This window comes from Megalops cyprinoides, chromosome 20 (assembly GCF_013368585.1).
Source record: "Megalops cyprinoides isolate fMegCyp1 chromosome 20, fMegCyp1.pri, whole genome shotgun sequence".
NCBI lineage: Eukaryota > Metazoa > Chordata > Actinopteri > Elopiformes > Megalopidae > Megalops > Megalops cyprinoides.
In genome coordinates, this window is record NC_050602.1 from 3153495 (window position 1) to 3204342 (window position 50848).

A 50848-nucleotide genomic window follows, 5' to 3' on the forward strand; every position below is an offset into this window, starting at 1 on the left:
AATGGGTGGGTCGGACTAACGCTCCACCGTGGCGCAGCTCTAGGAGCGGGAGTTAGAGGTCACGTCTTCTGACGGCGCAAAGAGCAGGAAGTCACCCTCTGTTCGGAGACCCACCAGAAAAAAATACTGCATTCCTGAATAATACCCGGTTACGCAGCCGATTTCGTATGCTGTTCTGTAACATTGGCTGCGAAGGTCATGGCCATAGCGCAGTGTTTATCGTAGGCCATGTTTTGGACAAAGTTTTTGGACAAAGCATATTCTGACATTTCATCGCGTGTTAGTTTAATGGTCATTAAAGCGAGGTACATGCCCTGATTTTGCCAACTATGTCGTTTTCCCATTCTAGTGAATGTATGAATGTATCAATTTCTAGACAAATATTTGTATGAATACTAATACTAACAATGAATAAACTTAGTTCAGTGGTTGTGTGGTTTGATGAAAATCCGCCTGTTTTTAATTCGTAAGAATCGACCAAAAATATAATATCTCGTACATAAGGCGGAATTATTTTTATCACTTGCGTTTGTGCGCCATCTAGCAGTTACTGATAGATAGTGCAGCATGTAAATAGCAACGTCTCTAAACGGTTGGAAACAGTTGTACTAGCACCCGTTCCCTCCACCCTCTATGACTATGCTGCGCCGTGTCTGGCCTAAATTCTTTCCTAGATCCTGAGAACCAATTTCATATTCTGGCAGGTGGGTTCCTGGTTAGGGAAGGTAAACATTGTGGATCGGATACTCCGAAAAACTTGGAGTATTATTGAAGAAATCTAACTTTCACTACTAGGTAGTTGCCGCAAGAGGGAGCCACCATATATACCTCTACGTACCTTTGCTAAGAACTGGATGAGAATCAGCTCCAGCTGAATCCTTAAAGCAGTGATCCAAAGAACACGAAACTGAGGGAACAGATTTATATGGAATATACATGGAATCGAATATGGAATATTCTTCCATACATTGCAAGCAAATCGAGAACAGACTCATTCGACGTTATACCTTACAACGTTGTAATACAAAAGTGCTCCTATTGGGAAAGTGTCAGCAAATAGAAAATAGTTAAAATATTACCAGTTTCACTCAGTTTAGCACTTTATTGTATAACAAATTTTAAACTGACAGTACAGTGCTGTATGTCCATCAGTACACACATGGATCTATACTGTGGGTTTAAATCAAGAGCACAGAGTGGCGTATCCGCACCTTGAGCTCGATGGATCGAGAACCTTTATCTGTTCCCCACAACGTTTTAATTATTTAAATATGTGTAAGGGTTCTTGTTCTTCAATTTATAACTTTATCCAAAACTGAGCACCTGTTAACCAACTGTATCTAAACCACATAACTGTAATTATAAATAATTATAAATGTTTCATTCTCTGTGTTTGTGTATGACAGCCATTGGTTAATAAGCTATACCTGCCAAAACTGAAGGCATATCAAATACAGATGTGTGGCTGAAGAGCTGAGAGAGACTATTTTGGTAGTGTGGCTGTGTGCTCTGGCTGGTTCCTTTTAAATATTGTTTTTTTTTTTTTGGACATTTTGCTACTTCCGTGTCTTGTGAGAAGCGTTGGCCAGCTTCTCCACACAAGAAGAAGATAATTTAATAATAAATCATTATTATATTTATAATAATTGTTATTAATTTAATACTTGGGAAAGGTTTTAGTTGGATGCATAGATAGAACACACACCATGTACATGGACCATGTGAGTCTTATAAATGCTGGACACAGGAGACACTGTGCACTTTAAAACTCTGAACGCCTTGGTGAGAATAAAATGTTGGGTTAGGATCTTCATCAGCAATGAAGACAAGAGATGGTAGGCCCAAGGTCTAGTACTGTGTACAAGTCTGAAGAAAAGGGGGAACAGAACTGATTTTTTTATTTCACAAAATCCAAATCCATATTTTGCTTTATCAAAGCACATGGAGATGTTGCAATATTCTACAATTTGAAAATGGGCAATTGTTCTTTCTTGCCAGCTGTATAATTAATCTAGCAAGACTTCAACTGGGCTGGAATTTACAAAACACTGTGATTTTCCACAGAAGACTGTACATTGCTGAACAAATTAGGAATGGATAGATTATGTTCCAGAAACCGTAAATTGCCAGAACAGTTATATAATGTATTAATTACTTTAAGGGCTTAAAGGGGGTTGTTTAATTAAATTTTGACATGCACATATATCAGAGTTGTAAAGTCAGTAAATAATAGCAATATACCTCTCCTATTGTGCTTCCAGTGGTCACTTTGACAAGTACTGTGAGGTCATTGCAGAGAATTTGGAGCTCTGGCAATGCGGCACATGGTCTCCACAGTCATCTAGAACTGAATACTGATTGGATACAGATGGTTCAGTGTCACATGAGATGATTCCTCAGCAAAGTACTCCATGGATCCTTTTCATTGGCCAAGACAAATGAGCTCAAACAAACCTGTGAAAAAATGTACGACTTTGTATCATAATCATATCATATCATGTATTGAAAATAACATCCACTCTGCTCTTCAGTACAAAGAGGGGACAGAGTATTAATTCTTCACAAGGCAAAAACACGTGGCAGGCAAGTAAAATGCTTGTATCAATTCAACTGTCTGGTTTATTTCTTCCTATAACCCATTTTAGTGAGTGGACTGTGTGTTGGGTGATTGTAGCTGGTTGTAGCTGGGGGGTCACAAGTCGCTTTTTTACTTATGTTAATTGTCATGTTTTATTTTATGAGCTGTATTGTTGTGTAGAATGATTTTACTTTTTGATTTGTTGTTTTCACACTTCTGTGCACATTCATACCTACACTAAGTCATATGATATTTGTGCTGTAAATTGCCCTCGTTAAGGGCATTTATTAAGGTAGTCAGCAATCATGATAGGTGTGACAGTATTAACTTGTTGAATTGGATACAAACCTTTTTTGAATTAATTGAATTACTCTTCAAATAGACATTGGAAATAAAATCATTGGATGGGTGTTAGAGAGGTACGCACAGACATGTGGGAAGGGTCCAATTTCTTTTCTCCTCTACCTCCAGCCTGCCTCCACCTGCCATTTTTTCTTCCAGTCTCAGGGGTGTAGGACACACCCCATGAGCAAGGTAGGGGCACCCTACACCCCCCGCCCTCCCTGGACACCAGCGGAAACTTCCCCCAAACGTGGTTCTCCAAAGAGCTGCTCCGGGTCCACCTTTGCTGTCCTGGCTGTCCTGTAGATGTCCCTCGTGACCTCACCAGCAACACCATAAGAAAGTTTTGCAAAAGGAAAGACCCCAATTACCACCTCTGATAGCACCCATCAGGGGGTGCAAATTCACAGCAACAGATATGCCAGGACCCCCACAAGCAGAAAACCTCTACAGTGTCTCTCGAGACAGAGGTTAGAGAGAATGCCTTTTCCAAGGCACTGTCAGAGACCGAGGATCCCTCTCTATGATCTGCTCTGCTTTGTGGGAATTCATTTCACACTTGACTAAAGTGAATAAAATGATCTAAAACAATCAAGGTATGACTGTTTTCTTTTTAATTCTTGTGCTAATGGCTCTCATTCTAAATTGGAATTTTCTCAAAGAATAATCACTAAAATAATGAATAAATAAATCATGTTAACACAGGTTTAATTGTCTTTTTCATTCACCAAGTCTGTTGCGAAAGACTGTGAAACAGATGGACAAAATCACATATATTTTAAAACCCCGAGCAGGCAAGCCATGCGACTATCTGTGTTTCACCCTCAGAATATGTACCTGGGACTTTTATTTTGAAAAGAGGATGGTGGAGGAATTGTCATTAGGAAAGGTCATTCTGAGTGACAGATGTATACTTGCCATTTAATTCTTTATTTATGTATTGCTCAATTTAACATAGTTAACATATGCTTTTATTTATTTCCATTCACATTAGAGCAGAAAATTCACACAGTAGTTTAATTTGTTTGATTTGTGAGTCTATATACGCACCACAGTGTTGGGACTTAAAATGAAGGGCTCCTTCAGCTGTTCCTTTCAGCTGTTATTCAATATAAATTTCTAATAGAAGCTTGAAGTGAATGAATGTAAAATGTTCACAGCAAGTTGAAACAGATATTTTAAAAGCAAAGCCAAAGGGAGAGCATTTTACAGCAGAGCGTTCTCAGCACTGGTGACCTTGCCGCTATTTTTGTTGATGAAGACATGCTGAGAGTGTCCTGCAGAGCTCCGGAGCCATGACAGAAATAAAGAATGTGATGACCGGGTTGGAAGTAGTCTGCCCAGCAGAAAGGAGCAGAGAAGGGGGTACTTACCCCTCAGTATGGGAAGATGTCACCCTATTTCAGTTTTCCTGCAAGGTCACATATCGCACAGTCACAGCTCAGACAGGACCGTTCCTTACCTGTGGTAAAATGACCTTTCTGAGCCATGGTCCAATCAAATCCCTCTCTGGCTTTCCCCACCCCCTGCCCAGAGGTGTGTGTGACTGACAGGATGATTACCAATAGGACACCTTAATATAAGAAAGCTGTGCCTAGACATAGTTATATATGACATTCATCATTGGTAGAAACAACTGTTTCAGTAAAAGTGCCATCTGCAAATGATGAGATGATGAATGAGAGATTGCGTGTGCTGCATATTACACAGTACAAACACTCACAATTTTTCAAACCCCCCCCCCCCCCATCTGCAGTTTGTCAAACTGGTACATGTTAGCACTACATGTCTTTCACCATATGAGGGCGCTATTGTATTAAAGTATGATGAGAGTAATGGGGTAATGTTACAGGCAGAATACTTACTTTATATAAATGTTTCCTCAGATCCACAAAGTGCCAAGAAAACAGTTGTAAACCACTCCCCTTGGGTAAAGAAGTGATTGTGAGAAAGAACAGACAGTTGAAATGTACATCTGTATTTTAACATTGTCTTTAACCACCTTACAACTATGGTACATGTTGTTTCATTAACAGCATTGTATTTCAATCTGATGATATAGTACTTTTGAACAAAAATAAGTCTGAAATACCAGTTGCCTTTTATTTGAATTGGAAATTATTGATTTTCATGACTAACACAAACTCAGTAGTAGTGACTCATTCCTCTCTGATGTATACCTACTGAAATATTATATGAGAACAAGATTGCTCAGAGTCCAATTACAACCATTGGACTGCAAGCGTTATCACACTGCATGAAAACCTGCCAATTCTTGATGGCAGCCATTTAAAGCGTGTGGCCTGGAGCCTTCAGGCCAATCAAAACAGATCAGAAATGCAGTCATTGACAGGGGATTACTCCTCTCTTTCCCACATCTTAGATATTAATAGTGCCTGTTGACAGCTGTGTTAGAGCAGAGGTGTGTGAGTTATGATGAGATGCATTGCTCTTGGCACTGAAAGATGCTTCAGTTCAAAGGAAGCAGAGACAAGTCTATGGTAATGAGGCACAAGTGGAGCCTCTGGTGTGGGTGCTGGCATACAGGACAGTGAATAGGACAGCCCTTTCATACCTATGACCCGTCTCCAAACCCTATGTTCCCTCAAGACCACTGCACTCTGCATCCACAGGGCAACCGACTGTCTTGACCTTATGGGGTTGCTCTTCTCAGACATGATCCCTGTCTGTACTGGTTGTTGGGGTGACATCCACAGCAGCACACTCACTGTCTGGGCCCAAATCCTTCTTAGTACACTGCACATTTGTCAACCTGGGGCAACTTATACAGCTTACATGGTTACATGGTGCCCATTTATGCAATGGGATATTTACTGAGGAAGTTCAGATTAAGCACCCTACTCACAGGTACAACTGCTGTGCTCCACATGAGAATTTAACCTCCAACCTCTTGCTGGCAACCTAAAAGGGGTTTGACAGAAGAGAGATGTATCATTTTATGCTGGAAGTAATAGCAGCTATGTGGTACCAAGAGTTAGGACTACTGTTTGTGTTACGATGTAAAAAATGGAATGAACTACATGCCAGCATTTGTCAGCCAGGGATAACCCAGTGTTCACAACCTTGAGTGATGAACCCAGCATAACTGATCCCCAAGCACCATGGCTGTTTTAAACAAAACACGGGGATGGAAGCCGGCCGTCTTGTTAATACGGTCACCTCATACCACGCCAGTGCCTGGCGTAGACAAGCAGTGACAGCCCCGACGTTCTGCCGAAGCTGCTGCCAACCCGCCCGGTGGAATTTCAGTGGGTAAAGTGACCTTCCGCAAAGCTCTGGTGACAAGCACAATGTCACCAGGTCTGTTCCCCTGCATGTCAATGTCCAAAAGCAAAAAAAAAAAAACCTCGCTTCAATTACTGAGATCTCAAAATATGAACATGTACGTGTGTCACTGTCAGTACTTTGGGAAAAGTTGAGATGGTAAAAAAACACAATGCCATTAAAGTGATTTTTCTTTAAAGTACATTTTTAATGGACAGTATACAGTACACATGCCAGTATACACAGTTTGGATTGAACAAAGCCAAAGTTCCTGACTCCGTTGATCTCAAACACTGTTGGACAGGAAAGCACAGCATGACAATCAAAAACCATGTGTACTCCTAAAACACAGGTGTCTGAGTCTCACCAAACAATCTGTGACACTTTTTATGTGCAAAACATCACCTTGAGAAAGAGTGGCTGGAAGTTTCTAAAGCTCATGTAGTTTAGTGATAGTTTCAGGTGGGATACAGCTGCGTTTAAGAACTCTCAGGCTCCCTGAGCTCTGTCTGCAGGGGGAAAGGGCTATTCTGTACGTGTGAGCTGTCAACATGCATGTTAGAAGCACCCCTAGTGAAAAATGCATTTTAGGAAAACATCTATAATGTTTCCCAAAAACAATACATGTAAAACAATTTGTTTCTCAAGCTGTTCGTGATGTAAATTATACCCATGAGCAGGAAACCAGCTCATGGGACAGCATATGTCACTTCTAGGGTATGTGCTACCAATGACCTAATGGGAGCAAGGCATTCTGGGATTTGACAAGGCAGTTGTCCAATCTAAAAATTTCAGATCCCTAACGATCATATCAACTAAAGATCATATTTGGTTGCCTCATTTGCCTGCACATAAACAGCTAATCATTTTGTAAGACCTAGACTTGAAGCCTTCGCTAAATTCTTATGTGCATTACAACATACAGTGTACCTGCCTAGAGGTACGCAGCAAAATGGCACAGGTGTGGTTCACTGAGGATAGGGAAAAACAATGAGCATCACTACACAGCTCTGTCCAACTGACAGTGTAAAGAAGTACAAAACACTGAGCAATGGCTCTGTATGCTGGAGTTTACACCTTCGGAGCCTCTGCAGCAGAGCAGCCAGAGTGCTACTAGCTGGACTAGTGGAGGGCCTCACCAGTGTCCTGTAATGGATGAATTAATTTCAGAGCCTCTGTGTGTATAGGATTAGCTTCAACTTTTTGGGGAGCATAAATTAATACAACCTCCACACCTCCGTCCTGCAGGGGTGCCTTTGTTTGTGTGTGGGGTGTGCTGTCGGTTAGTGAGGGTGTAGGTTTTTCCATTCAGCAGTAACAGCAGGGAGAGCTGGGTTTTTCTGTGTGAGCTAGCTAGCGAACACTGAACGAGACACCGGCATCTTAAAAGGCTAAAGCACTCAAGACATTTATTACCGTGGACGTTCAGAAGCCATGGGGAAATTGAGAGGCTGATGAGGTACCACTAAAAGCTGTCGTCTACGCTTTCGAACCATGGGCCCCATAAAGAGATTCCACAGGACAATGGTGTTGGCAGGAAAAAACACTCACTCTCACACACACACACACACACACACACACACGGACAGGTATATGACATATTGCACTTAGATAAAGGAGCCTTCTCTCCTGGTTTTGTTCATTATCAGCACATTCAGAGGTTCAACTCATTTAACAAGACACTAAAAACATCTTCACTTAAAAAAACATTGGTATATGTACCACATGGCATTTTATAGTGGTATGAGCAACATGAAATATCAGCTGTACACCATACTTGGCAGGAATATCCGTCATATCCTTTATGATTCAGGGCTCACTTCCTTTCATCGGAAACCACACAACACATCTGCTTTAGGATTGTTGAGTTTCTACTCTTCTGCATACATATATCTACATCAGTATCACTATCTGCTGTGTGTTACAGTATCGAAGTAAAACATTCTGCAAAATAAACTCTTGATATGTGTCTGTGTGAGAAAGAACATATTCAGACAGATGTTGTGGTGTGAAAGATTTGTTCCATGTTGATAGGTTATTTTATGCCCAGTGGAAGGAAAGTAATGGAAGTGGTCTGTCACATCTCAGTCCACTGTAAAAGTGGAAATGGATTGGGAAGTGGTAGCATACTGGTCTTTTTTGTCTCCTGAGGGGCGGGGCCTGCTCCAAGGCCCACTGGCTGAGCATGTTTTATCCAGATCCCGGGATCAACAGAGGCCTGTTCGCATTTTAGGACCTCTTTCCGAAACCGTCACCTTGAGCCAATCAGTGTTCCCGGTGGAGGCTCTTCCATGCCCTCTTCTGGTTGCTCAATGAACGAAATGCTTCCGTTTTCCAGAGGGTGCGGTTCTGCAGTTCACTTCAACCAGATTACTGCACCGGCACATCTCCGATCCAGGGCCAGCCTGTGGGAAACGGGTGAAAGCCGGCCAGCAGCACGCGACAGGTCGCAGGCGCAACAGGGAGAGAGGTGAAACCCCAGGTGGACGGCCACCTGAAACGGCCAAAGGCGTTTACGTGAAGTCGAGGAGGAATTAGCAGGACACAGTGTCCACCTCATTTACGGGGAGTCCAAGGACTCTAAACGCAGTCTACAGGGCGCCTCAGGCTCTGGTCTTCATCAGTTTCTTGGCGTGCCACGTCACTCGAGACTCACTCGTCCAAAGCCTGGCTCGCCAGCAAGTCTTCTGGGTAAAAACGGGTACCGATTCGCCAAAATGCCGACCCCCACCGTGATGAAATGTCCTGCTGGAATGAGGTGAGATGTGTCTGCTCGTCCTGCCCGTCCTACCCGTCCGGCCTCAGCGCTGACATCTCTGCCACTAACGCTTTATCACCACCTGCTCGTATGACCCCGCCACAACCCTGCAGCACAGGAACATAAGATATACTTACATCAGCCTCCAGAGAGCCTTTTTGGCAGTGAATTATTGTGTGTATATACTACAAGCAGTGTGGTCTATTATGGATGTGAACTAAAAGCAGTGATATTGTATGGATGTCATACACAGAAGGGTGTGCTATTGTAAAGGTATGATACAAAGAAAGATATGTTATTGTATAGGCGTGATACACACCTGGTGTGTTGGCTGCCGAGGGCGGTGCTTCCCCCAGGACCAACAAACAGTCGCAGGCCCTCCTCTGCAGAGAAGAGCAACAAAGACACCCCTTAAACATGGTCACTGCCACCCGTCAAACACAGTCACTGTCACCACTCAATCACAATCACTCTCACTCCTCGAAGACGTTTACGGTCACCCTTTGAACAGGTTGGGGAGTTCACACCAATGCTGTTGTAAACCAGGAAAGGCTGGTTGCTAAGCAATTTAAAAATATGTGAGTCTTTACAGTGTTGTGCGCGGGGGAGGACATCTGACCTCAGGAAATTGAAGGTTCGGGTTTTTTAACGTGGTTAATTAAAATAGCTTACTGGTCCAACATTCATGTGATTCACCCCACACAGGAGTGAATGGGAGACAAACACACCCAGCATGTTTGAGCTTACTGAGGGAACAAAAGGATCAGGGCTAACTGTAAAAAGTAAGGATGATATCCTGCTCAGTGTTACTGGATATGGCCTGGTGTTGTGTTCAGTGTTGTTTGATATATAGCATGGAGCTTGCTTGAAGTGATCCAATGTGACAGTAGCATTAAATCTGTGCCCATGTACGCCGTGAGTGGGAGAAAAGCTCGTTAGCACTGCCTGCCAGCCTACACCCACAGCATTGGTGTTATCAGGGCTGTGTGAGTGGGCTTACTCTGCAGCTTCCAGTGCCTTAAGCACTCACCAAGATACAGATACCCTCCTCTGATCCCTTTACTCTGAGGTTACTCTATTCTAATATACCTATTTTACTCTATGATTACTCTGGTCTCATGTACCTACTTTACTCTGGGGTTACTCTAGCTTCATGTACTTACTTTAGTGTTACACTCTCCTCATATACCTACTTTAGTCTTCTAGTACACTGTATTCATATACCTACTTCAATAAAATGCTCTTGTGTATTCTCCTTGCTCTCATGTTACACAATTACACAATACACCTCTGATGTGTTACTGCATTACTCTTTCCTCCTGTACCTTACTGTGTTACTGCATTACTCTTTCCTCCTGTACCTTACTGTGTTACTGCATTACTCCATCCTGTACCTTACTGTGTTACTGCATTACTCCATCCTGCACCTTACTGTGTTACTGCATTACTCCATCCTGTACCTTACTGTGTTGCTGCATTACTCCATCCTGCACCTTACTGTGTTATTGCATTCCTCCATCCTGTACCTTACTGTGTTATTGCATTCCTCCATCCTGTACCTTACTGTGTAACTGCATTCCTCCATCCTGTACCTTACCGTGTTACTGCATTACTCTTTCCTCCTGTACCTTACCGTGTTACTGCATTACTCTTTCCTCCTGTACCTTACTGTGTTACTGCATTATTCCATCCTGCACCTTACTGTGTTACTGCATTACTCCATCCTGTACCTTACTGTGTTGCTGCATTACTCCATCCCGGACCGTACCGTGTTACTGCATTACTCTTTCCTCCTGAACCTTACTGCGTTACTGCATTACTCCATCCTGTACCTTACCGTGTTACTGCATTACTCTTTCCTCCTGAACCTTACTGCGTTACTGCATTACTCCATCCTGTACCTTACTGTGTTACTGCATTACTCTTTCCTCCTGTACCTTACTGTGTTACTGCATTACTCCATCCTGTACCTTACCGTGTTACTGCATTACTCCATCCTGCACCTTACTGTGTGACTGCATTACTCCATCCCGTACCGTACCGTGTTACTGCATTACTCCATCCTGTACCTTACTGTGTTACTGCATTACTCTTTCCTCCTGTACCTTACTGTGTTACTGCATTACTCCATCCTGCACCTTACTGTGTTACTGCATTACTCCATCCTGTACCTTACTGTGTTACTGCATTACTCCTTCCTCCTGTACCTTGCTGTGCAACTGCATTAATCCTTCCTGTGCTGTGCTGTGTCACTCTGCCATTGCGCTGTGATACTGGCAGCCTCTCCCCCCTGCTCCCTACCTTCAGCGCTGGAGTCCAGCAAGCTGTGCGTGAAGTCCTGACTCTGCAAGATCTTTTCCACAATGTCATCGGCGTCCACCCGCGTGGCATCGACCCGCTTCAGCTGCGACTCCACCGAGTCCTGCTGCTTCACTGCATGCCTGAGGAGACACCATCAATTATCAACCGGCCCTTCCAGCCAATCACGCCTCCCCGTCTCTGGCCCTCAATAAACAGGCTATAAATGGACATGCTCATCTCAAGTTTCAACACAGACAAATAGGCAAAAGGTAGCAAATTACATTTGGGAAACGCGACCTCTCACTGGCCTTTCTGAGACAGCAGTGCAGTAACTCAGTTTTTCAGGGCGGGAGCTGCAAGGCTTAACGCCATAAAAGCTGCCCTCTCTTCCATGCCAGATGCAGAATATCTGTGAGAGTCTTTCAAACGCCACACAGTGAGGAGAACTCAGGCAGAACGAGCCAAGTCTCTCATCACTTCACACTGATCCAGGATCAGCATTTTCAGCAGACCCTTTCCTACATCCACTTGCCCTTAGTGAATGACTTAGCTGTTCTTTCCTGTAGGAGGAGGGACATTTTAATGACTGTGAAGGTTTTTAATGGCTGCTGTGTGCTGAAGTTGTTCAGTGCCTGTCCAGCACTGTCCACCCTGCTGGACTCAGGCAGCCATCGAACAATTACGCTTAATCTTTACATTTAACGGCAGCCTCTGCATCTGTGGACAAAGTCAAACTCTAAATCCTTCCTTCCGCCGGGAGTCACCTGCTGAGTCGTTCTGACGATGAGGCACTCTTGACGGGGGTGCCTAGGTGCCCCGGGATGCTAGCACAGACAACAGCGGTAGGGAGCCCTGTCCTGGGCTCTCTGTCCTCGCTGGGTTCTAGGATGCTGGCGATGCCGGTGGAGGCGCTGTCCACGGAGGTGTTCCTCCTATGAGTCAGAGTCAGCTCTGATAAGCTGGAGGAGCGGGAGTGTCCCGTGCTGTATCCTGCAAAGAGCCGGAACCATTATAAACACACGCACACACACACACACACATTTATATATATATATGTATATATATGTATGCATAAAGCTATGACCACAACAGGAGTAGCAGAAAAACTTCCATACTGCAGTACTGATATCTGTGTTTATCACATGTGTATTGACAGCTGCCCCCTCCAAATACATCATGAGTGAATGAAGTGTGTCACTTACACTTTAACCCTTCCCTTCCCTACTTCAGTTCACCATCCACTGTTTGGGAAACAGTCCCATAGATTCACATGATACAAGGGTCTGATTCATATGCTGATGATATAATATGCATTAGTGGATTCCCTGCCTTATGTCGTGGGCAGAATCCTGTTCTCTTTAGCACAGACTGGATGAGGACACCCACACGCTCCTGAGCTATTCTTATCTACAGCGCAGCAGAAACTCTGCATTAATGAAACACAAAACACCCTTCCCCCAAACCTCTCGAACCAAAAAGAGTCCGCCCACTCAAAATGCCAGCCCCCAGCCCCTTCGCCTTGAACATCCATGGCAGATTTCTTTATTTCGTGGAAAATGCCTGGAGCAAAAATTATGGGGGCTCCTTCAGACCTAAGCGTCAGGCTCTCCCCTCCGCAGTCCCATGAGAAGGAGAGTGCGGTGCTCCTCTTTTATCTTCAGTTTGCCTATACCTTTCCTGCTTCCCAACCCTATGAGAAATGTCTGGATGTAACTGGCTGGTGATGCCACTGATGAGAGCCCCCCATTATTGAGCCCTATTCTAGAGGACAACAGCCTCCAGCTGAAGGGGACACAAATCTCTTTAATGGGAGGACTGTTGGAGAAGATAATCGAATCACAGCAGTGTAACTGGAGGAGCCTGCTGGCCAGGGGGGTGTTCCAAGGGTTTAACGGCAGAACGATGGCGTAAATCCGAGACCCCCGATCCAATACGAGAGCGACAAGTCTGACTCAAGGCCGTACATGAAGGCACGTCCAGATATGAGGCAAGCAGGGCAGGTTTCTGGGACAGACTCGCAATCAGTCGCAATGCAAATGCGGAGGGCCTCGGGATGGGAGTGCACGGGGTTCGGGTGCAGCATACCGGACACTTTGGACTGCTGGCTGGCATAGCTGGAGGTTCTGGAGTGGCCACAAACTCCCAGGTCTTCCGGCACAGAGGCGCACTTCCCTGGAGGCTCTGCAGGAACACAGGGGGAGAACGGTGGACACCAGCCACTAGGGTGCGCTATTCTCCCATACTGATGGCTCAAAGCAGCCCAGCGATCAATTTTTTAGTTACACATGAACGGTCAAGTTGGCTACAGTCAAGTCAATTCCCATATTTAGTACCATGTGCTCCTTCCCTAGTCTCCTAGGAGTGGAGATAAAGCAAATATCAGTCTGTGACATAGGGAAGAAACATGATCGCAATGGCTGTCAAAAACCAAAAAAAAAAAAAAAAACACGTTTTGAAGGTAACACACTCACTGGAGCTATGTAAGCCTACTCATCTTATATCTTGCATTAGATGAAGTACATTCTAAGCCACAACATCTGAGAAAGAGATGTGAAATATGGAATTCCATGCAAATGCTGATTAACATTGTAAGGGAAATTCACTTAACCAACACCAACACATGGAGATCACAGCAGTATCAGTTAGTTTTATGAGTGTTTAAATGTTCTCGTGCCAGGAAGAAAGGACAAACCTGATACGCTCTGAGCTGGTCCGTGCGAGTCACCTCCCTTTCGGTCTTCATGGAGGCGTTCGGCATCCCCCTGGATCCCGATGTACGTGGCAGTGGAGGGGGGCCTGAAGAACAAGCAAGGGGTGACAAGGGTGCCGAAATGATACATTGCTGACACGACTCCACTTTAACCCAATTACCCGATAATCCCACCACAGCACAAGGAGCACAACGAAAAGTGAGTGTATGGCCGTACAAGAGAGCATGTCCAACCTTGTGGCAACTTCCCCTTTCTGACACAGGGCCATCAAACCTGCAGTGCGTCTGCATCTCATGCAAGAGTGAAGCCCCGCGAACCTTAAAGTGGCTCAACGCTATAAACCAGTCAGACCAGCGGAAAGTAAAGCCTTTGGGTTAGCTCATACAGCTCACTGTATAGTGGATCTGCCCATTAAAGGGGTCACGGAGCCTCCCTCTCCAAACCCCCTACTCATACCTTCACTCTGATCAAAAGCAGCTGCTGATTTTCACACACCCCCTACCCCTTTCTGCCCCCACTGTGTGTCTGCAAAGTCACACGGCTGCTCCACCCACTATGGGCCAGTGCATCAGCTCCACCTGCCGCAGTGAACCGGTCAGCACTCGCCACCTGTTGGCACGCAAGCAACGGTGTGCCAGACGGCTGTACCACCGCAGCTATGCAGCCCAATTCCGCCTTCACTGCACCTCCCTGCTCAAAAGGGCAAACCACTACACAATGCAATGCTGGCTGCTCAATGCCACAGAGACTTTTAACTGGGCTGACTGTGACTGGCTGCATATTGCACTCACTTCCTGGTGCTGAAGCGGAGACATTCGAAAGTGTGCAAAACAAACAAGCACTTCAAAGAGAGGCCTCTCTCTGCTGCGTGTTCACCCGTCCCTTGGCTCTGCGCTTAGGCTTGTGGTTTGCCTTGCAGATAAGAGCACGCCGTGCAACATACAGAGATGCGGTTAGGACTTCACAGCACGCAACACAGAAATGCATCAGAGGAGGAGACAGCACTGCCCCTGTGCAAACACAGCTACCAGCTACCATTGAAGGCTGTTCCCTGAGAATATAACTCAAGCACACAATTTGGTTGGCCACTGACTTTCAGGATAGTTAATTCAAAGCTCCAATTAGACAGACAGACTTAGGACAATTAATGTGAGGTAAACTACAGCTCTTTTGAGGCTGCTGACCAAGTGGCAGGACCTGCTACTCCAGCAGTCTGTCACATCTGTCACTCAGGCACATTTATATTCATGAGCAGATTCCCTCCCTCAGTTTATCTCCATGCTTGTCACATTAAGCTTGGCAGAATGGGAAGAACTCCAAACCAGGCTGCTCTCAATACTGCCTTCAGAGTGAAGCACAAATATTCTTGTTAATTTAAAATGAAGTGCCATGAACCTGCGGTACCAGTCTGGAGAGACACGACACAGCGCACAGACAGAGTACTAGATCCCCTCAGTACAGTACTTGTTTTTGGCATTTTGAGAACTCTGAGAGGCACTTCTGTTTATAGTCAGCAAACTCTAGTCAAGACTCTAATTCCTGGGGGCTTCTGAGAAAATCTGTGTCCTATCTGTGGCGCAACCTTTTGATAGTAGCGTCCGCTCGAATGTCCCTCAAAGTCAGGCCGTAGTTGCCCATTACAGAATAGTCTGTGCAATGGGTCTCTCTATTGAGGGATGTAATCAAAATCGGCGGCTCAGGGCTCTGGAACATGAGGGAGGGTGTATGAATCACAAGCAGCTGCATGCAATTGCTACGGAGGCGACAGCGGGAGAGTGTGGGCTTTCCCCTGCGTGTTACGTCACAACCATGGGTGGATGCAGGCAAGCTCCCTGACCGATGCTGAAGAGGAAACAGAACCTGCGTGACAGCACATCAACCCCCCCGAAGATGCCAGCCGCCAAAGTCTCCTCCTGCCGCTGCCACAGCAAGCTGCCGCTTCGACAGCGAGTACCTTATGCACGACAGCTCTCTTTCTTCCTGGCCAATGCTCAGGGGGAGTCACACTCTAATCAAACACATTTATCTGCAACCCCAATGACATTCAAAGAACTGCTCTGTCACAGACCTGCACACAGTATTCAAGAACATCTTAAATGAGTAAAGTTGCTTTGTTCAAGAACCAAATAATGATTGCAATCTATAATCAAACTAGCATCATTCTCATAGGCTTTTCTTGTTCCACAAAGCATATAAAACCAACAGAATACATAGTTCCCTGCCCTACAACCAAGTGGCTTATAAACTGCAGTGAAAAAAGTTAACTAGATGTGTTTGTACTGTATGTGGTCATTTTTCGTGAAATGATTGCTTCAGCTCATTCATAGAACATTAACGTCACTGTCTTGAAGACAGAAAAGAAAAAAATAAAATACTTGGCCCCCACTAACATTTAACATTTGACCCATGGAAAGTCATCTTGTCTATAGGAAATACAAATCATTTATTGTGATTAATCATTTGTGTTTAATTAAGATTCCTCCTAATCAATGCCTGGCAGGTCTCTTGACAAACAGCGGCTGGTTGATCTTTAAACCAGGGGTCAGCATGTCCGGTGGACTGTGTCAGTCTCTGTGAGAGGAGGCTTGTTTCCCTCAGCCTAAACTCGCTGAGCGATGCCAAGTGTATGAACTCCAGCTGTGTCTCCTCCACACACTCCGCAGACCCCCCTTCCCCTCCCAACCACGCTCCGCCGGGTCGAACGCCAGCCAGCAATCAAGTGCAAGGCAGCTCCGTTGCAACAGTGCAGGAATTCCCAATCTGAGCCAAGACAGGAAGTGACCTCCAAGGAGCGCCTCTTTCACAACTAAACATTTACGAAGCATCTAGGTCTGCTCTATACAAGATATCAATGAGCCAACCAGTGTTTGAAACTGAACTCCTGGTCAAGAGTTCCGAAAGCCACGCCTCCCATGGCTTGTTTAAATCCTTGGAACATCTAATCAGATGAGTTCATTCATGTCACAGGACCTCCCAAGGTGCAATCACATACTTCCGCTTTCACTTTGGCTGTGTTCTTCCTCTGCAACGTCCTTAGAGGCTCTTCTGTGTTCAAAGGAAAACAGGAGGGTGTGCCTTGAAGGTCACGTGACCTCATCTCCTCCAGGAGTAGGAGCACGTGGAATGCAGAGTCAACGGCTCCCGATAATTTAAAAAAAAACAACAACCTTGTGCCCAAATTTCTATGGAAGCAACTGGATTAGCTGGACTCCTGCATGCTTATCTGTGAGACACTTATTCTACCACTGCATACCAAGAGCTCAAAGACTTTCTGTAGCTTTGAGAGATGAAACAGGCTGATATAATGGCTCATACTGTATAAAAGAAAGCATATGTCGGTATGTCACTCTTACTCAAGGTTACAAATGGTTAACACAGCCTCTGTCTGAGAATGTCAGACTGCAAACCCTGCTGGATTTGAACAGGGTCAGACAGGATCGACAGCATTGCCAAATGCCCTCCTTGTCTGCTCATGCCTGAAAGTGTGACCCACGGATATGCAACGCTGCAGCACCCAAAACTGTCTGTCAAGCTGGGTGACGTACAGAAGCGTGACTCACCAAACAGGGGCCGTGCAGGAAACCATCCCTTAGTCTCCAGCTTCTAAAAAAAGACATGCTTTTTTCAAATTCAGGACACGATCTCATTTCTGTTTAGAACAGCCAGGCAGTCTCTGATGGCTTTCGCGCCTCAGATGAAGTTAATGGTGCTCGATTCTGGAAATTTGCGTTAGAATTGAGGGTGACATCTTGTGACCGTGCTTCAATGAAAGCTTGGGAGTAACGCAGAAGCTGCAGATACCGCTGCAGGTTACCAATCAGACAAACTGCACTGCTCAGGGGAGGCCATCTTTACACACACAGAACAACTTGCTTTGAGTCCAGATGAGTGTAGAACTTCTCCAAGTTTTTGTATGTTATGTCCTGAAAACTCATTCAGCAACATAATGTCAGTGCTCATTAAGTCTGTGAAATTATCAGAACGTGAAGCATTTAATCAGAACAAATCAAAAAGCCTTGGTCAAATGTCTGTTTTCAAAGAACTTCAAAGAACTTCAGACAGACATCTTTACTGCCACTTTGACTACATATAATAAAAAAAAATCTACTAAACACTTAGAAGGAAATGTCATTGACAATACACGATACATAACAGATCAGAATACACAGTGGGGTCCAAAAATCTGAGACCACTAGTTAAAATACTTCTATTTTGCATTTGTTTCAAATGTAATACTATTTTTTCATTACAAATGATAATATCAGCTTAACAATTTGAGTGAAAAGTTGAATCTTTGAAAAATGTACATGAATTTGAGAATAATTTAGTATTTGGTATGTCCCCCTTTTGCTTTAATGACAGCATGCACTCGAGCTGGCATGGACTCTACAGGTTTGTGCAAAACTTGATGACCCATGTTTTCCCAGCATGATTTCACAATGTTCCAAAGAGCTTCTGGTGATGTCACAGAATGCTTTGCTTTCTCAGTCTTCAAGTGCCCCCATAAATGTTCAATGGGGTTGAGGTCAGGTGCCTGTGGAGGAAAATCCATGACAGTCAGGACTCCTTGGTCTTCTTTGGTCTTCAAGTAGTTCTTGCAAAGCTTTGAGGTATGCTTGGGGTCATCATCCTGCTGTCTCTGAAGAATGGAATGGTACTTCTCCTTGGTCAGGGTGTAGTCAATTCGGTGCAGGTGTCTAACTCCAGAGTAGGCAAAACACCCGCAGACTTGAATATTCCCACCACGTTTCACTGTCAGTTTAGTACACTGCAGTATCATTCTCTCTCCTGTTCGTCTCCTTACATACACCCTTCTGTTACTGTCATAAATCTCAAATTTGGATTCATCAGTAAATAGGACTTTTTCCAGTCATCCACTGTGAAATGCTGGTATTTCTTAGCCTACCCCAAGCGTTTGGCCTTGTTTCCCCTCCTGAGAAGTGGTTTAGAAACTGCTACACATCCTCTGAGACCATTACAAGACAGCTTTCTTTTGACAGTACTTTTGCTGATTGGAGTCTTGGGTTCTTTATTTAGCAAATTCTGTATCTGTGATGAAGTTACTTTTCTATCTCTCAGGGAACTAAGCTTGATGTATTGATCTTGGGATGGTGTGGTCAATTTTGGCCTGCCTGATCATGCTTTGGATACAACTGATACAGTTTCTGCAAAGCCTTTCAGAGTTCCATGCACTGCCCCCTTAGAAACCTTTAGTCTAGCCATGATTTGACACTGAGCAAGCCCCTCTTTGCTCAGAATAACAATTTGACTTCTGACACTTTCACTTAGGTCTGATACCATTTTACCCACTATCACAATGCTACTTAGTAAGCAATGATCTGCTGGAAACTTGAGGCACAGCCATATTTATAACAGGTGAACACTGGCTGCAAGTTGAGTTACTTGAACGAGCCTCTGGTGAGTACATCAAATCCACTTGAGTGTCATCTGAATGCATGCTTCAATGGAAAGGATACAACTCAAGGAAATCTGACCTTTTGTACAAAGTTAAGTGTTAAGTGTACAGAGTTAAGTTGGACAATGACCCAAATTTGCTTAAATTTGACTGCTGACCTAGAAATAGCGCATAATCTTAAATATTTCTTCTTCATTTTACATGACATAACTTCTCTTGTGTTTAAATGTTTCTGAATCCTCAAACTTTCTGTTTATTTCCAGGTTTACGTAAAAATATTAGAGATTTTCAATGTGGTCTCAGACTTTTGGACACCACTGTATATGTGAATAAAAATGTGTCGGGTGTTTGACAGCAAACGGCTGATTGCGCCTCAATGGCTCAGAGGTAAAGGAAACTGTCTGGCCTTTAGGCTTCCTGCAAGGTAGTCTCACATGCAGGAAGTCTGAATGCAGTCAGACCTTGTGCAGCTCCAAATCAGATACATCCGGCCAGAGGGGTGGGGAGGACTCGCAGAAAGACTGCATTAGATGAACAGCTGCTACATTCTGAATGTGGCCTACTGAGTGCACAGAGCAGGTACGACGCACAAACTGAATGCATACTTTATGCAGACACTTCTCTCACACACTAGCCTGTGAGCGAAATTGAAGGCCTACTTACGCTTTAAAGCAAGGGTCTCCTGACATCAGCTGTGTACTGATCACTACCTGAAACGGGAAAAGAAGGGGATGAAAACACTGTTTATGTTATCTGACCTACACCTTAAGTCAAAAAATGAATTTTGGCATTGTCTGTCCTCCTGAAAATGTATTAAACCATGAAAAGGATGATGTTAGACTCGTGTCAAGTCTTCATCAGGTAAAGATTAATGCCTGGCACTGATCGAAGCATCGCCCTTTTCACATACAGATCACCTCACAGGAGCAATGTGTCTTGGTACAGCACATTCACAGTACGTGACGTGCTCACACTCACCTTTCATACACACTCCTGGGCTTTGACATGTCTGTCGCCCAAAACCATGGGCCGCTCCCTTCATTTCTCACAGTTACCGCCCATCTACGCTCAGCCAAAAATGTGCCGCAACACACACCCCGGCTCCTGGGGATTCTGGGAGCCTCTCCCTTACCTTGAGTATGGAGTTGTCCTGCCGCATGTTCTTGGTGTCGTAACCCTCCAGCAGGCACCTGCGTGTGGTGCTCCCAGAACCCGCGAACTCCGCTAGGTTTAGGTCAGCAAAGCCTAGCTGTGCAAGGAGACAAAGTGACGTCCGTGTCACAAGGATGCAGTGCCCTTCTATCCAAAAAAGTAAACAATATATAAAAATATATATTTAAGGATTTACCACCTTCACTTAAGAATGTGTTCATGGACTTTCTTGTAACATAAGCATGGACAGGAAACTCCTTTATTATCCTTTACTATTATTATTCCTTTATTATTCTAAACACTGTGCTTTTTGGAGTTGCCAACTGTATACTAGACTTGTCTCACTGTGGCCAGTTCTACACTCAGGGCAGGAGTGCTGAAGAGATATGAGCACAATCCTACAATATAATCACACACAGCTGTACTTCACACTGCAAGTCACGCAGTGCACCACAGTGAAGTGGGCACCAAGTGGGGGACAGCCGCTATTCTGCAAACATCATCTGAGCAGATTTCAGGTGCCCAGCAAACCACAGCATGCCCAAGAGAGGTGAGACATAGAAACACTGGCCTAACTACCCAGGCTGTCCCCAGCAGAACCAAGCCAATCTGTTCCACCACAGTGAGCTCCCAGTCATTCAAGGCTGATGACAAGGTTGGGATCAAACCCGAGCCATAGCAATCAGCCTGTGCTCAAAGTGGAACAAACTTCACTAACAGAGACCTTGAAAAACTGAGCTTTTTGACCTGTTTGTTCTAAATGTTTTGTTTTTTATCACTCACCTCAGTTCATGTACCTACAGAACAACTGTATCTGTATGGACAAATGATTTGCTACAGCTATGAAAACAGAAGTTATTTGCTTGGGTGGGTGGATGCAATCTACTTAAGTTGCAATTATTTTTCCAGTCTTATCACTCGGGTTCAGCTGGACAAACAGCACGCCATGCCTTGTCCAAATAGTCAATAATTCACTCCTCAGACAAAGCATCCACTGTGTCATATCGGTGGCCTTGGTACCCAGAACTGCCTGTCCCAGGCAGGAAGTCAGCATTTCGCTGATAACGAGGAGTAAACAAGGTTAAAAACAAAGAAAAAGAAAAGACGGAGGAGCTTGGAGCTGTTACCTTTGCATATGTCTTCCCGCCTTTCAGCTCCTGGCGACAAGACACAAGTAAATGGTCATTAGGTACAACACATGTCAACTGAAGCCCAAAATTAATCTAACTACAATGCTCTCTGTTCGTTTCAGTGAACTTAAAGGAGTATTGACCGTTTTTCCATTTCTTTAACATTATCTGTAAATTTGGCGATCAACATATTCTTAAAGCTCTGCATGCAATGAGCAAGCACCATTTGCATCCATTTGTTAAGTCCAAAGCATACTGTGGTTAGATTAAATCTAACAGACTGAGACTGGATCTGGGCCTTTCATTCAACTGTTAATGTTTGTACTTCCCTTTAAACATTATTTTTAAACAATTTTTTTAGTATTTGCTCAACTTTTTTGCCTCTTTCAGCACACACCAATCATAACATGTAAAAGCAAAACATTTTTTTACAAAGTGGATAAACTAAATAGACTCAAAAATGTTGATCATTAGTGACTCTTAATCTTTAAAAACTGACATTTAAGTTGTATGTGCAACAGGCTCTGAAGATAATACTAGTAAAAGTGTCTGTAAAAACATCAAACAGGAATGTTGGATGGATGGTAAGAGGCACTGCTTAGCAGTGTGAGTCATTCTGAGTTTTGCAAGATGCAGGGTAGTGTACAGGGGAATGATAGCTGTCCACTGGTGGCAAGCTAACCTGCTTCTCATAAGAGCCAGAATGGCTGAAACTGCTTTGTATTGGGATGGTAGTTTCCATCTCTGAGCTGCAAACGGTACCTTGCGCACGGAAACCCGGCACACACAGGGGTCCAGCATTCCTGTGCTGGCGCTGGCGCTCATCTTACACAGGAAGGAGAACTTCTTCCTCCAGCGCACGCAGTTGGCCTGGACCATCTCTCTGTGAACAGGAGGAGGAGGAGCATTAGCATTGTGATCATTACCAATTGAGGAGTGTCTGAGGAGCTTAGATGGTAACCAGAAGGTTGTGGGTTCAATTCCCAAGTGGGCTGCTGCTGTTGTACCCTGGAGCAAGATGCTTAACCTGAACTGCTTCAGCAAATATGTCTAGAGTAACATGTCTAATGTACACTATGCAAGAAAAGCAAACGCATGATGTTGTAACAGATCACAGAACCTCCTGCATAAACACTCAACCACAGATAAATCTCATGTTATCTGACCTCATCTGGTCAAATAATCACCCTCGGTAACTACAAACATAAGGAGCTCCTACTAGTTTAACCTCCAGTTCACAGATGAACTTAAGCCAAAAAAATCTAAATCACAGCAACCAAAGCTTCAGTGAAAAACTTCTCATTTCTTTGAGCAGGCCTGCATTGAATGGAGGTTAAACTGGTGTCTGGTTAATGTAATGCTGAAATCTGGTTAAAAATCTGGGGCAGACCAGACTCCCCGGTGGGACGGTGATGCTCTAGCACCGCTGCGAGGGGCTTCCTCGAGGGACGCGTGAGCCAAAAAGCCATTTTCTGAGCAGAGCACACCCCTCCACCCCTTTCCCGGCAGCACAGCGCTGCCGCGGACGGCTCGTGTGTCAGCACTGGGGGGAACGAGGGGGAAAAGCAACACTGCAGGAAACGCGGCCATCTGGAGACAATAAATACTGTTCACTTAACAAGGTCGGTCCCAGTCCAGCCCGGCTAGCATTTAGCAAGTCCGCTAAGTAACCCATAAACAAACAACAAAGACACAAACGGCAAAGCCTTTTAATCACATCTCTGTATCATCACAGAAAAATAACATTTCTGACTAAAGTCTTACAGTGACTGGTGGTTTCCTGGAACCAAGAAACTCCATTATGACCCAGACTTAAAAGAGCCTCCTCAACTTGCGGAATCATCCATCTGTTCACACCCCTCGGAAACACCGCTGGTCACACTTCAAAAGTGAAGCTACCCTGGAATTAAATGAAACCTCTGTATGACACAGTCTCTTAACTGTATCATTAGGGACCTGACAAAAGTCTCCAAATCCAACTCTGTTACACTTGTTTTTGGCTGTTAAGACAGCAACAGTTGCTCAAAAGGAGAGCGTTACTTTAGGAAAATGTTCCTGTGTCTCATGGGACTTAAAAGTCACACCTTCATAACGGACAAAAAAAACTTTTAAGCCTGAATGAAAGATACATGCTATGACACCATAGCAACATAATAAAACAACACAGCAGACTGTGAGTCTGCAAACGGTGCAATAACAGTGACAAATAATTATGCAAGCTGAAAAATATGCTGCCTGTCGACAAAAACAGATGAATCACTTCTTTTTTTTTGGGAGGCCCAACCATCACAAGGAACTGATTTAGTACATTTTTTTCTGTGAGAGGAAATGCCCCAAATCCAATCAAGTCGGCACACAACAAAATGTGAAATTCACATGTCAAAGAAGACCTATACTCGTATGTGTATATATATATTCCATATACGTTAAAAAAACATTCACAAATTTCCTCCACCGGGAACACCTTGCTGGAGAATGCTTGCGGACACTGGGCTAGCCCCCTCAGCGCCAGCATTGTTAGCAGATATGCTCACTCTTTATGTGTTCAGGGAAGCCTTGGGCCAGGGGTTACACTTCTCCTGGTTTGAGGTTTGTATCAGCCCTGTGCAGCACATTAAACGCTACAAACAATAACATGATGGTGCTCAATGTTTTGGTCATATCAACCCCGTTGCGCCCACTGCTGAACCCAACAGAATGCCAAAAGTATGGTGGGCTGTGCGCTCGCCTCTGTATGACACACTAGCGTCCTTACTGTCATCACATCCGTGAATGATCAATGAGAAGTGCTCAGTTTTGGCCCGAGTGACAGACACTATGGTGACAGGAAGATAAATACCGAGCACATCCTTCTGAGAGAAGCCGCCTGAGGGGACAAATGCTGACAATAAACTGCATTCATACAGGTCCCTCCATCACTTTCATATGTCTCAATGCACTTTTAGGAGTGGGAAAGGCTACAAGTTCCAACCTCCATCCAACTCCAGTCTGATACAGGCCGCTATTTTGTGCCAGAGGGTCACCACACATCAACTACCATAAGAAAGTGGGAATTTATTTAACAAGCCACACATTTCTGCATCAGACATAGAGCTGGCAGCAGAAAAATTACGTTGCATAGTCTGCAGCTTACACAATGAAAACAGAAAATGGCTTTTCTTTTCCTCAGCAGAGAAAATGACGCCTCCACACAATTTAAATAAAGCCTGAAACAAAGTATAAGACAAACAATACACATAATATGAACCCAAGCCTAATTAACCTTTTACGTACAAACTCTTCCGCTACACCCACAAGCTCTTCCCTCTTCTTTCAAATGACTAAAAAACATGAGCAGTTCAAATGAAATAATGGACTACCCTACTGCCTTCCTATTCTCTTCTTCGGATTGGTTTCATCTGAAGTGGGGCACCACGGGAAATCAAGAGGGTATCTGATGATGAGACAAACTATAAGCCTCTGGGTTTTACAGCCTTATGGACTCTGTTATCCTGTTGTCCAGCTGTCGAAGGCCTTCCCTATTCCCTAGAACTCAAAGCTAACCAGGCCCAGCAAGGTCCCCAGCAGGGGTATATAACGTAAAACTGTGCAACCAGAGGGTGTGTGGGAAAGTACATAAAACAGCCAAAACTCCCACTATACACTTCCCCCAGATCAACACAGCTGAGCCTGACCTTCTGACCTCTCATTTTATAAAAGCCACTGCAGTTTGGCCTAACCTTACCAACGAATTTACAGAAAACCATCGGGAACCCAACTTTCTCAATTTTTCACGCTTAGGGGAAAATAGCCTGCCCGCAAATGTCCTGTTATGTACACAGAACGAATGGGTCGTTTGGTATCTTGGGTAGTTTTTTTTTTCAATGTGCAAGGTTGCAATGGCAAGATTAGCTTTCTGATCCTGAGCTGAGTTGGTTAAGAGGACAGCATGCAGAGACGATGGTTGCTTCTTCCACAGGCTGACTCATCAACAGAGTGGACACACAAGACTGGCATTTCATTATTCTTGAGAGTCATCTCAAGGGAAATTCCTCTTGACACAGTAGCAAAAAAGAGGAACACATATTTCTCAGGCATCCTCAGGGGGAAATAGCTGTCCAGAGATTTGTTACCAAGACAGTTCAACTACATTCACTCATGAACGCAGACAGATGACAGACAGATGACATTGACACAGAATGGATGGTCCCGTGTTGGCCGTACTTTGTCTTTAATATGTAATCGTGGCTCAGCAGTGTTTCACAACAGGACACTACCATCATATTCAGCATGCATCATCAATTACAATATTTCTCCTTGTACCATTTGGCTTGATTGGCATTTCCACCACATCAATTGCAATGCCCATCAGACACCTCACTTTTCGATCTGCAAACACCAAACAGCTGAAATCAGAGCTTCAGTCCGATGCTGTTTTCACATACCAATACCTATGGACCCACATACAACTACATTTTGTATGCTATGTAGTGAGTGTTTATCCATGTGAGTTATGCCATTCTAGTATGAATAAATCAGGAATACACTTCATGAATCAACAAAATGTGGTACAAAGATGGTTATTTTCAGCTTCACCAGCCTATACATAATTATTTTTTCACTCACTAGTCAATGCCTACACCTCCCAGAATGCCATGGGCTACTCTTTGTATCGGCTCCAAACACCTGTGAACACTTTCTCTCCTTTTCTCTCAATTTCTTCAGTCACACCTATCCTGACTAACTTACAAGGTCCAAGAATCACTCACACACTGTATAAGATTCTTTGTACTGTCAAGACCCACAACAACACAAGGTCATGTTTTTTTCTGGATCAATGCTGATTCACTGATCAAAGGGAAGAAAGCATTGCTCATGCTAACCTACTTAACTACACAAGCAGGGACCAAACGGACATGACGAAATACCCTCACTATAGCATAAAAGATCAGTCTGACCACTCGTTTAGCTGTTGCTCAAGCACAGCATGACAAAACAGACCTTACACTTACACATACACTGCAGGCCTTCCGGGAGCTGAATGTGATTGGAGGAGGGTGTCTGTGACTCATCGCTCCCTCCACGTAAGCCTGGCTTATGGGAGTTCCTTTAGGAACCCACAGGGAATGATTCACACCAGAATGGGAGAGAGCTGAGCTAAGAGAGTGACGGAATTTGGCTGCATGAACAAGATGTCACACCTAGCAACGATAATAACTATTGCACTGATTATTTAAAAAAAAACAAAAAAAAAACAACAAAAAATACAAGGAAAAAAAGAAAAGGTGTGCAAAAATTGGCTGAGCTAGCTGACTAAGGACTGACTGTTACAGCAACCTCATCATCCAACTAGAGTGTGACAAGTGACTGACACAGATAAATAACTGACAGGTGAAGAGACAGAGACAGACTGCCTGAAGAGACAGTGTCTGCGGACACTTCCACTGACAAACAACAGCAACACAGCAAGGAAAGAGAAATAGCCAGACAGCCTGGTACAAACAGCAGCACAAAAAGTGGAAAGAAATAGCCAGGCAGCTTGGCAGAAAAAGCAGCACACCAAACGGAAAGAAATTGCCAAGCAGCTTCGTGGAAACAGCAGGAGATTTTGTAAGTGCCAGACTTCTGCTCTGTTCAAACCACAGTGCAAGCTAGCAACAAAATAGCTAGCTTAGAAAGTAACCTACATATTGTGGATAGTGAAATGTATGACAACTGACTGCAAAACTCAAGGTGAGGGTCAGGTAAGACTCTGAAGATAAGCTCATTTAATGTGACAGATATGCTGACAGCATACTTGCTTGCAGTTTTCAAAACTCACACTGTATATTCCTGATTTAGCCCTTCTTTTCTACCCAGCAGAAAGTCTTAAGTTATAATAAACTGAATTCATGGCAAGAGCACATGCAGCAGGACCTTAGCCCCCACCTCAGATGTCATTAATGACATAGTGAACTGTGAAAGGACAAGCCCACATCGCAGCCATTGAACCAAAGACCCCAATCATTAATCTCTGCTAGACTTTAACGCAGGCCTAAATGTCACTGTTTAGTGCAGTCTTGTTTACGCTCATCCCTGACAGCACCCAACCACTGACCACAGGCCCCCCTCAAGAACACTTCTAAGGTTAAGCACCGACCTCTATCAATCAGGTCTAAGAGGCACCGCATACCAAGGTTCTAGTCAACAAAACAGCTACAATTAGATTAGTAAAAGTCTGGCATTACCACTCCACAGAAGCCAGCTAAAGATCAACCTCAAAGGCTGAAGCTCAGCTGCGAGAAGCTACTGCTTTTAGTAAATCAATGTTCTAAAATACGGATTTTAAACAGAGACTTGCAACACAGCTGACTCAGTCTGATATGACCTCTAGCAATCAGTGTTGGTTACAAAATAAACAACAATGTATGTTTGGACAATTGCACCACCTGACATTTTTGCACTGAGTGACAAAAACTCCAAAAATGAATTTCCTCTCAATAAAATGAGAGTGGTTCCTCATAAAGGGGATATGGTATAATTATTTGATATGTTCCATATATTGATTTAATCTTTTAGGAAAATAATGGTTTCGGACACAAAAAATGCACATCATGTCATTGACGCATACACACACTGAAAATGGCCCTAAGTGCCAATCTGCGACAAGAATTCTCAATTAACACGTCCAAAAATTCACAAGAGTTATGACAAGCTAGGTATTAAGGAAAATAATATGATTGCATTTTGTTTTGTTTTTACATTTTGATTAAATTTCAGGTGACCAAACACAATTTTCTGATTAATCTTATGACTAACATCCCAGCATTGTCATGGAAGAACACATTCAGGAATGCTTTCAAAAAGGGGAAAATGAGTGTTAGAGCAGGGCAAGTTTATATATTCCAACAGGTGCAGGGCATCTCATACGCATGCCTGCTGCTCCACTTTCTCTCTCAGCTGGCATTTCGACATGAAACAACAAGACTGGAAGAACCTGTCTCTGTCAAACATGCTGCAATGTGGGGGAGAGCTTCGATCAATCTGCAATCCCTATGAGCAATCACACTCGGAGAATGATTCATGCCTAATCCTCGTAAAGTGCCTTGTAAATCTCTTTGGCACAGTCATAGAAGTGAACAACGTGGTAAGTACTGTGTGGTACGGATCGATGAATTACTGCCACGTTGAAAAATATTACAATCTGTACAAGCAAAGACAGTGAAGAACCGCCTTCCCTCCCCAACCTCAAACTGCAGACACTTACCGAGATATGGATCCGGATATACGTACACCAAATTGAGTCAAAAACGTTTATTGAGGAAATAATCCAATCATCCATTCCGTGTTCATAGACTTGACTTTCACAACGGATACAGACTTCGTGTAACCACGTCTGTCTCGCAACAACCACATCAAAGAAGGTTTGAACCCAATAACTAAAGAACTCCAGAATGTCAATAATCGATATTATTACCACTGAATACTGCGCATATTAGATATGTACACTTTTGTTAACCACATATATTTTAATATTCCACGTAGCGAAGATCGCATGTTTGAATCACCGGACCCCTGCCCACCCCCACCTCCCTGCATTGCATGAAATTCGAGGTCTCTCAATGTCAGTCATGACTCTGTGCTGCATTCACTCACCCTGTCCGCAACAAAAAAATAAGAATATCGATGATCTATCTGTATTATTTTACTGATTTTATTTTATAATACTGGGATTGTTTTGTTCAATTATTTAATATTGCTTGCTTTAATGTTTGACCTTTGTAAAGTTATCTTAATTTTGCTTTCATTTTAAAACGAAACACTGCAATTCTTCAGGACGAGGAGGGCACACAAATCCGCTTGAAAATCTCGCTAATGTAGATGTAGCTACTCCAGTTCTGCCGCTGAAAGGAGAACCTAAGTCACTATGGAGTCAAGCTGACAGGAACACAAAAACTCACTCACACGATCGACCCAAATCTATCACAAGATGCTGGCAGTTTCATATCATCCCTTAAATCACGGAGTTGTTTCCCCCCGTGAGCTACTTGTTGACCTCAAGTAACAATCGCCAGCATACTACTTCAAAAACCTCTAGCCTGACACAAAATGAGATCTACAAATAGAAGGTCTATATAGATTATAATACTTAATGCCTAATATACACATAATTGGCAGGTAATGGCTTCTCCAGTCCGTGACACGAAGTCATTCGATATAATGTAGAATTAAAAATGAACTATTCAGAGGTTATGCTAACATTCCACTAACGTAAATACAAAGTAATTAGCACTGTCTAGTCTAGGCTCCCTGTCTCCCTAGGCTGTCACATATTTAATGTTCACATTTTCCAACAGAGGGACGCGACCCATGGCCTCTTCAGATTGATAATGCAGAGATCTAACGTTACCCCGGTATTCGGATCTGGTCCTGACACAGCTACCACGCAAGATCACTTAGTTCCACGCAAAGGACGAATTTAACAACATAATTTAACTGACGTTGGCTAGCTACACAATCTCAATTTCAAGAAGATAATCTAGATAGCACAGGGTTTAATAGCATTCAGGGACATCATAATCTTTACTTTTGTTGCTTATAATCTAACAGCAAATTTACTGCGCCGCCTGGGAATTACCATGACAACGCACCTTCCACTAGGTGCTAATGCAAAATTAGTTAGCTATATAAAGCTATAGTATTAGCTTCAAAAGCAACTTCAGACACGTCAGCTAGTCTAGCTAGCTGATGTATGGTTAACTGTTTGTTAGCTTTGCTTTGCCAAAACCATTCGTTGATGTAAAACAGCTATGAAGATCCAGTCTAGCTAAATTATGAAAAACTTAAGGTACGTATGATAGTCTACATAATGTTGGCTTATTTTCTAAATTTTAGCTGTAAAACTACACTTACTCAGCTAACACACCTACAAGAGAAACACAAAGCACAGTTTAGCAAGATCTAGCTATACTAGCTAATTAAAAACAGTCTTCTTACCGAGACGACTCCTCGGAAAACCCACCGTCAAGAAGCCTGACTTTACAAAACAGAACACCGTTGACAAAGGGAACAGAGGAGAGCTCATCCAGCTCGAAATCAATTCTAAACTTGAATTTCTTTTTCTTCATCATGATGAAAGCCATCTATTGCGATCTGTGCGTGGACAGCTTCCTTGAAATGTCAGCCCCCAGCAGCAAGAGCAGTCAGTATTGAGTTGAAACATTTACACCCCCATGATCAGGTACCTATTCGCACTAGACAACGCAAAGAGCGGAAGAAGTCCTTTTTTGTAGCATGGAATGAATACTCTATTCTACGAACACTCTCTGCGTTTGATTACAATTGGTCTAAAGGATACATGTGACCACTTTACACCAATAAGAGTGTACAGCGATGATTTTAATGGAAAAAAAGATTTTATGACAACCAAAGGTTGAGCATGACGTTTGATTGTTACGTGCTTCAGTGTGGCTTGCTGGTTTAAAGTTTTGGAAGTCGAGATGCAGTATGTTTTGGGGAAATAGAAATGCCAGTGTAACTAGAGCTAACTATCTCGCTAGTCATAAAAAACGACATTATAAAATAATACAAGTGGGAAGAATTATGAATTAAACAAGTACGAATATCAGTCTTACAACCATATAGCGGATATTCAGAATTGTATTTTGGAAACGTTTGGATAATATCTTTAACATCACCCCGATTTGGACTAAGCGACATATTTTTTTCTCCACCCTACCCCCTGCGGGAGGCACAGCTGTCGTTCTTGAATCTCAACAAAGACACATTATAAGCAACACTGACATGAAACCATTTTGAACATGCACACATTTACATGTCACAGAAACCATCTGCATTACTGAGACGGTAACAATTCATGCTTAGCTTTAGGCTTAGGAAGTAGGTCAAAGTCGGGTCATTTGTCACAAATAGTGAAACATTCTATTCAGCATAATTAATTTGCATTCAAAGTGATTCAAATTTATTGTTGACTTTCTCTGGGAGGTGCAGGAGTTTAGTGGCCGGCACTACATGCTATCGACAATACGAAGAGTCGAATGCCCTCGCAAAAGGTCCAGCAAGTTATTTCACAACACTCGTCATCTTAACTGAACTGGTCACGAAAACCCTTGCAGACTTACCGAACAGAAACACTGCACGCGTATCGCTAAATTACAGTGAACTACCAAGACTCTGCACACTTGCGATTCTGCTTCAGTGAATATTCAGAGATCACATCCTCGTGCTGAGAAATTTTGCCTAAACAGTTTGTGGTAACAGTTGGGGTCAAATTTTGACGATGCTTTGTTATCGTTGTGCTAAATGAATCTGTTGTGCATTAAGACCGTATTTTCAATACAACCACCACACACAAAGAAGAGGGTCATTCTTAGTGGTACAATGATCAAGGTCGTGGCCCCCCCCTAGTGGATATGTAGTAATACTACACGCTTTTTCAAAATGGGGGAAAAGTAGACATTTTACTACCAGGTCAGCATTGTGTGACATAACTTGTAATTTATGTCGATCCACATTAAAAACAATTTCTAGCGAGATTTCTCTGACGCAAATTCAGCAAAGACATAAGGCAAACAAATCCGTTAAAACCGAATGTACAGAGATTAATGACTGCTTTTCGAAAGACTTACTGAAGAAAAAAGGTTGATATTGTCAATGCTTTACAGTCAGTTTAATCCAATGTGACTTGCCGATGACATAAGATTTTTTTTTCTTTAAAAAAACTTAGTTAATGCAATAAATATAAATGTGCACTTGTCGTACAGTCTTAACCTTTTCCTTTAGCTAGTATGCTTTTAAATTGATTAATTTAAGAATGGGGTGGGACCCAGGTCACGCAATGCACACTATCTCAAAATTACTGACTTGATGTGTGTGTGTTGCTCTCATAAACTGCAAGCAAGAAAAGGAAGAGAAATGTGGTATAAGATCCAAACAATATGCCCCCTCAGTGTGCAATCCATTCTTTACATAAGTAGTAATCGTGAAAAATAAAACAGGAGGTTTTCCCATGTCGCACAAAGTGTTGGTAGTAGGTACGGCAACATTATCAACCAGACTGTCGATAATGGCTGTACTAGTACAAATAAAACGAATTCTATCTGCAAACGAACCTCTCACCAATCAGTGTTTCAAGTCTTAAAACAATTATGGACGTCGAAAGGCTTGTTCAGAGCGAGACAACTCATTAGTGAGTTTTACCACAATAAATTAAAATAATTCACCGTGTTTCACTCGTGGGACAACTCAAGTGCGCACTAGGCAAGGCTGAGCGCAAGAAATGCAACACTCCTTGTTTCAGAAGTTTCCCCCTGCGTACAGCTATGAACACGTCGTCAACAACCACAAAAAAGGGGAAGTTACTGAATTCGCTACTTGTACTGTAAATACAAACAGAATACCGTAAATCCTGTAAAGAACAGACATCGTTGTGATGGTAAAATGGAATATAAAGGATATGTCGTTTACCAATCGGGGCACATCTTCATGGTTTAACGCAGTAACCTGCCTTTGGTATATCATCGCAAAACAGGCAATTCTCCGTTTCAATACTGGGCTTTAGTCCCACCCTCTTCCTCCAAGGATCGCCTCAACACAACGAACCCGTGTATTTTATAGCAAAATACAGGGCCATACTAAAAAGGCTCTGGTTTTCGGATAACGAGTATTTCACAGGGTTACCGTGTAACCGATAACAAATAGGGAGGGATTAACGAGCTACTGTAAACTATCGTCCTCGCGTCGCAGACTGGATTCCCTTATGCACGCTGCAAGTAGTTGCTAGTTTTCCACCTTAAAATATTATTTATTTATTTACCTATCTGGGCCTGTGTTATTTGTGCTTGTAGATAACTTTTAAAATGTATCAGGTGGTTAGAAAACTTGTGTTTACCGATTCACATTGCTGGGATGCCGACAGTAAGAGGTCTTACCAGGATCTGTTCGAGAAGCTGGACACCAACAAAGATGGGAAAGTGGACGTTGCTGAGCTGCGAGCGGGCCTTACAGCGATGGGAATATCGTATCGGCAAGGTGCAGCACAGGTAAATGTGCCAGTTTGTAGGACCCACAGACACTGTCACACTGTTGCATCGAAACATTGTTCGTGATTTTATTGCAGTGTTAATCCCACGCGACGTCCGTAAAAACCGAATCTGAAGCAGTACAATGTAGGCTAATGCATCGATAGTGATTTCACGTTAGCACACCATTTGTGATATGTGGGGTTTATTTTCTCGTTTCGATGCACGAATTTCCCTTGTTTTCCTGTTATTCAATACTAAACTGACGTTACAAATGATTGGAAATATAATTTAGGCTACTAGCTACAGTTTTTTCATTGTCCGGATTAGACACTAAATTATTCTGCCGTCAGAACAGGCTGCTTCAGAGTATTATACCCTATACCATTACAGAATGAGCATTCCGCGTGTTCCGCGCCTTTCAGAAAATAACCCTTGTGACAGTTCGTTTATTAACCCACGTATTCATTCATTCATTTGGTCATCTGAAGTCCATTTCCCATTATCGTCATTTTCACAATCGGCCAAACGAGGTGCCATCGCCCACAAACTGTGGTAGTGCGAAATCTGATAGAGAGAAAAGAATTCCCCTGGAGGGTTTAGAACAGGCCAGTACAGGTTTTAAATACACAGACAGATTTAAAGCGTTCCAACCCGAGCTGTTGCATTCCCTAAATCCCAGTCGTTCCAGTTGTTCCTATACTAACATGAGATCGCATCACTCCCCTCTTTAATTAATCTAAACTAAGAAGGCTCATAAAGCCACCTAGTATATTCTGGGCAATTTCTTATTGCCTATTTGTAACTTTGGATATTATCAGCTGCCACAGGAACAACCTAAAATTCCCAGTCAGCGCTTAAACTGTATTAGGTTTTATGGCCTCTTATAAAGGCAATTCCATGTCCCTGCTGCAAAACGTTCTCTGTAAAGCAACTTTGCAAGTGTGTTTGTTTATTCAAATGTAGTAGATTATTTAATCATAAGGCTTATTCTTTATTACTGGTAAAATACCAAAAACTAATTCAAACATTACATAGATTAACATTTAGGGTCAGAAGTTGTTTCCAGGTCTTCTTGTGTTTGAATACATTTCAGAACAGCAATTTGAACTCTTACAACACTCAGTGGCAGAATACAGCACCTGTTTTGGGAGAGATTTGGATATGTGGTTACATGATGCTGATATTGTTTGAGGCCTCATGAGAATTTGAAACATACATAAAGACCGCTATGTCCTACAGATGTGATAGTTATTGCAAAAGTGAAAGTAAGGAAAAGCATCTTCCACAAATACAAACACATTCACACTGTTGTGTGTGTGTGTGTGTGTGTGTTGTGTGTGGGTGGGTGTCTCTATGAACGGTTGACTCATTTCTCTACATATATGTGTGCTAAAGGGATAAAAAGGATGCCAGAGGCGGAAGACCTTTCACCCCATCTTTAAATATTTTGTTAATTTTTAAAGACTGATTTTTATACTGAAAAGGGAAGTGCTTGGCTTTTACAGAATTGATTAGCTTCATTTCCTCATAACAAAATTATGTGGTCATTGAACTGAAGTGAGTAATGTCAGTAGTAAGCAGAGCATTTAATTACTTTTAAGGGTCTCCTTGATGCTGGGGATTTCTGTGAGCTGGAGGTTTTTAGGTTGGGTTAGGCTTTTAGGTCTCAAGAGAGACTGGAAGGTTTTGTTTCATACAGAAATATAGCCTACTCTTGATGTAAGTTGGTGTCATACTGTAACAGCATGATAATGAAATTAATGAAATAGCATCTTCTCTGATCATTTTTGTCTCTCTAGAAAATTGTGTCATCCGGGGACAAAGATAAGGACGGTGGACTTGACTTCAAAGAGTTCTCCAGATACCTGAAAGAACATGAGAAGAAACTACGTCTCACGTTCAAGAGTCTTGACAAAAACAATGATGGTATGTCCAGCTGGACCAGTGTGCATGCCATCTCCAAGGCAACTATGGAAAAATGTTGCAGATTTTACATGTTGCTGCGTTTTACCACACAGTTGGTATATGTGAATTCTCAGGTCGATGTGCTATGCTCAGAGATAATATTATGTTAGTTCTAGAGTGGCTAAGTTGGCTAACTACTTGTCTTGAGCAAAGGCTGAACCCTATGATCCCAGCCATTTATGTTATCAGCCAACAATGGCTAGGAGCCCACACCAACATAAAAAATTGGCTTTGTTCTGCTGGGGGTAGGGGTGAGTAGGTTGGTCAGGGTTTCTGGGTTTCGCTGCGTCAGGGCACCCTATGATTTGTGTTACCACTCTCAGACACTCCGCGACTCATCAGATCCCAGGATGTTATTCAAGTGTGGTCAGTTGAGAAGCAACTATCCAACAGTTGGCTGCTATACCATGATGCATTATGGGGCTTGTAGTTTGAAGAATAACATACAAATGTATTAGAGGATTGTGTTTATTCCGCTTTAGCACTCCTGCAAGAACATAGAGATTGTTGCACTGACACAAGCCTAATGTACAATTGCTAATATTCAGCAAACTCCCATATTGGAGATAAAAGTATATATAAAGAGGCTTTGTCAGCCTTTATTTCACAAGTAACAAAGTAATGCTTTATATGTAACTCACACGACAGTCTGTCACCCTGTTCGTGGTGTGCATGCAAATGTTTATGATGAGTGCAGAGCTGGGGATTAAAAACTAAGCCTGCTATTGAAAACACCAGGAGTTCCACAGAGCGTTTTACTGGACTTAGATGAGCAGGGACTTTTGGAAAGGGCCTTTACCCATCAGCTGGTGTTTTTCTTTTCTGCAGGCCGTATTGATTCCATGGAGATCCAGCAGTCACTCGCGGAGCTGGGGGTGGACATATCCAAAGAGGATGCCCAGAAGATTCTCCAAAGGTCTCCCCAGTGATCACTTTACTGACATCTCACTGCTCACTCTGCTGTGCTGCTGCGTACAGCTAAGCTAACGTTTTTCCTCACATTTGGACTCAAAATTGTTATTAGAACAGCTTAGTCAGAAGAAAATAGGCAAAAACTGGGCAGTGTCTGAAAATTTGTTCCCACATGAAACTGTCTCAGTGAGGTTTACCAGTTGGAGAGAGAATTTAAAAGCATGGTGGCTTCAATACACACATCTGCTTGGAGAGGCGCACATGGATTATCAGAAGGAATTGGTCTTCTAACCCAAAGCTTGCAGGTTTGATTCCTTGGAGGTATTCTGAAGATACAAGGGGCACTTTAGGTACCCACATTGCTTCAGCAAATGTCCAGTTGTATAAATGGATGACATGTAAGGTATATTACTCCCTCTGGATAAAGGCGACTGTAAAGTGAGTTACTAATCATATTCATAACCCTGTAGCGATTCAGAGGGTTTGTGATTCAGGGGGTTGCTGGGAGTCTGTGGTTGTGCACCGGGCTGTGGTCATGTTCAGAAAGCTGTAGCGGAGCAAGCGGGGGAGCAGAGGGTGCGGTTGCCCCGGGCTCACGGTTTTTCCAGTTACAAAGGGGCCCACCTTTGTAGGTGGTCTCACACACAGTGCAGGACTAGCTCCGGGTATTCTCTGACCCTAACAGCAGATATGCAATCAGCCTTACCCCCCCCCCCCCCCCCCCCCCCCACCCCTTACCCCAGCAATTCAGTGTAAAATTCGGCTTCTGATCCAGGATCAGTTGCTGTGAGCAGAAAGACACTGCTGAAGTGCAGGAGAGAGGAAGTCCTGTCTGTAGTGAGATTGCAGAGCAAACTCACTTCTTTGTTACTCAACTTTGTTACTCAACAAGTTCTTTTATTTTCCCTTTTTCAACAACCTAGACAAACATGCATATACATGCAGCAATACATACAGTGTAGGCTCAGGTGAAATGATGGACGTCTATAATTTGGTCAAGCCCCTGTCAGATAAAGAAAGAATAGACCAGCTGTCTTATTATGTTATGTTGGATGTTACTTTTAAGGAACAGTCTTCTGAGGTGAGGACTGTGGTCATGTGGGTTTACATATCATACAAACCTTGATTTGAATATGTTTCATCATACGAATGATAGAGTTCATAGTGATGGTGCTGTTAAAGTTCATCTAGCCTCGTAAACCTATTATAATTTTAAATGACTCACTATAACCTATAGTGAAAGTGAGTCATTTAAAAACAGGTCTTACAAACTACTTAGGCGGAAATAAGGTGGATTGATCATCTCATTCATTGCTAGGCTCTGTACATGACCTAACCTCCTGATCTGTTTTATTGCCGTTATATTTGCTGTGTCTGGTGTAAACGAAGGATTGTGGAGTTTGTTACATTGTTAATTTGCCTAGAAAATGCCCTTATCTAGGGCCAACTGACATGGCTAACATATTTATATATCAGGCATTTAAATGGCTGGTTATTTACTGAAGCAGTCCAGGGTAAATGACTTACTCAAGGGTACAACAGCAGCCTTGCCCAGCTCACCCAGGGTTCAAACCTGGAACCTTCTGATTACTTATCCAGTTTAACTGCCACACTATCGAGTGAAACATCATGAGAGTACTGTTCAGTGTGTTTTCAGGGCAGCACATTCATAGCGTAGTACATTCACCTCTCTGCAGCGCATTCCCTTCTGTGCATGCTGCAAACTGTAGAGCCGTTTCCTGTCTCTGCCCACAGCATCGATGTGGACGGCACCATGACGGTGGACTGGAATGAGTGGCGGGAGCATTTCCTCTTCAACCCGGCCACCAACATCCAGGAGATCATCCGCTACTGGAAGCACTCCTCAGTGAGTGTGCCAGGGCACATGGCTGCGTTCGGGGGGGTTGGCCATGAGAGCACACGCGTGTGTCAGTGAGGTCAGCCTCCTGTCACACTCATTGACAGCCCAACAGATGATGTCCCCATTGCTCTGATCAGTGCCACAGGGTGATAGCTCTTTCTCACAGCAGAAGGGATGGTGTCTGAAAGGCACAAAGGGGGAGGAACTAGGCTACGCAATAATGTACAGCTTCATGTGATCAGAAATCTACTTCCTGTATTATATAACTAATACATAAATAAGTGATGAGGGTATTGGCAATAGGTCTGTCTCTGTCTCACACACACACCAGCGAACTTGAATATGATAAAATATAAAGAGTATCTCAATAATTGATGAGGCTAGCTCCCTCTCTTTCTCTTTCATACACACATAAGCACACACATGTAAAATGTCACACTGATGTGTGTATAGATTATGGGAAGGATGTGATATAAGTGAGATGTAGTGTATTTTCTGCTTCCTGGAACATTGCCACTACTTGTGTAATGGTTCACAGCTTCCTCACAATCAGATAGGCAGAGTGCTCTGCAGCTTGGCTTGTCATGCACATCTGTCATAGGGATGGCTGGTTTCAGGCTGCTCTTCTGAAGGAGCATTGACCCATTGCCAGTGCCACATACCTTATTTAACTATAAAGGTGGTTGAGAAATGTGTGCTCTGCATTGAGGAATTGTACCATAGAATGTGACCCATTTTCATTTTTGACTCAGCTTGCCTCCAGCTGCAGCTCAGAGCACAGACACGCTCAATGAGCTGTTGAGTGAAGGCTGAAATCTTGATCAGTCGTTCATGCTAATGTCTATCATGCCATAGGTTACTTAGTGGATAATTAGAGGTTGGAGCATGTGCATATCAAGTGTGCTGCACACAGAGCACAGCACAGCCAGTCACAAAGAAAGGATGTAGACAGATCATCCCGGCTCGCTCTCATCCAGGTCATTCATTAGATAAAGTCGCCTGACAGTGCATGGCTTAATAATCATCACACAAAGTCATGTGACCCATACAATAGCCTTTGCCAATCACTAGGCCCCCATGACCTCAGCAGACATCAAAGGACAGTCCTTAGATATGCTGTTTTGCTTCTAAATCCAGGTTGTTCCTTAGATCTGCTGTATTTCACTTCTAAATCCAGGCTGTATTCTCAATGATAATAATAATATTGTGGCATTTCATAACTATGGAAATGTTTTTTTCCAATTTTTTATTTTCTCATTTAGTTAAAAAAAAATAGAAAGTTGTATCATCATGTTTCCAGTCATGGTTATGAGCTCTTGAGTTTAGTTTAATCTACCCAGGGCTCAGATAATTTAATTAGAGCTTAGTGTGTTCAGCCTGCAAATGGCTTATGAGGCAGAGGTCAGGACTGGGGAAGGATGGAAATGGAACCTGACACCTAAGCACTGAACCCAGAACAGCCTTGTGTTTTCTGCACACAGTGGGTGTGTAGGATTATGGCTGGGTCAGCTGATCCTAGGCAGGTTGTTAGGGGTAGAATGGGGGAATGGCTGAGAAGTGTGCACCAAAAACACAAATGCAGTCTTAAATATTACAAGTAGCATTTGGTTAGTAGCTACCATTTGGTTGAAAGTATCCTGTTATCCGTTGTGTACAGATAAATGTTTAGCAGTCTCAAATGAACAGTACACGTGCATGTGTAGCAAGTTTCTTGTGAATATCTGTTGCTGCAGGATAGCAAAAATAGAATAATGCACAAGGAGATGCGTCTGTCAAATGCACTGACGGAGAGTGTAAGAGTTAATGAAGTGTATTTTGATAGAACCTGACTCTTGAATTTAACCCTAATCCTGTGATTGTCTCTGACTTTGTTTGCAAGTACAGAATACATTCTTGAGATCCCATAAGTGAGAAAATCAGTGCACACCGTAACGCAATAAACAGCGATATAATAACAGACATCCAGACATTCTTACTGTGTAATGTTGATGTTACATTTTGAAATTTGATAAACAGAGACCACAAGCGAAATTAACAGGGCGGAGCAACATCAGAAGAGGTTTGTGTGAATATTGCGAAAGGAAATTGCAAAATGTTGAGGTAAATAGTGATAGAATAGTAAATAGAAAAGTGTTGCTACTCCACAAGCAGTAGAAAGTGAACAACTAAGATTTTATTTTATCATACTAGCACACAAACATCCACACAGTCTGTCCCTGCATTTAAAAATATTTTTAAATTGACTATTCCTCAAGGCCAGAAAAGCCCAATTTGGTAGTTTGGGACAAATATGTAGTAGTGCAGTTATTTCATCTCTCTGGGGTTTCGGAGCACTGCTTGGTGCCTCAGTGGCGAATCTGTGAATGAGTAGGGGCTCCTGTATGTCTGTGATTCTGTCAGTGTCTCTCTTATCCTGTGAGAGTCTCTACAACCTTGTAAGTGTCTCTTAGATTCTGCAAGTGTCTCCCCAACCTTGTCACTCTGATTCTCTCCAACCTTGTGTGTCTCTGAGTCTCTGAGTGTCTCACTGATAGTGTGAATGTCTCTCTCAGTCGCTGAGTGTCCCTCTGATAGTGTGAGTATCTCTCAGTCTCTGTCTCTCTAATAGTGTGAGTGTCTCTCTCCAGCCCTGTCTCTATGAGAGTAAGAGGTTCTTTCTCAGGTTGTGTCTCTCTCACTCTGTGTATGCCTTGCTGATTGGATGACTAAGTGACTCTCTCTCACCCTGTGTGTTTGTGTCTCTCTACCTTGGGCAGGTTCTGGACATTGGGGACAGCCTAGCCATTCCTGATGAGTTCACAGAAGAGGAGAAGACCACCGACTTCTGGTGGAAGCAGCTGATTGCGGGCGCCACGGCAGGGGCAGTCTCTCGCACAGGCACTGCCCCTCTGGACAGGATGAAAGTTTTCATGCAGGTACCACACACACACCTCATCACCCCCCTACTGTCAGTGCATAACATTACATGCCCTTTGCCTCTGAGGGCCCGATTTTAATGCTGCCAAAACACACAGAAGGCAAACTCACTCTGTGTGGTGGGTTTTTTAATTTCATATCAGTGCATTCGGCAAAAATGCCAGCTCCTCTGGGTCTCTCCTGCCAGGTCTGCAGTTTTTGCAAATAACAAAACCACATAAGCTGTGTACAGACGGTCCCAGAGTTACATAACGGTTACGTTCTGAACATTATTTCCTAATTTGGACTTTATATAACTACCTGCCCCATTTATAGAATATTTCTTTCTGTGAATCTGTCATTATTTCAAACATATTGTATACATCTTACCTCTTGTACATAGATATAACACTGCAAACTATTTAAACTAATACACATATGCTGATATTAAAGTGGGTTGGTTTCATATGTGATTAAATAAGTTAATACAATCACTGTTTAATTACTTTTATTAACAGAAGACATCTCATTCATTCTTTTCTTTTGTATGATACTGTCTTTCTCTAGTCTTGTTGCTGTTTTTATTGTATGTTGTATTCTGAATTCCACTGTCCCAAGGCGCTTGGGTAAACGTGTGCTTCAAGGTATTGTGCTGATTGGCTAGTACAGTACCATTTTTGGCCAGAAAGAAAAAAAATCTGTCTGGAGCCGCAAAAAATAGCCTATTTGAGCCCTTTAAATGCAGGTAGCCTACCACAGCGTATCAGTCTAAATTAGCCTATCAACATTGCTAATAGGTCTAAACGAGCATTCATTCATATGTTTTACCACAAGGTGGCTGCGGTAGGCTATTTATTATTATTTGGTAGGCTACTTTAACTTTGTATTTCCTATTTTTACAAACATTGCGGCGTGTGAGCATTAGCGTGTGGCAGAAAGCCACCAGGCAGTAGCCTAACCAGTACCAACAGAAAATTGAAGATTCTCGACAGTGTGTTTTATTGTGTTATCATCGTGTAATCTTACATTTTATCATTTTTACATGATCTATCAGATGTATACTAAATAATATCTGTCTACAGTAACAATTCTGTGCGCCTACAATTGTAAAGGTAACATGTCCGATTCAGGGAAGACCCTATGATGGTATGGGGAATCTGCAGGCTAATGTTACCTAGAGCTAGGTAGCAGTTTAGCCACATATCAACGGATCCCCAGTAGCCTAATAGTAATAGCGAAGAGTTGTGGTGTCTACGGGAGCCAAAGCCACTTTCTGCCACCAGCCCCCTGTGTGACGACACGGAAGTACTGGTCTATTGTGCAAGACTTCAGGAAACACCAAAAGCATACGGTTGTTGTTCTTTGTTTACCATACTGTGTGTTCGTGTGTTCATGCGTTATTTTATCGTTCTCGAAACGAATATCACGCAATAAATTTTGAACATTGGATTATGTAAGGATGACTTTAGGACTACAACAATGATAGCAAAATGTAAAAAATGTTATTCATTCATACTAAAGAGCCGCAGGTTGCCGACCCCTGGGCTAGTACATGGTCACAACTTTGTTAGTTCTACAACTCATCAAATACTGTTCTCTGGCCCACTTGTCAGTCAAGCTATCACTTTACCTTAGCCACACCTCTTTGCATTTGCTCCTGGCTATTGATAATTGTGCTAGAGACTTCTGTTTACTCCATTAAAATTGGGCCCTGTGTGTGCATGTGTGCACGTGTATGTGTGTGTGTGTGTGTGTGTGTGTGTGTGTGTGTGTGCGGGTGTGTATACTTTTGAGAAGAAATTGAGAAGCAGATAACAAGCAGTTTTTTGTCTGTCAATTTTGCCTTCACACTAATTTCTGTGAAACTGGAGTGAACTTTTAAGCATGCGTTTGTGTGAACAATGCTGCTACCATGCCAACTCCTACACCCTCCAGACTGAGGCAACACGAGCATGTCTTGCTGCTGATTGGTCAGAAAAGCGTCAGCACTTGGAATGTAATGGCAACTGTGGAATCCTGAAATTGAATTCTGGCTGCTAGGGCCTAGATTGAGAGCAGGAAGAGCTCTTCCTGTTAACAGTATAGCATCTGTATGTCCTCTCTGTTGTTGTTTGCGCATAGTTTGCATTCTCTTCGTTGGTAGCATTTATTATTGACTGTCCCTAATTGAGACAATGTTTCAGTCTGATTACATAGCTACACAATGTTACCTGAAAAGAAAATGCCATTCATCAGTTACAAGTTTGGTATTCTGTATTTTGATAGTGCTTGGGTATGACAGCTGTTAAAAACTAAAATGACCGAGGATGTCTTCTATATTTAAAAACACATTGTACTGACTGTAGTGGTGACCTTGTTATATATTGTGTCATAACGATCATGGGTGTTGTCAGCATTTAATGACAGGTATCATTATGACAGGAGTACTACATTCTCCTTATGTATCGTGTCATTAAATCCACTTTGATTGCTCTGCAGGTCCATGCCTCTAAGTCCAACAAGATCAGCTTGGTCGGGGGGTTCAAGCAGATGGTGATGGAGGGAGGGGTGACATCACTGTGGCGGGGGAATGGGGTCAATGTCCTGAAGATTGCACCTGAGACGGCTGTAAAGTTCATGGCTTATGAGCAGGTAAGAAACAGTGAACCTTCTCCCCCTCCCAAAGGAGCATGTATAGTACCTATGCACTGGATAATAACATTTTGAAAGGGATTCCATTTGTGTCCTGTTTTCTGCCAAACTAATTTTTATTATGAATGCTTTCAAATCGATGCCTCTAGGGCAGCGTTTCCCAAACCTCTCCTGGAGTACCCCTTGTCCTGCATGTTTTAGATATCTCCCTGCTCCAACACAGCTGATTTAAATGATCAGTTTCTTATTAAGCAGCTTCAGGAGTTCATAACGGGTTGATCATTTGAATCAGCTGTGTTGGAGCAGGGAGAGATCTAAAACATGCAGGACAAGGGTACTCCAGGAGAGGTTTGGGAAACGCTGCTCTAGGGTAGTCAGTGCATTACTGTTGAATCTCTTCACAGGAATGCACTGTGAGTGCAGAAATGACGAGCATTCATGAGCCCTATACATCATCGTAAAATATTCAGTCTGTTGCCCTGGATTGTGAAGTGTTATTTCAATGCTGAAGGCAGTTGTTTAATTGAGTAGGAGTAAGGCGTCATTGACTTATCCTGGACTATGTGACTCATATAAGCAGGACTAGCTACTTTAAACCACTGCCTTTTATCAAGAGAAGCCTAATGAAATGTCATTAAGCAGCCCAGAGCTCCCCCTGTAGACCTGTCCTTGTGACTCCAATAGATGGAGGGGCAGGTTGTATCCAGGGGCAAGCTGCAAGACTCAGTTGCTCAGTGTAGACATTAAAGACAGGCCCTCACTTACACAGTCTTTGCATTGGAGAGATGTGTAAATGCATCTCTGCATGGTGCATAAGATGAGGAGGGCGAATTTTGCTCTTGCATAATGCACCAATCAAAAGCTGTTTTAAAAAGATTTTCTTGTAATTAGGCATGTGCATATATTTGAGGGCATGCATGAGTGTATGTGTGTATGTGCACATACGCATGCACATTCATGTGTGTTTGTGTGTGGCTGTGTGTGCACACGTGTGTGTGTGTGTGTGTGTGTGTGTGAGGTTGTGCCGGTGTGTGCGCATGTTTGCATATGCACCATCCCATCTTAATATTCCTTTTCTTGTCCCCTCCCTGACAGTATAAGAAGTACCTGTCTTCTGAGGGGGAAGAGGTCCGGACTCATCAGAGGTTTATAGCAGGGTCCCTGGCAGGGGCGACAGCGCAGACGACCATCTACCCAATGGAGGTGAGGAGAGGTGGACCAGCCCCAAACTCTGTGCTTCTCCGGCCACAGCAAGCTTTTCTCCAGGAGCTAAGCTGGCTAACCCACACTAGCAAAAAATATGTATTGAGAGTATATTTTAGAGAATACATTTTATGGCAATAAATATGTACATTTTTGCAGTTTTGGTATATTGCAATTATTTCTGATCCATATAATATATATCTATTGTAGAATTCTAAACAGTATCAAATCAGACAAGCTGCTTGCCCCCTATTGCCTTTATTAAAATATTTTAATATGTTGATTGTATTATATTACATTTCCAGTATAATCTTGGGCTGAACAACCTATTTCTCAGTATATTACAATATAATACATTTCTGTATGGGCTGCTCCAGCTATAATGTTTAAAATCTGTACCGTCTTGGGTTAGGGGCTAAGTGACTTAGGGACACTTGGCACATCCAAGGCACCAGATTGGGTTAAACAGGTGTGTCCTCGTCTCTCATGCAGGTAATGAAGACCAGGCTCACCCTGCGGAAGACGGGCCAGTACTCGGGAATGCTGGACTGCGCCAAGAAGATCCTTCAGAAGGAGGGGGTCAAGGCCTTCTACAAAGGCTATGTGCCCAACATCCTGGGCATCATCCCCTATGCAGGCATTGACCTGGCCGTGTATGAGGTGCGCTCGCTGCAGGACCCGGAACACCTGCGGTGCATCGGGTCTAGTCCCATGTGCGGTGGAACAGGACAGGGCATGGTCAAAGGTGGCAGAGTGGGAGTGAGATACAGTAGTTCCTGTGAAGGGAAAGCGACAGATTTTTTTTTTGTTTGTTTGGTGTGTGTGTGTGTGTGTGTTCCCTGAAAGTTTGTCTTTCACCTCAGACAACTGGCTTTCCAATTGGGCAATATGACGCTGCACTAAAATGACTCAAGCCATGTCAACAACTATTCGATATTACTGATTTTCAGATTCATGGCTGGTGCCCTTTTAAAGGGGTTAATTAACACAGTGACACAGCATCAAAAAATGCAAGCAAAATGCACAGAGCGCAAATAGGCAGGCACATATACGCAAACAGCAGCACATTGCACTGCTGAAGCACATGACCCACATATCCCAAGGCAATATTTATAGTCAATATCTTGTTGCAGATGTAGTCGTTATCAGCATTTGGATTTAGATAAACAAATCACCTTCTCTGTGTATACTTAATGTCCCGGGGGGGGCAATTTGTCCTGTAACAGGTCTATTTGGGTACCTTAAATGTGTTTATTGACCACTACCATTGCAGCTAACCCTGATTTCTGGTCATTGCAGCTCCATTCCCCATCCATCAGTGTGTAAACAAGAGCTGCAATGCTGTCTGTTTAGGGTAGTGTATCAGTCTGGTTCAGTCTTTCTAGATAGTCCTCTTTTGGAATTCTTAAGAATTACATGATCCATAGCATCAGTATAAGTCATCCTGAAGTATTTCAGGGCCTAGGAAACATAGCCTTAATCTTGGCACAATACAGTAAGTTGACCTCTTCCCAGAACCCTCCCTCTGATCATGGAATGTAAAATGTGAATGAAATGGAAGAATATAATGCTGATCAAAAATAGTAATAGAAAACTGCTTCCAAAGACTCTTTTTTATAAAGTTTTATTTTCTGTTATTTTTTTTACTCCCGATTTTCTTCCCCCATCCTCACCTCACTGTACCCCCTGTCTGTCCCTCCCAGAGCCTGAAGAATGCCTGGCTGTCGCGGTATGCCAAAGACACCGCCAACCCGGGGATTTTGGTACTGCTTGGCTGTGGGACGATATCAAGCACCTGCGGCCAGCTGGCCAGCTACCCCCTCGCGCTGGTCAGGACACGCATGCAGGCCCAAGGTAACAGTAACAGCAACAGCCCATGCACCAACTGCGGGGCTCAGCATCCAAGCATGTAAGGGTGGGCAGCAGTGTGGTGTAGTGCAAACAAGCAGCAGTGCAGTGTAGTGGTAAGGAGCAGTAGTGTGGCGTAGCACCAATTGCCACTGCAGGATATTCAAGCTGCCTTCCTGTGTGTTAGACAGAGAAATAATGATATTGCTATGCTGGCGATATCTGTCACCAAATGTCATACTGGTGTCACAGTTTCACACAATGTGTGCAGACAGGTCAGACCATATAATACAGGCTAACTCCATGTCATCCTTTTTTTTCCCCCTTTGCAGCATCTGTGGAAGGGTCGGAGCAGCTGTCCATGAGCCGACTGGTGAAGAAGATCATAGCCAAAGAGGGCTTTTTCGGACTCTACCGGGGCATCCTCCCCAACTTTATGAAAGTGATCCCTGCTGTCAGCATCAGCTACGTGGTTTACGAGTACACCAAAACAGGACTTGGCATCTCCAAGTAGGACGAGGGGCCCTTCTGCCAGCCCCTTTTCCCCCAACCCCGTTTTAGAAAGCAGAAAAGGACTCAACATCACGGACCAAAAAATCCAGCCGTCTGTCCTGGAGCCTTCAACGGTGAAGGTCAGCACATTCACTTGAGACACTCTCGACAGCCGAGACATAATTTTGTTTAAGGAATCAACTCTGACCAAAGTCAGTCACGTTTGTTGAGCATGTTGGCTTTGTTATCACAGCAATACAAAAGAAATGTGGCATTCCCAAACAGGTTTTGCACACTTTTTATTTTGTTCCATTTGAACTGTCAGATCAGTAGAGGATGTGCCTTAAGTTATTTTGTTCTTGTGTTGTGGCTAAGTATGCCACCCTCCAAGACTTGTTATAAAGCTGGCAATATGTTTACAGTCAAAATGTATTTTTTAATGCAGTATCGTTTGGATATCCCGTGTGACTGTTTTGGTTGAGTTTGCATGCTTGTGGCTGAAATTTTAATATTTTGCATTTGACTACACTGGGTGGCACTTCACTCTATTTGCACAAGGATCCAGTAAGCCTGAATGAGTATTTGTTCTTTATCATAAGGCCTCTATTCAGTCTGAAAGCAATGGTCTATGTCCTTAAGTTTCAGAAATACATTTAAGCAAGCCTTAAGCTTTTTTAATGTTGTGCAACTTCTCTTGTGAATGTCAGAATTAATGACTGCAGTGTGGGAAGCAGTGCGGGCTAGTGGTTAAGTAGATTTGATTCCCTGGTGGGCCATTGATACCTGAAAATAAATGTATATCTGTGTAAATGAATAAAAATGCTAAACTATGCTAAGTAATGTTAAGTTGCTCTGGAGAAGAGTATCTGCCTAACAAACGTAATGTAATGTATTCATGTTGTGGTAGAAATGCAAAAAGTAAAATGGACATAGTGGTCAGACTGAATGGAGACCTGAGACTTTGGCTAATTAAAATATAAAGAAAAAATATAGTATAAATCTTTAGGCCTGTGATGTCAGAGCTAAGTTTCCAAATGTTTAAAGCCTTTAAATGTTGCGTGTGCTGCTTCAGGATTGAGTAGCAATAAGTTTATAATACACTAGATGAAAGCTGCGGACATTCAGAGTCTGACAAGCCCACACACATACAGCCAGACTTCCAGCCTGAATACTGAGAAATATCAGGGGCAACTTAGATGTTTGCATACATTTCTTGGTACAGTATTTTACACATTTTACAAAGACTTAACCCAAGCTGTATCTGATGACATTACAGCAAAATTTCCCCATTGTGTTCATGCATTTCCTGTAGTACACAAAGCTATTGTGGTAAAGTATCTCCCTTTCACATAACAGGGTGAAGTGATTTTAGTGCCCAGTCTTGTTTTAAATCTTGTCATCTGAACCACATGAGCAACAAAGAAGCAACAAAGAACTGTACGGTTATTCACTTTGGTACTGTGAATCAGCTTAACACTGTATAAATGTGGATGTCTTACTCAAGACATCCTGTTTAAGTTGTCATCACTGACGCGTGGCCACATATTAAGACCCTGCATCAGAAGTGTGGCAGCCCAATGACTAAGAGGACAATTGTGACAATAAATGAAACAAAGCCTCAAAGTTGTCACTTATTTTTGTGCATAGCCCCACTGACCATCAGAGATAATTTAACAATGTTACCTTGTGGGAATGGAAGGTCACACTATATGTTAAGTATAACTACATAAAGCCTGCATAAGCATAGCATAACAGCATAATAAGCATACATAATGTGTTGTGTATGATACATACAGTGGGAGAAATACACTATATGGCCAAAAGTATGTGGACACCCCTCCTAATTATTGAGTTCAGGTGTTTCAGCCACATCGATTGTTAACAGGTGGATAAAATCAAGCACATAACCATGCAATCTCCATAGACAAACCTTGGAAGTAGAAAGGGTCATACTGGAGAGCTCATTGACAGACTGCCTTCAGTACGGTTGAGCATGCGCTCTGACTGCCATACCAAAGAGCCTGGCATTGCGGTCAAGCTGCAGGATTGGTACCCTGTAGACCTGGGTTCGAGGCCGGGTGGGGTGACTGCTCTCGCCCTTCACTACAAATGGTGTCAGCAGTGGGATGGCTTGCTGCGAGGCCATCAGTGGTGTGCCCAGTGTGTGAGCTGTACGAGGGACCCCCAGGTTCGGTTGACCCCGGTGTGTGAGGGACCCCAGAGATGGGTGAAGCACCTGTGAGTGGGGCACCCTGGGATGGGAGAAGTATGGCAAGGGAGCGCGTGAGGGACGCCTTGGTGCGTGAAGTGCATGGGTGCGCTTCCTAAAGGGGAGGGCAGTGTGACAGTGCCGTCACTACGGTTGATTATGCGCTCTGAGTACCATACCAACAAGACTGGCTCTTTGGCGTCATGGTCAAAGTCGCATGGTTGGTCGCAAAGACCCTGGTTTGAGGCCGGGTGGGGTGACTGCTCTCGCCCTTCGCTACAGGGGGCAACTCCATATTAATGCCCATGGTTTTGGGATGGGATGTCCAATAAGCTCATATAGGTGTGATGGTCAGGTGTCCACATCCTTTTAGCCATATAGTGTAAGTATTCAACACGTCAACTTTTTTTTTTTTTTTATTAAACACAGTTCCAATGAAGTAATTCACATGAAATTTTGACCAGACATTGGTATTAACAAAGTTAAAAAAGTTATGTTTAATAAAGTGGAATGACACAGGAAAAAAGTATTGAACACCCTAAGAAAAAGCAGTACACCAAGGCAAGGCAAGGGAAGAAACCAGCTGATTTCACTAAGTAGTTCTACCTCCTACCTGTACAAATTAGAATCAGCTGGGTTATAGCATGTTGATAGGTTAGAAAAAGGCTTACACACCTCTGAATGCAAGTATACAAATCATTTGTTACCAAGCTGTCGCACAAAAAACATCTCTTGATGGGTAGAGGCAAAGAGCTCTCCCAAGACCTTCACAAGGAGATTGTTGTGCTACATAACAACTGCACTGGTTACCAACCGATTTCGCAACTCCTAAATGTTCCTATAAGCACCATTGGGGCCATTATCCGCAAGTGGAAGGAACATCACTCCACCATCAGCCGGCCAAGCACAGGAGCTCCTCTCAAAATTTCTGACCAGGGAGTCAGAACGTTAGTCAGAAGAGTAGCCCAAGAACCAAGGACCACTCAGAAAGAGCTCCAGAAAGACTTGGAGGCAGCAGGTACAGTTGTCACAGAGAAAACAATAGGCAAATCGCTCCACCGCAACGGCCTACATGCACACTCACCCCGGAAGACTCCATTATTGAAGAAAAGGCATCCTGAAGCTCGTTTGAAGTTTTCTACACAACATTTAGAAAA

The 50848-nt window shown here is 43.2% G+C and overlaps 2 protein-coding genes across 3 annotated transcripts; one reads left to right on the forward strand and one right to left on the reverse strand.

Moving 5' to 3' along the window:
* Window positions 1-6455: 6455 nt before the first annotated feature.
* LOC118795367 (protein FAM102B-like) lies at window positions 6456-33184 on the reverse strand. Of its 2 annotated transcripts, none has more exons than XM_036553809.1 (11): window positions 30629-30810; window positions 22436-22556; window positions 21671-21700; window positions 20524-20640; window positions 20055-20101; window positions 13957-14060; window positions 13350-13445; window positions 12029-12254; window positions 11265-11404; window positions 9283-9346; window positions 6456-9070 (listed from the first exon to the last, which is right to left on the reverse strand). In XM_036553809.1, exons 1-11 carry the CDS (start codon window positions 30772-30774, stop codon window positions 9028-9030), a joined length of 1134 nt encoding a protein of 377 aa, XP_036409702.1. In that variant the 5' UTR covers window positions 30775-30810; the 3' UTR covers window positions 6456-9027. The 2 variants fall into 2 exon arrangements, with proteins under 2 accessions (XP_036409702.1, XP_036409703.1); XM_036553810.1 differs by lacking the exon at window positions 30629-30810 and adding an exon at window positions 33119-33184 and having other exon boundaries at window positions 6457-9070.
* Window positions 33185-33500: 316 nt separating this feature from the next.
* LOC118795366 (calcium-binding mitochondrial carrier protein SCaMC-1-like) lies at window positions 33501-48251 on the forward strand. Its single transcript, XM_036553808.1, has 10 exons — window positions 33501-33693; window positions 35475-35601; window positions 36469-36556; window positions 38308-38419; window positions 41170-41328; window positions 43787-43939; window positions 45035-45142; window positions 45635-45802; window positions 46846-46996; window positions 47323-48251. Exons 1-10 carry the CDS (start codon window positions 33511-33513, stop codon window positions 47502-47504), a joined length of 1431 nt encoding a protein of 476 aa, XP_036409701.1. The 5' UTR covers window positions 33501-33510; the 3' UTR covers window positions 47505-48251.
* The last annotated feature ends 2597 nt before the right edge of the window (window positions 48252-50848 follow it).

What these genes read in the sequence shown, in the direction of transcription:
- LOC118795367 (XM_036553809.1), bottom strand. Translation starts at nt 30,774, where the DNA reads ATGGCTTTCATCATGATGAAGAAAAAGAAATTCAAGTTTAGAATTGAT. An exon ending in TTTTCCGAGGAGTCGTCTCG is followed by an intron (nt 22,557 to 30,628) that starts GTAAGAAGACTG and finishes TCCTGTTCACAG; the next exon opens with AGAGATGGTCCAGGCCAACT. An exon ending in GCTGGACTCCAGCGCTGAAG is followed by an intron (nt 9,347 to 11,264) that starts GTAGGGAGCAGG and finishes TCTTCTCTGCAG; the next exon opens with AGGAGGGCCTGCGACTGTTT.
- LOC118795366 (XM_036553808.1), top strand. Translation starts at nt 33,511, where the DNA reads ATGTATCAGGTGGTTAGAAAACTTGTGTTTACCGATTCACATTGCTGG. An exon ending in CGACCATCTACCCAATGGAG is followed by an intron (nt 45,143 to 45,634) that starts GTGAGGAGAGGT and finishes TCTCTCATGCAG; the next exon opens with GTAATGAAGACCAGGCTCAC. An exon ending in GACACGCATGCAGGCCCAAG is followed by an intron (nt 46,997 to 47,322) that starts GTAACAGTAACA and finishes CCCCCTTTGCAG; the next exon opens with CATCTGTGGAAGGGTCGGAG.